Below are 60,948 nucleotides of genomic sequence, written 5' to 3'. Positions count from 1 at the left end.
TTGTTTATTTTCATCTCACAAGTTTTATCAGGTAAGTGAAATCAAATATACGTTGGAATCAAACAGGTCTGCGACATTCTAAGACTTTAAAAGACATTTAAATCAATCAAAAGAGCGACTTTATACAGAGCCTATACAAACTTTTAGGTGTATGTCACAATCTAATTATTCTAAAAAATATCATTCTCGGAAAGAGAATTCTGTATAGTTCCATTCATTTTCATATGGTTGAGAAATATTCTTTTATTGGAAATGATTCAGAGTTACCAAGAAACTAACAAAACACACTGGAACTCTATATCATTTTAGTTTTTACTAATAAAATGAACCGTTAGTCATTGTTGGAGGACGATGCGCGGAGAAACATTTCGAAACGTTGCATAAACCTTTACTAGTGATTGTTTAGCCATGACGCTGTATAGGCCTATAAGTAATTTTGTCAATTTAGTCTAAAGATTTTGATTATCAAATGTTCTCTGAACGTGCTGTTGTGGACGTTCACGATATTAGGCAGACTTTATATTATATTTCATATTTTATCGGAAAGTGTTGGACGTTTTTTAAGGAGTCATCTATAGGGAACTTGTGAAGAGAATTAATACCATGACTTTGACCATCACTTGTATTGTCCGGGATTCTGAAATACTCAGAAAACAAAACCGTAATAGCTCGGCAAGAAAATTACCAATAAAAAGGCGAAAATTCTAAGAATCAAACTGGGTTGATTTTTAGTACAGAAATTGATATAGTTAGTTAATTATAAGGCAAACATCTGGTTTAAGAAAATTCTTGAATTATTGAGTGAAATAATATCCCAAAAGCATTCATACTTCTTCCTTATCTGAGCATTAGTAATGCCCAATGAACATGATAAGCGATGTCGACCAAGTGAAACGATCAGTCGAGGAATGGTGTTATGCGTTCTGGAAGGTTGCGCATCACATGTTGGTAACCTCGAGACAATAATTATTTTTTAATAATTAATAATCAAGTTTTGGGCGATCCTTAGAATAAAATATTTGGTTTAGTTACAACTAAAAAACATGAAATAAGCCTTTCAGTTTATACTTCAAGAGTAGCCAACTTTTTTTTTCAATGTAATAGAAACTTTTTTGTTGATGGACAGCTCCCTAAGAATAGGGTTTACACACAGGGGTGAGGTTTTTAACATTGTAAGCCTGTTGTTTACGAGAGTTTTATCATAAAATTAGATAAAATTGCTTTCAGAGAAAAAATCCTTTAAAAAGGTGAAAATTGACGGAGTGTTTAAAGTAGAGAGCCAAGTGATTGAGCACAAACCATTTTTAAGCTTTGATCATCAACCTGAATTTAAACAAATATTTCGAGAATTAAAAGCACTGTAAAAATAGAATTGATGATGATTATTGTGTAGGCCTATTTTATGACAACCATTGACATTTATTAATAATACAGGATTGTATTACCTGAATACGTATGATATTATTTTTAAAGGGATTGATTCCTCTATTCATACAGTTCTATTTCTATTCCGACACATTTAATTTTCTATGCAGTATACTTCATTTCTCTGAACGCTTAGTATAATGCAAATGATCCAGTTATTTGTGTACAGAATAAAACACGACAGAGGGTTCTTATGAAAACACTAACCCTAACCCTACACCCTAAAAACCCTAAAACCCTAACCCTAATTAAAGTCCCGCATCCCGATGAATTTAAACGCAAGGGGGCTGCCCCGAGGGATTTTTCTAGGGAAAAGGGTGTTTAATTTCATAAAACTGGAGGGTAAGTGTTATATCTGACTTATATACCGGCAAGGATTCATTTGCTGAATTTTTTGTTTGAAAAAAATTAACAATAAAATAAGGGGCACAACTCGTGCCTTAGAGATTTAGCTATTTCGTCAACCAGTGAGTTGGAGTTACTTTAAGTAAGGCTTTAAAACTTTGATCCTTAAATGTAAATTCCCCCCCTGCTTCTCCTCTTCTACCGAGTATACCTCTCGCCTTGCATCTAAGTTTTCCGTTGGAGGAATAGTTCAATGAATCTACTGAAGGTGTTTAAAACCCCTTATAAGTGGGATTGAATAAGGTAAAAGAAATGAAGGAAACTTTACGTGCGAAAGAGTTCTGTGAGTCGGAGATAGTAGTAACCCATGAGATAGACAACGGGGCCTGGGTCACATCATACCCAATCTAAACTACAATATAAAATTCAAGGATCTCTGGAACACAACTTGCACCTTGTAGTATCCAATGGAGTCAACCAACGTGCTCTATATCATTTATAAATCCAAAATATTCTCGCCTTTTTGTCTCAAAGGGGTGCAACTCTTATCTACTATTAATTCAGTTGGCGACCAGTGAGCTAGACATTCTATTCGATAAGAACTTCAGGAGTGACAAAACACAAGGTATATCATCCCGGGTCTTCATATAATAGTCTAGATATTATAACCTATAAAAAAATTAGACTAATTAGGTCGAAGTAGTGCTACCATCGTGTGTAATATTTCAATGTGAGTTAGAACCATACGATGTTTCGAAGGAGGATAAACGCTGAAATGTGGTTCTAAACACCTTTCTTTGAAAATTAAATCAGTCGTTCTTCTATCTTTGGTCGGTGAACTTGGGAACGGAAGTTCAGAAAAAGTTCTTTTAACAGCCTAATTGTCTGAGAAATATCACGTGATCACTTTATGATGAAATCAATGTATTGAACGGAGCTGGAGGCCTAATTGATTTCTTTAGGGAATTGACAAGAGCTCATCTCATGCTTGCAACACGTGTTTTGGAGAAATGTTTTTAAAAATAGATAAATAAATAAGTGACAATGGGACACAATCTTCACCAGGACATCCTAATTGGAAATGGGGATCAACTTTCTAAAAAAATATAAATAGACATATAAGTAACTGACCTTTAGTTAGCGCCGGGTTCAATTGATTTTAAAAAAAAGGATTTTGATTGAATATAGCTTATCTCATGTCGGCGACACGTGTTTCTGACAAACAGATTTTTAAAATTTCCAAGAATAGAAATAAAAGTCTTATTGTCTACTTCAACGGATTGACTAGAGAGCATCAGTTGCACTCGACACGTGTTTTAGGTAATATTATTTATCAGAACAGCTTAATAGGAAATGGGGATTTACTTACTAAAAATAAACAAATTGATATAAAAAAGGTCATTTTTTTCCTGAAAGACTAGAGCTTATCTGATGCTATCGACATTGTCCTATTTCACATTAATTTCAACAATACTAGCAGAAATTGATAAATATGTCTAACTCAAAGCTACATCAAGGTAAATGAGGATAATGCAGAATTTGACAAAAAAATATGTTTTGTTTTTGTTTCAAAAGTTAAAAATATCAATATGATATGACTAAGTATATTGATTATGTGATGTCTACACTACAAGTGGTCACTGTTTGCCGCATAGAGTAAAGACCCTAGTTACAGCCCTGAAGAGAGACAATTTCTTTATTCGATTCCGATTATTTGAATACTGAAATCCTAGGGAATTGATGTGATAGGCAGCCTTAATACAGAAATTTTTCAGTTTTTTTTAATATGATGAAACTATATTTGTGCGCTTTACATTATTCATCTATTTTAGGAATAAGCAAAAATTTGAATTCCCTATCCTCCGCCACATAGCGTGCAATCACGAAAATGTATATCTCTAAAAATAAAGATAAAAATATTATCTAATTTCATTTCTATATTCATTAATGAATTGATGACCTTGGTGTATAGACACATACCATAAATGATGACTCAACCATTATGTAATTAGAATGATGCTTTGACATTTTTATGCAGAAAATAAATTTATACGTGTATTTGTTATCCTGTATCAGAGAGGCTAAAGTATAAACATCTTTGGACGTGATATACATAAGGATGTGATATCGAGATATCAGACGTGGTATACGTATGTGATATCGTCACCTCAGACGTGATATACTGATGTGATATCGACATCTCAGACGTGATATTCTGATGTGATATCGACTTATCAACCGTGATATACAGATCTGATATCGTCACCTCAGACGTGATATACTGATGTGATATCGTCACCTCAGACGTGATATACGGATGTCATATCAACATCTCAGACGTGATAATATTATGTGATATCGACACCTCAGACGTGATATACGGATGTGATATCAACATCTCAGACGTGACATACGGGTGTGATATCGACATCTCAGACTTGATATACAGGTGTGACAGCTACACCCCAGACGTGATATACAGATGTCATATCGACATCTCCGACTTGAGGAAACGGGTACGACAAGGTTTGTAGGACTAAATGGAAATATTTTCCGTACGGACAATTCATATCCAACACTTTTATTACCACTGCAATAATCACTGAGAGGTAGGAAAGCAGGAATATGGGTATATAGCGAGCTCACCCATCAGGAACAAACAATGTCACTTAGTCGACATAGCTAATATAAATATGTATTTTGTAATACTGTCGTAATTTCCGACCTTTTTTTTTATTTCCCTATTTATAAACAAAGTAATAAATTTTATAAGATATTTTATTGTTATAACTGATAATATCTCTAAGCCATTTTCCATTGTTATTATCAATTTTTTTTAATAGTTAAAATACCATTAAACTAGTAGACAGTGTTGTGACCTTATTACATACATAATTAGAATTCCGATATATACTAAAAATTACTTACTGTCGATAAGGAGCAATGACGCAAATAGAAAACAAATTGGTACCCACGTTGAAATAGTCTCTGACATCAAGTCTTTGACGACATCTTTCCTCGCAGCTGTGCGTTGAGAAAGTGGGACTGGATGATAGAGGTTAACATCGACACAGATCCAATGATCCAAAACTGATCTATTTTAAGTCGGATATTGGAACTGTGATTCTGTGGGTGTCAAATCAATGAGTTTCTCTGATCAATACAGCTGGCAATTAGTCATTACATGATGTTAAGGTACTAAGATACTAAAAGCTGATGGAACTGGTGTTAGGTCTAGCTGCAAGCGATCGCTTAAGGGGTGGTGGGTAAGGGATATGAACAAGCGCCAAATTAACAATAATTGTGTTAAAAATATTTCTCCTTTTGTACACAGATTTACCAACTTTGTTAATATTGTACAGTAAAATTTCGCTTTTACAATTATTCTTTTACAATTATATCAATGAGGAAGGAAATAACCTTGCTTTATGAACTTGTTACTTTTTAAGAAACTGTCCGATTGTCAGATTTGGCTAAAGTATAACAAAGTGACATGGTCCTGTTTGATATTCAGCCCATGGTTTAATATTGGGGATTATTAGGATTGTCAAAAAAGGGATGACTACTTGACTACCACTTTCCTATTATAAGTCGATCAATAAAAACTTAAAGCCTGAACACTTAATTTCACTCTGGGACTGAGCTAGGTCTTTGCACTATTCGATCGTTTGAGTAGTTACACTACATGGTATATAGGCTATTGAGAGTTTATATCTCGCTCTCAATTTTTATTTAACAATATTAATAATATGTCTCATACAACAAACGGTATACGGGGTGGAAAATTGGTATCGATCAATACATTAGTGTTCAAGTTGTCTTCAATTAAAAAGATTATACAGGTCGATTTAAAGACATATTGATCCTAACTACGAGTACATGATTTAGATTTTAACATCCAGTGAAGGAGATGATGTGATTGTATGGCCATTATTTCAGTTGAATCGCCCATGTTTTGTTGCCATTAGAGTCCATTGGCGAACATGTCAACATGCTCTATTTGTTGAAGGTACAAGTAAACGTTTAACCGTAGCGACAACAATGTTTTGGTTGGAATTAACCAATTATATCTTTGAAATTTATTGAGTATTGTTGTTTGTTAAATATCTAATCCCACACCCTTAATACCAAAAGATCGATATTGTGCAGATAGTCAATATAAGCCAACTTCTAAAGGATTTATTTTATTTATATGAGCAAATTATTGCGAAATAATGGACGATAATTTCAGGATATGACGTCACATATCTCCACCGTAAATCAAAATAAACATAGTCTAAGGCTTTGATCACGGAATATATTTTGACATCTCAATAAACAGATCAATAAAGCTATGATGAATATGCATCACGTTGTATAGAGGTGTGAATTTCTTATACACAAATACTATCTGCCAGAAAACAGTTTTCAAATCTAGTATTGTTTTCACCATGAATGTTTGAACCATGCGTCCAGAATATATCATCTCAAATTTCCCTTCACCAGCTTTTTATTTATCATGTGTTCATTTTTGGTAGTCATTGTAAAATCTTAAATCTTTATCTGGCTTTTTTTAGCAAGTTCAGTGGAGATCACTACGCAAATACAATGTTTAGTCTAAAAATCTAATGCTGATCTTCTATTCTTTGCCTTTATTTTTTAGGTTATAAGACAAGAGGTATTGGTTATTTTAATCTTAATTTTTTTTTGATGAATGGCCAGTATAAAAATTACTTTTTCAATTGCAAGATTTTATATAGTAATTAATAAAAATAACCGAACAATCGAAATTAGGTTGCCAATCTTGGATTGTTTAAAGTGCTGGAAAGCAAGATCGTGGTGCCCGATCAATTAGATCGCACCGAGCACTCTAATCCATACATCTAGTAAAGAATGCTCTTCATTTAGTTCAACAGCTCTTCTGAAATAAACTATTACACTGCAGCACTTCTTATTCTTAACGCTTCGTCGACGCTTCTATTTATAGAGTATTATATTTATAAAAATTAAACCAATATTAGAAATAGATAGGCTGATGACTTGGGGAGCTAACGTGGGAGCAGTTTGGGATGGAAACAAAACAAAATTATCACCTAGGTCTTTAGATGCTGCCAAATTGTATACATACGTTTTGATTTTATTGGTATTCTTTGAATATTGAGAGTGGTGTGTTTGATGGTAGTTTTATTATCCACCTGTTCATTTAGTGCAAAAGATTGTCCACCTGGTATGACTTTCTTAGATGGAGGAGACAGAAACAAGTGCTCTTTCTCTTCTTTCCAAATTCTAATTTTATATACGATGTGATCCAGAACAATGTAGTGGGAGAGAAACAAGATTATGTTGACAACTCAAATCGAGGAGAACAAATAACTTGATTGATCAACTACGCATAAAACAGCAGGATGTAATATGACGGAAACCTTTTATCTGAAACGAGCGAGCATTCTTTACATTTAATGACTAGTTTTAATTTACAAATAAATTGCTCCTGTTTATAATGACAAGTACACCAATGACATTTTTATTTTTTATTATAAAAAAAATGTCACGCTCAGCTTAAAATCGTCATTAGACTTTTAATTTCATTATCTATTTGCAGACAATTTTGATAAAGATGTCCTCTGTTCAAATATTAAACTGAGTGAAAGTAAAAAGTTCGTGCACATAATAGTTCTTATGACTGAAACAGACTTATAATTGATATGTAGACATTTAGTCCATCATGTCGACCCAGTTCTGTCATATGTCATTTTCGATTTAGGCCATAAAGGTAGACAGTGTCTTTAGACACTGGACAAATTAAACCCAGATATTTTTCTTGTGTAAGACGTTTTGTTGCCTTTTAAATAATATTTTTGTAATTTCAGAGATACTATTGATAAAAGTTCAATTTTATTTTTATATTTCGTTGCTTAATGGCAACATTAGCCGCATAAAAATATATTCTCGATAAATAAAACTTTTTCTTAAACCATAGAAATTTACGAATTGTTATGTCGGTCTGGAAATGTGATTTCATCCTAACATCTGAAATGAATTTATCTAGAAACTATAATCAGTTTAGGTTCTTTATAAATCACATCATATCATTCTATAACCACAGACTTAGAATTGACATCACCTGTTTTGTTAATACAATGAAGACAGAACACATACTGATATGAAGTATGTTTCATGCTGAATGGTGACTTTATAATAGTGAGACATTGTGAGGAATCTGTCTTAACAAACACACTTGATAGAAAGATTGTTTTATTGATCAAAGTTCGTGGGAGACATTTATTGTCTTTATTCCATACAATACCGGTAACAATATACAGCCTTGTCATCATATTATAAGCTTTAAAATAGTCACAAGCCTAATTCTATTTTCATAACATCTAGGGCTTACTTTCAGCTTTTCCAAAGTAGTAGGCAAATTAAGGAAATAATTGAGTTGTCCTTATAATGTATTTGACTGTTACATCCTTGCTGATGGTATCCTCTGGAGCTTCGTGTGTTCGATTTGAAAAAGGCCAACTCTTAGCATCACGTTCTACTCAATTTCTATCAATTTCCAAAAGAAACAGTCCGATTTCCATTTAGAACATACACAGAAAAAGAAAAATATAAAAAAAGATTAAAAAAAATTCAGAATTGTACACACATCCAGTCATTCTTTTCTTAAACAAAGCATTTCATTGGTTGAATACCTTAATAACCTAGAACAAGTAGTGCATAACAATATCGTTTGATCATGGATTGCAAGTGTCACAAATATAATTTAAACCCGCAATAAATCATTATGGTCAGCATTTTTCTCATATTGGACCCAGAATATTGACTAATCAATTAAATTCGTAAACAGAAGAGAAAACTGTGGGTTGAATTTCATTTCTAAATGGATTTCCGTAGTTATATTTGTATTGGTCACGGATATTAAACCAGATATTGAAAGTTTGTTTCTGGTTTTATTATGTCATATAAAATATAACAATAACTTGTCAAATGAATGAAACCTAGCTTTGATCAATAACCAATATATTATGTTGTTCATTAAATTTTCTCAATTAATTCTTGTGTTTAATTACACGGTTACAAGCCTCTGTTAATCACTCGTGTGAACTTCCTTCAGTTGATCCTTTGATATGATCACCTGTATGAATAACAGGCATTATGAAGTTAATTTGGAATACTAATTGTTGCAAGCCAGGCTGTTGTATTGCTCACTATTGATCGATAGTAGCGTATTAGTCTTGACATTTATGTTTAGTGTTTACATATACTTGTACATGTGGTAATCCATTGTTGCAGGTTTGAAGTTGACAAGTTGACTTTAACTGTACTGTTAAGAAGTACTGCACTAACAAAGTTCAATTTCAGCGATATCGTATCGAAATAACTCTTTTTCAGCCGATATTTCCCATGATTACCAATACAATTTATCACGACGATCTGCGAATCAAATCAAATTGTAAATTATTCATGAATTTTTTTGTCGAATCTAGTATTATGATCCATTGCTGGGTGTCTTTATAAATCTTGAAGATTTATATACCGTTTAGTCTAGAAATAGCTAGATCCATTGTATCTTACAAAGTTACAAGATAATTATTTCACAATTTTTATAATCATATTATTTGTTTGAAATGATATAAACTAGTGTCCAAAAGATACGATACCAACTTATTTTCAAAATTGTTTTTTACTAAGTGAATTGTCTAATATGAAAACATGCCAATTCGTATTGCACATCCCAAACACAGCATAGTCGATAAAAATACCGGGAACACGTCATCACTTCCGGGGAAAAAACGTAAATTTCGTGAAAGTGACATTTCCCTCTCTAGCATGTTCTGCACGTGCATAAAAACTGTATAAAACGGCTGATCAGACACGTTGATATCACAGCAACAAAAAGAACACAAGATATGCCACGTTTGACAGCCATCGAGAGAGAGAGAGCCGTTGGAATGGTCCAACAAGGAGCGACACACGTCGACGTCGCCAGAAGGTTGGACTGCGCACGCATCACTATCACCAGGTTGATGCAGCGGTTACGTCAGACAGGTCAGACGTCAGACAGGCCCAGGAGTGGAAGACCACGAGTAACCACGCCCCGTGAAGATCGTTACATCCGGGTATTACACCTGAGGAACCGCACCGTAACAGCGACGTCCACGGCGGCTACAGCACTGGGACACAGGATCAGTCGACAGACCGTCTACAGGAGACTACGGCAGTATGGTATCCGGCCACGTCATCCCTACCGCGGATCGCTCCTGACGCCTCGACACCGGAACAACAGACTGATCTGGACCAGGCGAGTTCGACGTTGGCAACGGCGGGACTGGGCACGTGTTATGTTCTCTTCCTTTTCCAACATGACAATGCAAGGCCACACACAGCAAGATTGACACAGAACTTTCTTGCCAACGCCAAAGTACAGGTTTTGCCATGGTCCGCATGTTCACCGGACATGAATCCCATCGAGCACTTATGGGACCACCTCGATCGGCAAATCCGACGTCGCCGTGTGCCTCCAGTCAACGTCCAGGACTTGGAACGATTTCTCCTCGAGGAATGGCAACGAATCACTCCCAACGTCATCATACGTTTGACGGCATCAGTCCGTAGGCGTGTTCTGGCATGTATTGATGCTCACGGTGGACATACCCGCTACTGACTTGACTTTGTGACGTGTGGTGTGACATTTCCCGTTGTTTCTGTGATCAGTGCTCTAACGAAATGTTCTTTTTTCGACCCCACCCATCTTTAAAGGCTTGTCATATTGGTTGTACAGATTTTATTGAAATGAAATTTTTGTACAGATGTTGTGAAAGGATTTTTCAAAAGCATAACACCAATCCTAAACTTCTGCATTGTTTAGTTTTTCTTTTATGTCGTTGCAAACAGGTGGTATCGTTTCTTTTGGACACTAGTTTAGAATTTTTGTGAAATGCGACTCAAAACTAATATGGTAACGTTTTATATACGTTTACTTCAAGGGAAGTACTTCTCTGCAAATTCATTTGACAATTGAGGATACTTAGAAAAAAAAATTCTAAATCAAATTTTAGTAATTAAAGTGTAACCTCATCACATCGGTTTAAGAGAGATGGATCTAGAATATGTGTTCGGAGTTCTGTAATTCGAAGCAATGCAAGGAGGTACGATGAGTACCTTTCAATATAAGAGAATTGTTGTTTCACTTCCATCAGACCCTTCTGTATTTGACACGTCGCAGCTAGAGATCTAGAGAATTATCGACATAAACACGAAAAGGATGTTAACTCTCTACATCATTTTATTGTCCCTTTAAACCAACGATTGTCTACAATAATGATGTCTTTTTTCTGTGTGTATTGATTAGGCTATCTTGGGATTTGAAATATCTTCATTGTCGGACCTAATGTACACCATTTGATTAAGTCTAATTCATTATAGAATCTTTTTTAATAAACATTATTTGATTTGATTAGGATAGCTAGAGAATTGGAATTCAACTCGCACGTATTGTTATGTCAATCACCAGAGACTAATCACGAAAAAACATTCCATCATGATCATTAGGTACCATCTTATTGTCGTTCTCTTAGAAAACTTGTTTACCTAGCAACGTCGATTCAGTGTCTACTGATTTGAATAAAAGACAATAGATACATTATTGATGAAGATATTGCTTTTTAATCAGTGATTTTTTTCTTTGTCGTTGTAAGTGTCCAAGAAACACTTCGTAGAACATAGTTGACCTCCTTTGAGACTCTTTAAGTCAGAAATATATTGGCTTTGGTTAGTTAAGATGTTTATCTTTTGAATTACATAATTAAAGATATTATGTAAATATAAATAAAAACTTAGTTGATGAGCAAAGTCACAGAATAAGGTTAAGAAGTGTTCATTGGTAATTTGACAAACGGAATCTGATAGAATTTCTATTGCGTGGATATTGCTGTAGAGAATGTTTTGGTGACGTTTTATTAAATGAAATTTTATCTTTATGTGGGAATATGTGAAATGATATAAAGGGTTCGCCTCATCCTTAAAGTTGATGGGTCAAAACGACTTTGGTCACACGAGAGGGGTTTTGTACTGAAATGATATTCACGATCTGAAGTATTTTTTTTTAATCGAGATCAGTTAAAATGTCACATTCCATCGAGAAAATTTGTTGCACTGCCAATTAATAAGTCAAATAGTACGGAACAGTAGTAGTAGTTATTCATTTGGTAACATTAGCTGTACTCTGTCACATTTGATTATTTATGAACGCAAGGTAAACTGGTGCAGTTAGGAACATGAGGTAGACTTCCATAGATGATAAGCTGGGAACATGAGGTAAACAGTCACAGATAATGACGTGGTAGACTACCATAGTTAAACTGTTGGGAACATGAAGTAGTCGACTTAAGAACATAAGGTGACCATCACAGTAAGTTGGGAACATGAGGTAGACTACCACAGTTGAGAACATGAGGTAAACTACCGTAGTTAATTAGTTGGGAACATGAATGACTATTACAGTCGATAGGTTGTGAATATGAGGAAGACATCCACAATGGATAAGTGAGGAACATGAGGTTCATAATTTGGAAACATGTGATAGACTATCACTGTTGATAAGTAGGGAACAACAGACCAACCACAGTTGATAAGTTTAGAACACGAGGTAGACTATTGCAGTTAATTATTAGGGAGCATTAGGTAGAGAAAATGATGTAGAGTACCACAGTTAATAAATCGGGAACATGAGATAGACTACCACAGATAAAGATAAGAAATTGGTAACACGAGGAACACGAAAACACAGTTAATAAGCTGAGAACATGAGGTAAATTATTGCAGTTATTTATGATTGAATATGAGGTAGGTTCTTCGTTTGTGAACACGAAGTAAACCTCAGTTGATAAGAAGGGAGCATGAGGTAGGTCGCTCATTCGAGACCATTAGGTGTTATCTAATTCTAGACCATTAGGTAGTTATCTCCTTCTAGACCATTAGTTAGTTATCTCATTCTAGACCATTAGTTAGTTATCTCATTCTAGACCATTAGGTAGTTATCTCATTCTAGACCATTAGGTAGTTATCTCATTCTAGACCATTAGGTAGTTATCTCATTCTAGACCATTAGGTAGTTATCTCATTCGGGACCATTAGGTAGTTATCTCATTCGAGACCTTTAGTTAGTTATCTCATTCGGGACCATTAGTTAGTTATCTCATTCGGGACCATTAGTTAGTTATCTCATTCGGGACCATTAGTTAGTTATCTCATTCGTGACCATTAGTTAGTTATCTTATTCGGGACCATTAGCCAGTTATCTCATTCTAGACCATTAGTTAGTTATCTCATTCGGGACCATTAGTTAGTTATCTCATTCGGGACCATTAGGTAGTTATCTCATTCTAAACCATTAGTTAGTTATCTTTTTCGGGACCATTAGTTAGTTATCTCATTCGGGACCATTAGGCAATTATCTCATTCTAGACCATTAGTTAGTTATCTCATTCGGGATCATTAGTTAGTTATCTCATTCGGGACCATTAGTTAGTTATCTCATTCTAGACCATTAGGTAGTTATCTCATTCGGGACCATTAGATAGTTATCTCATTCGGGACCATTAGGTAGTTATCTCATTCGGGACCATTAGGTAGTTATCTCATTCTAGACCATTAGGTAGTTATCTCATTCTAGACCATTAGGTAGTTATCTCATTCGGGACCATTAGGTAGTTATCTCATTCTAGATCATTAGGTAGTTATCTCATTCGGGACCATTAGGTAGTTATCTTATTCTGGACCATTAGGTAGTTATCTCATTCTAGACCATTAGGTAGTTTTCTCATTCTGGACCATTAGGTAGTTATCTCATTCTAGACCATTAGGTACTTATCTCATTCGGGACCATTAGTTAGTTATCTCATTCTAGACCATTAGTTAGTCATCTCATTCGGAACCATTAGGTAGTTATCTCATTCGGAACCATTAGGTAGTTATCTCATTCGGAACCATTAGGTAGTTATCTCATTCGGGACCATTAGGTAGTTATCTCATTCGGGACCATTAGGTAGTTATCTCATTCGGGACCATTAGTTAGTTATCTCATTCTAGACCATTAGGTGTTATCTCATTCTAGACCATTAGGTAGTTATCTCATTCTAGACCATTAGGTAGTTATCTCATTCTAGACCATTAGTTAGTTATCTCATTCTAGACCATTGGGTAGTTATCTCATTCTAGACCATTAGTTAGTTATCTCATTCTAGACCATTAGTTAGTTATCTCATTCTAGACCATTAGTTAGTTATCTCATTCTGGACCATTAGTTAGTTATCTCATTCGGGACCATTAGTTAGTTATCTCATTCGGGACCATTAGGTAGTTATCTTATTTGGGAACATTAGGTACACCAATCATGTGATAAGGTCGAATATGAGGTAAAGCACCCGAGTTAATTAGTTCACACCCATAAACACACTGCCTGTGAGAATATAGGTGTAATATGATGAGATCTTGTTTGTTGAATCCACTAGCAGTATTTACACAACTTAATTAAACTAGTGCTAAACATGATCATATTCTTCGCTTAGTCACGTTCCTAGAAAAAATGGCGTCCGGCAATCAGGTATTTATGGCATTGGATATCTCTTTCTATGGGGTAATTACGTCAAAACAACCTCTTGAGTGAGTTAAATTCAGATTTATGCCATTTAGATTTTTCTCGTTGCTTTCCGTTTTCTATTCTAATTAATATACAAAACCGGGTGCATCCTTTGCCGTTTTTTTTCTAACGTAATATGTCATCCATGATCCAAAGAAATTGTTATGCATCTAATGTCCTGGGTCATGTGATTGGTTGGTATTAATCATGATGCTACTGGGCAAATAGCTGAACGTAAATTGCAAAAGAATTACGTTAGATCATGGCTGGCAAGTGTATTAACCAGCAGGTTACAGACGAAACACAACACCTAGTTTTGAATTTTATTCAGACTGTGTCTTTCCGGATTACACATTTAAAACATTAGATTTGATTCGCTGATCGATCCATCAATGTGATGAAGTGCTCGGTGGAATTAAAAATTGACATTTTAAGAGGTTTCAAGGTGTCCAAACAGTTTAGATTATTGATAATATAATTATATTGACACAATTTTCAGCCCAATGGATATTTGATGAGACTAGAGTGTTTCTGAGGGAGATAATTAGAGGAAATCATTAAGTTAATTAATGTATTTATATTTTATGTTTTTGTTAATTGGAAACCAAACACGAAATCAGTTGATGCTTGTCTCCCCTTAAATAGATATTCCCCAGGCGATTTTATCTTTGAACTAAACATTATCGTGGTCACGAACAGACGTTTTGGATTTATCGGGACATCAACCTTTACTTTGAATTACGTCCCTTACCGGAAGTAAGTTAAATAGGAAGTGATGATTGAAGTGAAAATGGGGATGTTAATGAAATAACCAGCTTAACCTTTTAAAATTTCCAGATTCGTTTCAGTAGGGTTGAAAATTTGCAAATGAACCATTTCGAACCAATTCACCAACTTTATCGTGATCACGAATAGACGTTTTAGATTTATCTGAAGATCATCCTTACCTTGATTGACGTCTCTTACCGGAAGTAAAGTATCAGCCATCTAAACAGAAAGTATTGATGGGGATGATTATGAAATAAACAGCTTCACCTTTAAAAACCTACAGATTCATATCAACAGGGTTCAACTCTTGAAAAATCCCGAACAGTTGTCATCAATATTGTCATAAAGAGCCATTTTATGGCTTAAGGGGTTGTGGTTAATGGCTATGATAAGCCCCGAAAAGCTTCTGGCCCTGTCATGATTTTAGATTTTCTCAACATACTCATTTTTTCAATCTAAACTATTAACTGAAATCGAAATTCGATTCCACATAATGTTACGTGCATGTCTTGGCAACACTAGGCTGAAAATCAGCATATCCATATCATTAGTTTATTCAATAGAATTGACTTAACCGGAAGTATTATAAAGCTTTATGGCAAGATTCACGAAGAAAAGCCATTTAAAATTGAAATGAAATGCTGGTAGAGAATAGAACATAAAATTAAGTTAGAGAGATTGATATTAATATTGAATATTGTTGAAAGAAATCCGAGATAATACAATCAAGTAATCAGGAATGGAATGAGTCTTGACATGAAGCTTTCTTCGATTTCATTTATACGCCCATGAAAAACATGTTCGTACACAAATGATTTGAGGTCAAGTCGACCTAGGTCACGCCTCTATAGAAGTTGAGGGTTAATTAATCTGTTTTAAAAGAACTGCAGCAAGATTATTGCTTTAGTGTATTTGTACCTTTTCATTATGATTCAAAGTAAGTGAAGCTTTATTCCCTAATCTTCTTCACCTTTGTGAACTAATTAAATAATAAAATAACAATCTTTGACACACGCCAACACTGTAGGGTCACGAAATGAAATTAAAGATGGGTTCCCTTATTTTAATCTTTGAAGATGATAATACTAATACTTATATGAATAGAACGTAGAGGAAAATAATGATATGTTTCAAAATACACGATAATTCATTAGAAACACCAATTCATCAAAAAGTTTGCTTGATTTTACACTAAAAAAATATGGATACCCACCCTATAAAAACTTTCTGATGTCAGATTTTCGTGGGTTGTTTGACATGGCCGTGGATGTATTGCCTAGAATACCACTCAATCTCATGCTAAATGGTCGCATGTGACAAACCACGATTTAAAGACGGATGATGGCAAGTGGAGCCCTCAAAAAATAAAAACACAAAACGAAACTTCTTGATCTCATTTTAAACAGATGCTGACTGAATTCATTTGTTTTTTTCTATACCAAGTCATAAGAAATAAAGGCGTTTAAAACAGAATGATTCTACCATTGAACCATAAAAGACCTATAGATCAAGCCTAGCTGGTATATGATTCAGAAAAAGTAGGATGTAATACCCCATTCATTTCATTTGATTTAGCTGGAAATGTAAAAGACCTGTAGATCTGGCCTAGCTGATAAATGATTTAGATTTGAATATCCAGTAAATATTAAGAATGAACAATGTTAGTTTGATGAATGTTGATAAAGAATTATTGATGATTGCTGGGGGTCAAACATGTTATGTTCATTACGGCAATGTTTTAAGTTTTTAAATAAGTCTGTATCAATCAACACGATCTCAAAAAGCGTTTATCACGTAATGGTAATGAGACAAATACACCGAGATCCACCTATAATGGTCCATAGAACCGGAAAGTTGGATGTTTGGTGCGCATCAAATAACAAACAACTTGCATCCTTTCTGTTCCCTTTTTAAGGCTGGAAACGACAGTTGTGTTTGTTTGTGTGTTCATGGGGTGTATATTATTTTTCAAAACATTGATTGCAATCAACCCAAATCACCTTTGTTAGTTATAAGCCTATATATGAGTCAAGTTAATGTTAATAACTATACAGAAGGGACATTTCTTGTTTCTTGTTAAAGTCTCGACATTTTGGAATAGAACCTTGGACAGTTCTTGAAATATAACGTACTGCTTTCTGCTCCCTTTCTCTTAAAAATTGTCGTTATCGCCTCAGTGAAGAAGATCGTCTATAGAGCTAATGGTTTGAAATCCAGCAATGGTAGTTGGTACAACTAAGCACTTAATGACATCTTTACGGTTGACCATCATTCGTCTTCCTTTTGTTGCATTATTTATTTTAAAGGGATGGTAAAGTGACAGATATGAATTATTAAGAATAATGTTCACCATGAGAGCTATTGAAGCATATTAGTATGAATACACTGGTTACCATAAACATGGCTTGTGTTTATATCACCATGCATATATCAGCTGTGTTGTTATGCCCTTGTAAGGCAATAGAGTATTATCTGGCAATATGATAAAATCTAGATGTTTCGGATTTTGCTTTTTCTTTGTAATTACAGAAAACATTTCATTGCATTCATTTGAAATATGCACGTTAATAATATGCATGCGATTTTCAAAATATACAAGAACCCAAGACGTCTTTTGACAAATTTTGGTGCTGTTTTCGTTGTTTTGAGGAACATTTGGTTTGGACAGTGGTACATATTTGTCAGCCCAGTTACTCTGAGGTTCTCACACAGAGTCCGAAAGTACCATCTGGAATATCTCCTGCAGCCGGAATCGAACATTAACCATCCTCGGCATACGAACTGAAACATCGTGCCCTGCGACTAAGAAAATGATAAAAATACCTATAAAAAAGAAAGAAAAGCAGAAACGGTTGTTTTCCATGTATATATCAACAATCCAATCCCTTTGTTATTTTCTTTTTCAATATTCTAATCGATTTAGCATGCTTCTTGTAGATATATAAGGAATTTGTAACTATAGTGACAGTATTGTTAAAGAATATAGAAAGATATTCTAATCTATTGTTAACGATTTTTATTTCCATGTGAATCTTTTATCTTCATTCTTATATTTTATAATCCGAGATACTCGGTCGGTTCCAAGGTCATTTAGGGTCATCGGATTTAAAGATGGGTGTCCTTGTTTTTTAGTGTCAAATTAAGCACACTTTTTGATTAATTGGTGTTTCTAATGAATTATCATGTATTCTTATACATATCATTATGTTCTTATTGCATATAATTAAGCGTTTTAACCAATCATAAATGTCCATGTAAGTACAGTCTGGCTAAACAAAAAAACTTTTTGACCTTCTTGATCGGTCACTCATTGGAATTCTGCTGGTAATTTTCTGACATGTGAGACAAACTGGTATTTTTCTAGGTCATTAGAACACCTCTACATTCTATTCATATAAGTATATCATAAATGAAAATAAGGGAACCCATCTTTAAAGGCCAAAAAAACTAAACGTTTTTTTAGAATATCCTTTTAATACTCATCATCTTGTAAACTATCTCCCCCTCTTTTCAATACATATATGGGACCTCAAAAAAAGCTTCGTATGGGACTGAATTTTTACCAATAAAATAACATTTTTTCAAGCCTGTTGATTGGTCGGTCTTAAAATCACGGGACAACTAAGTAGCAATAGTAGTTATAGTTTCAGAGATGAAGAGACAATGGTCTCTACCAATCTCGATATCTTGTCTCAATTTACTCTGGTGGAATTATATGATTATCTCGATTAGGTAAAAACAACGTTTACCAAAATATCCATCAGCAAAGAATTTATTCAACTAATTTTTCTTTCAGAAACAACCACAGATATGTCAGTTAGTACAGATAGCACAACGGGTAGCAGTACGGAGAGTAAACAGCCTCGACAAGAGGAAGTAACCACAAGTACTCCTTTAGTTATTACAGAAACTAGCACAGAGTATATCTCTACTACTACAGAAAAATCATACGCAGTAAGTTGAGGACGGTTGTAGAACGGTCGGTTAGAGATTTACAATTTTATTTCCTTGGTTACGTCAAACAAATTACGATGATCAAAGGCGTGTGATTATCTTGGGACCTTTAATGAGTCATTTTTCCTCTTTATTCCAATTGACAAAAAAATATTTTTTTTTTGATAATCTAGAACAGATCATTGCCATTAAGATACATCGTTCGTTTCTTTCAGTTTCTTACAATGTACCATGTCATTTCTTTTCCCTAGAAAACTAATATTTTCATTGTGCAACGATGAGGGCTTTGTTGTCAACTCTTAGACCTACCCATCTACACAATGTCAAGTTATAAAGGATACAGCCAATCAGAAAGGCTGTAAAACATTTGGCTGTGTGTGAAATCGGGGATTATGATCGGTATTCTGTAGCGTACAATCCAATCAAATGGCTACATTTACAAACTTCAATGATACATGGTATTGTCAAGGTATTATCACGGCTTTAATGATAGAAACACCTCTGTATGGAAATGCGTAAAAGATAGAAAGGAAATTGGGTTAAGAAGTGATTTGACGTTGATATCTTTCTGTTATAAGACGTTTCTTAATGGCAGGCGTTAATACGATCAGATTCATTATTTATTGATAGATTATTCTAAGTTTGATCGATGCTTCAGATAGAAAACAAATATTTCAATAATTAAATCACGCAAAATGACCATCATGGGTTTAAATTATCAAAGTGCATCATTTGGCTTAACTAGTTGAGAAAATGGGCTAAAGTCTTTGTAAATTTTATATTTTTCGAAAATTTGATCCAGCGTGTATACGACATTACGAATTTCGATCATTATTTGTTATTAATTGACGATTCCGTTCAAATTCGAGATTTTTCTATATGTACCTACTTCTTTTTAATGAAGGTGCTTACTCTGTGGTCCGCGTCCACTATTTAGTCAATATGTGATAATTAAATTGTTCACGTTCCGTTCTTTAGGCATTCAGACGAGAGTAAGCTTTTGTAACTTATTTTCCTTGCGTATTTTTGTTTTTTAAATGGTTTTTTCTTTTATTTCAGTCGGAAGAAGCGTTTTTGACAGACGATATGATCAATGGTTTAGCTTCTGGTTTCGGATTCTTTTTCGGCACCATCATATTGATTGTATTACTATGGTGTTTATGTTGTACAAATAACTGTATGAAAAAAGATGAACCACAAAAACTGATGCGTCCAAGAGTAGGACCTTCACCGCCTCCTAAAGCAGATTCCAGAAACCGTTCAAGATAAGACAACTCCTTTCAACAAACAGTATATGTGATTCAAAGCGTGTATAATATAACTGCTGAAATTATTTTGTACCTATAACAGTATAGTAGTCAATCTTCCACGCTGTGGTCAGTGATATTGAACTTCCGATGATTTGACGGTTTCTAATGCTGCTTCTTTTCCGTCCGTGGGTGAAACTATCGGATCGTGTAATATTTTATTCCGTTTGCTGGAAGTAACGTGTGCAGAATTTTTTTAGCTTGTTTCGGTTCGAAAAATATTGTGGTACTATGATGCTATGGGAACGTACGAACTTGAAAGCACAAATATTTCGTGCTCGTTTATGATATTTTGTGATGCACGAGAGCCTAAGAAGAAGGACTATTCTGAATCAAATTGTATCGCTGGATTATTACGAACGCACAAAATGTTTTGGTTGTATGATATTAAAGGGATTGTTAAGATGTTTTCTAGGCTTTTTCTGTGTATCGGGGCTATCTATGGCTTTTATTTACATCATTCCATTTTTTTCACCACATGTGTGTGGTTCTTGTAATTATAAATGATGCTTGATTGTAGTTGACGCCATTATCACAAAAAGTTTTGAGTCAATTTGCGATAGATACGCCGTAAAACGTTTAGTTTTAGTGGAATCTCGAGAACTAGAGACAAATTGGAATCGATGCTAGCAGTGTCTCGATCACACAGATGAAGTTTAGAAAACCTCTTTAAGAGACCTTGGCCGTTCCGTTGATACTACCAAGTGTTTGTAGGATAGATATATCAATTTGGATTGATATGTGATTTTTAATTTTGACGTGCAGAGTTTTTGTATATATGTTTTAGGAATTAGTTTTAATTTTTTTAACCAATTTGTGAAGGCCATAAAGTCAGGTTTGCTTTGTACATTCCATGATTTAATGGTGATTTGAAAGCACGATGGTATGCAAGCATGGTTACTATTTAAATGATAAAGTTGCGTTAGTGGAACATTCGATAACAGGGCGTATTTTTGTAGTATTCTACTCCTGAGTTTTATTGTACATCAAAAGTTAACATTTTACGTGTCGTCACCGGTTGACTCATGTATTACGCAACGTTTAATAGTTTAAATTATCATTATCGGGTGCAAAATTTCAAACGCAAGTCGACTCTTTTAAAGATGGGTTCCCTTATTTTCATTTGTGGAAATGAAAAGGCTAATACTTATATAAATAAAAAGTAAAGATGATCTAATGACTTGGAAAAATACCAGTTTGTCTCACATGTCCATAATTAATTCATAAGCTAAATTAGAAGAGAATTATCAGCAGAATTCCAATGAGTGACCGATCAAGAAAGGTCAAAAAGTATTTTTTTGTTTATCCAGACTGTACATACATGGACATTTATGCTTAGCTCAAACTCTTAATTATATGCAATAAGAATATTATGATATGATTAAGAATACCTGATAATTATTAGAAAAAAAACAAATAATTAAATAGTTTGCTTAATTTTACACTAAAAAATTAAGAAAAGGTTACAACGGTCAAATTCTTTAGTTTATCAGACCCTATAGATAATATAACGTTCTGAAGTGTATAGCAAATAAATTACACCAGTATATCCCTTTTTGTTTTCACCAAACTTGCATTGTATATACAAGATTTATATTTTATACAAATATTATTGTATATAGCATAATATTGATTGTGATATTGTTGGAACGGGAAATATTATTTAATTGGTATTTTTAACGCCAAGTGAGTGTGTTATGTTAGTCTATAATTTTGTTTGTTTTATTCCAAAGTTCCTCTTTTTAATATTTCTATTACAGAAGAAAATTGTAGCCTTTGTATATTAATCTCTCAGAAAAAGAATTGTAACATTTGTTTTTGAATTTGATAATCTTATCTTGTATTATATTTTACGAAATTTCCGACGTAGGAAATAAATGTATAATTGGTGTTGACTTTTAGAGGCTTGAGTATAAAATCCATACCTACCAACCGGAAGTACAATACTGCGAAAAATAGACACTACTTAAGTTATTGATTATCAAATATACTTCCAGTTATCCGGATAGCGCGATTTGTCGGTTCGGAATCTGTACCCACCCTTCTAAAATACCAACAAGAAGAATTCAATCAATCCATTTTTGTTATGATAAGCACTGTGGTACAGTTTTGTTTAAATTAAAGCATAACTTGTTATCTTGGTATTTTGTTTTAAGAGGAACTCTCATTATGTTCATGATTATGTTTTATGGTTTGAATTTAAAAATAAATTGAAGGTGGATATTTCAAGAGGTCAACTCAAATGTGTGTAAATATTATATTATACTCGCTGACAGAAACTGTACTTTTATAATTTCAAAAAACTTTCCACATAATCTTTATTTTGGATGGGCTTCTCTCAAATGCAGAGTACGGAAAGGTTTTATATTGAAATTATATTTGTTCCTAACAAGCCTGATTTCACTGTTAGTAGTTATTATTCATGTCTGAAGTGAAGAACATGTTTAGAATTTTCGAAATAATTCAATTACCATTTGATTGATCTCAAGCCATTGAATTGTATCCATTCTGTGGAAATATCGTGCAGGCATTTGTTGATGATTTTTTGATATTTTGAACGGCTGACTTTGGAATTGAGTATTTCTTAAGGCATATTAAACGACGCGACGCGTATCGATTGGCTAAGCGCGATGCGACGCGATATCTAAACTCTAGAATGTCGCTTAGCGAACGCTAAACGCATTATTTTTTATGTGATTGAATTTGTATAGTAATTTATTGATTTTGCAAACGTTTTGTTATGAGTTGCAAAAAATTGAGTGACTACATTAAAGACGCGAACGAAATCAACCTGCTGACATCCATCAATAGCACCGTCCAATATTTCAACATGTTTGTTATTATATTAATATTTGTGATTTGTTTTGGAATTGTAAATAGTTTATTAAACAGATTCATAGAAATTATCGTTGAACATTTATTTTAGTTTTGGGTAACAAAGTCTTGTCAACAAACGTTTTGAGTTCTCTAAAAATATTTTACTAGACCATTGATCAGTCTTACAGACCCTTTAAATCTACTTATTTTATCGTTTCATGTTAAAAACAACAGCCCAAGCAAAATATAAATAGTACATGAGAACACTATTCTTTGGAGCCCCTATTGCGATGTACCGATAGACTGGCGAGCAAGTATCTTGTCCTTCTTGTTCGACATGACTTAATCATTACTTTAAGGATATTCTCCCCATAAATTCAGTGAGCCGAATTTAAATCTGGAGATCCCATGGAACATACAGAAAATGACCTTTGGCTGATTTTGTTTCCTAGCAAGATCTCATTTCGGAACCCCAAACACCAGCATCAACAACTATAATTCAAAATAATTCAATTTTTATATGGAAGTTCAGAATCGGAACTTCTGGAAAATATTGTGTTATTCGTATTGAAAAAAGAAAATCTGGTTACAAGCGAGCTTATGTTATATCATTGTTGTCTGAAAATCCTGTGGCAGCAAAGAAATCCTGTTACTCCCCTTTAATTCCAGGAACAAAGTTGGTATACAAATTCTAAAGAATATGTTTATAACAAGACATTTGTCATTGGAAATTGTCAGTAACGGTATTATATAAGTATATTTTGAAGAAAAAAGCTGGAATAACAAAATGATGGAATGATAGTCATTAGTTGTTTTCGAATTATATGCACCTCCGGAGATGCGAAAATATCCATAAAACACGACATAGTTTGTCTGTCTCTGAGCCAGACGACAACTTTCAGAGTCTGGAAAATTACCGGTATGTATAATTTGAGATGTAATTTATATTTTCAGGAATAAAAACCTACAAGAGGGTATTTTCTATTATTTGGCTTGCAGTAATTAATTCTTCATCCGAGTCATTTGTTGTTATTTATATAATATCAAAATAATATATTAACAGTCAAAACCATGTTTGTTATTTATTTCCTCGTCAGAGGGTGATATCAGATATAATCCCATGGGACGATATCAGATATCACTGGGGTAATATATCCAATATTGTTGGACAACATTAAAGAGAATACTTCCACGAGGTGTGTGTGTTTTTTTTATTATGTGTATCAATATGATTATGAAGATGATACATATCGAATTTATTGATGATCCTATTATTACTTCTGAGATATAAACAATATTAATTTTTTTCGTGGTTTTCTATAATTCCACAAGAACTGTAGGCTCTATTGCACTATATTGCTTACAACATGAATGCGCTTAATCGACACAATGCATTTCGGACCAAAAATAATATTGACACAAAAAATCAAAACAATCCATAAGTAATTGTAGTCTGTAGAGTCCTACTATATTGTTTATATCTCAGAAATAGTTATAGGATTATCACCAAATTCGACATGTATCACCTTCATAATCATATTGATACACATAATATAAATATATAAACAAATCCATAAGGAATTGTTTACAGAAAAGTAGGACGTAAAACTACATTCATTTCATAAGGAATTGTAGTCTGTAGAAGAAAATACTGTACAGAGTTATCCTTCCTTGGGGCAGTTTTATTTTCATTAGAAACACTTGTGATAAGGGTATGCAGAAAATGTTACGAGAACTAATTTAATTTCCGTAATTACGATCCAGTGGTGAAGTTTACAATCCGAGTTCTGCGTTCTACAAAGTCTACGGTATAAATTATGTTCTAGAAAAACACACATTGAAAAAAGTAATTAATACAGGAGATATTATACATAAAATTACTTCGATTATATAAGATAAGTCAATTCTAATGATGGCCACGTGATTTTAAGAATTTATACAACCTGATTTGGATCCTATTTTGAACCAGATACAGCGCCATGGGAGTGGAGGTTGGTAAAGAAAGGAAAATATGGCCACTTCTTTACATATTGTTGTAAGCATTTTTTTTGCATTTATTTTGTGTATTAAATTGATCGTAGGGTGCCTTATGAACCTTCTATTAGAGTAACAAATGTAACTGTAATTAGGTAAGGTGGCTACACAATTTTTTTCATATGTTGTTATTAAAAGTATACCATCTCTAGAATTAGGCTGATCAAAAAATTGAAATTGTTATACTGGGCCAAAATGAGTCTTTGTTTATCACTGGTGCGTTCAACTGATGAATATATACACTAAATCTTCTTGACCAATTTTGAGACTTCAAATTATATGTCCATTGTAAGAGGTAGTATAGACTAATCCTTTAATAATAGTCTAGAAAGGAACTCTCCAGTGACTTTTAAAAAGCACATGATATTAGTTTTGACACTGTCTGTTGGTGATTAACCGTGTTGGAATGGGTTGAATATGAATAGAACCGTTTTAATTCGTCTGCTTTTAGTCACAAGGGACTTTATTTCTATTAAAAATACTTATTTATTCATTTGAAAAAAGATCACACATTCTGGAATTATCATCTAAAATTCTCTCTTAAAAATAATAAGAATTTTTACACCCCATTAATCCTGGTGTTGACATACTATGATTGTGATTATGATCAACAATATTTTAAACATCGCTGAATGCAATGGAAATGGAAACGAAATGAATGAAGTTTTATGTCTTACTTCTCTGCACCATGTGGGCTAATGAAGACGGACAATCCTATGCAGGGTGCAATGAAGGAAATTTTGCAAGGAGAGCAGCATTATCCTACTCTTTTTGGAGTTCCATCCATTGAGGGAAACATGTTATGTTGCGTTTGCCCCCCATTTTTTATCATTTAGCGAAAGAGTGGCCTGTGCCCCCTGCTTGCCCCCTCATCTGATGTTTCCTAGAGACGTCACTGATGCAATACTCTGCTAAAGTATTTTACGGAATTTATGGAACCACAGACTGAGATGGTACAAAAACATGGGTGTTGGAAGATTACAAGAAGTAAATTTTGAACTGGCTCAAGGTTATGGAATGCCACAGATGTAGAACTGTTGAAAGTCTGTAATTACGGACTGGTGGTGGCAGGAATTGACTTCTGAACTGTGTTTAGTTGCATATTTAACACTAAGATCAGAGCTCGTTGATCTAAAGAACAGAATCGAAAGAAAACAAAGTGATTTTAGTCGATGGATACTATGGTTGTTGCTTATGACAGACATTTTGAGTTGAACTTTATTACAAGCAAATTAACCATCTGTGATGCGGATGGCCAGTTAAAAAATCTCGACAATGTGCTAATGGTACAAACAGTAATTAATAACTTTCAGTTATTGAATACCAGATAGTGTACATGATTGAGTACTTTAGTTTACGAATTAGCAGCGAATTCATCCGTCAGCCGAAAAAATTCTTCCCAAAACATAAAGTTTTGTCTGATTTTTGCTCCACTGGAACATTGCAGTTCTTGAGTGTGGGGGGGGGGGGGGGGTGGCCCTTAATGCCCCTCCGTAAGAACTTTACCGTATGTCGCGTTAGCACTTAAATATTTAAACCCAAGTGAGTATCATTACTAAAAGTATTGTAATGCATTCCATTATGATATATATAATAGCCTGTCTAATGAGTGTTGAGGGACACAGATCACCATCATATATCACGTATTACCTTGTCAGGTGACAAGGGAAATCGGTTCTAGATAATTATTCCCAAGGACGGGTTGTAGCGCAATCGGTTAGAGGCAAGCTGCTTTAATTTTCAAAGAAAGGACGAAAGATACAACCAATTTATTTAAACTGGTTAACCCTTTCCCGGATTAAGTATACCCAGTTACAATTGGGTCGACTGGAATAATGAGGAAAGATGACTTATACAAGGTTACATCATTGGTAGTAATAGTTTCTGATGAAGATGAAGTTCTTAGAATCTGGACTTCTAGCATTAGTCAACTTCCTCACTATTCTAGATGACCCAGTTGTTAAAGGGAACAATGAATCCGGGCTGGCCAATGCTTAGACCAGGTGGTAGAACGGATCCTGTAAGTTGTTATCCTTAAACTAAAGTTTTTTTCTTTGTTCATTATCGCAAATTGATTCAGTATACTGAAAAACATATTTACAAGTTTATAATCACCCACTCATAGTTGGTATTCTAAAGTATTACCAGTTTAGCAAAAAATATTGGTGGTTATTTTCATTTCTTGATCCTGTTCAGCATGAGAATTAAAAAATGTTAAAATAACTCTCCATGATATTGACTTCACCGATAATTCCGTTCAGACCCGTAATGGATCCCCCCACCTTCTGAAAAAATTCTAACAACCGACCAATTCTGCAAATAACTGCAACTATGCACCATTGCTCTGGATATATTACTTGCCCCTCCGAACAATCAATTTGGCTATGGGTCTGATTCCGTTCTGCCGTAAGAAATATATCCGTGTAATAAGTAACCTCTATTTTCGCGCCATATGTTACTTCCGGTTGGTGCCGTTAGGATTTAAGCGCTTCAGCATCTTTTATCTCAAACCAGACAGATGCTCACTTCCCATTACGCAAGTCTGTCTCCTATCCGTACCCCCAGTTCCAAGAGGCAGTCGCCGCCACTAACGGTAAGTATAGCTATCACTGTGAATCTCATAATCTTGACTAATACTAACCTCGTGTGTATTATGCCTATATTGTTATCAATGACTAAAGTCAATCTACCTTGAGAATCGGCTCATACCATCTGTTACACAGAATACCCAACAGTCATAGCACGAGCCCTGGAGAGAGAGAAACCAAGCAAGAGGGTAACTAAAGACAGATGACAAATCGATTAAGCTATAGTTTAGTCTTAGTAGGATGTCATTTCATAGTAGACATTATAGGGATTTGTAAGGATAGCATAGGAATTGGAATCGTCAGTTTGAAACTCGACTATGTGAAGTAGCTATCTATGTGTATACTGACGCGTATTGACAGTATTGTATTAGTATGATACTAAATTTACCTGTATCTTATAGAAAGCTAATAATACGATGACTGACAGTAACATAAAGTGAAAGTATAAAGTTGATGTATTGAAGGAATAGCTAATGGGAATATCATAGCTGAACTGTCTTAAGTTATTAAGCTAACCTGTCATGCCAAGCTTTATATAGCCAGAGTGTTTCATTGTGTGCTATTGGGATACATCTTTTCATGTGATACATGCTACATGCTTGCGTGGAGCCTTTACTGTGTTTTGACTTAAAGCAATGTGCAATACGTGGGCTCAAATGCCCTGTTGATACTCCGAGAATAGCTTTAAGAAATTTCAGTTAGGACGAAAGTGTCTCTACACATGTGATGCTTTGATGAACAAGTACCTTACCACAGATCCCAAGATTCCATTTACATATGATAATTTTAACAACTTGATTTCATACAACAACAAAACAAAAATCTTTCCTATGATAATGGACTGTTTTTTTATCTGAAACTTTTTTTATACACCGAATGCAATCAATTCATTTCATAATCTTTAATTTTGCAAGTCGTGAGATGTACCAAGATAACTTCAACCGCATCAATAGCTCTCAGAACGTTACAAGCTTTGTTGAATTTGTTAAGTGTACAGTTTAGTTATACAAGTTGAACATAAGTTCGTTCTAAATGCCATTTACATTGTTTACAGTGCTCTGCTAGAACAGGTTCTAAAGTGCCTCTTAAAACTCCGGTCTTGTGCTATATCGTCGATATAAAGTCCAGATAGTGTTTAGTTATATAACGGTGGACGAATAGCTAGGCGAATATTTAATTTTGGTGGACATAGTCTTAATGAGAACCCTCTTTTTTTTTTATAGCACTTTGGCTTATGCTTCGAGAAGTTTTAGCAATGAAGATCTAAATTCACCTCAATGCAGAACTTGATACCGTTTTGAAAAGTAAACAAAGTTGAAGAAATAATAGGCATAATACTACAGAGGCAGTGAAAAAAACCCACCAATTTTATAGTGCTCAAGAGAATCTGTTGGCGAAATATCGTTGTTGAATTACATATTGAATTATGTATTAGATTTCTTATATACTTTATATGTACTTTGAACATATTTTATTGGAAAAACATGGTAACTAAACAATATAACTGACAATTACCTTAACGTTCTATTGATAGAAAACCAAACAATAGAATTGACTATTACAGTCGGCTGACACACATGTTGAATCGAGTTCGGCGTGTTTCATGCTGAGAGATACAGGATAGAACTGAGCTAAAAACTCTGGTTTTCTTTTGAAAGGAATAGTTTTTAGTTAAGAATCATTCATTAGGGTGATTGAAAAGCAAAAAGTTGTACAATAGCTTCATAGGTAACAACTATTCAACAATAGAAACTGGTGCAGGTTATGTGTATTAGAATCGTGATGCTTAAATTGACTGAACTAAATCAAAGAAGAAAATGATAATGTATTAACTTATTAGGAAACTATGATAATTCTTAGACGTCAGATGCGTTTTGTTTCAACTCCTATTCGTTGTTCTTGGTGGATATTTTTCTGTTATTTTTGTGTGACAACAGAAGCCAATCACAAGAGTTAATGGTTTTACTGCGAGATACAGAGTACCTGCCAGTTTTACTGAACGCATTCGAGTGTTCAGAGTTAAAAAGTGTGACACTGATGTTAAAGTGTACTGGTGATCCATAACGTGGTTCAGAAAACCGGAAGTGATGCATCTCGTCAAAAATATGAACAATTGATGCTAAAAGTGTGGATTTGGATTTTTTGAATTGAAATCACCTAAAAAGTAAAACGGATGCTACAGTGTATCAGTGATCCATAACGTGTTTGGGAGAACCGGAAGTGACACATCTCGTCAAAATTTTCAACAAGTGATGCTTAAAATGTGGATTTGGAAGCCACCCCAAAAGTGACGCGGAAGCTACATTGTATCAGTTATCCACAACGTGGTTTGGAACACCAGAAGTGATATATTTCTCCATAAACAAGTGATGCTTAAAATGTCTATTTGAAATTTTGTGAATTTAAATCATCGTAATACCAAATACGTTTCTGTGGGAAAACATATTACAGTCAATATGCAAGTGGTGTACAGTGGAGGGTCCACCACACCCTCGCCCTCCCCTCGCCTACAGAGAAAACAGATGCAGGGTTATGGTCGCCCAGTGTTACCCGGGTACCTCACTGGCCCCCCGCCCATCTCAACGCACCATAGATCTAAAGAAGAAGTGCATAAAAGTGAGGGTGATAAGAGTTTGAGAGACTCTATCCCCGCCATGTCCAAACCATTAGCAGTAATATGTCTAATTTGTAATATAATCCTACCGGGATTAGGTAAGTCAGTTTTTATCATTCAGTAACATTTCGAAATCGCTCTGACATCGGTGATAAAATGTAGGGTATTGAACAGTTTGGTACGCGTGCACTCAGTTTTTTTTCTATTTCTTTCTATTTGACTTTAACTCAGTTTGCAATTCCGTCTTATAGATGAGATGATCTCAATATCCATGATCGATGATCTTCCAAAATCGCGTTAGATGTATTCACCTGCTTCCCACATAAGAAAATTTTCCGGGCCGCCCAGATGGGCTTGTCAGATGAAATCCTCGCTACGCCAACTGCCTATTACTAAATCATCAGCGTATATATTAGAGGCTTTACTGTGTCCATCGAATGGTCGTCACACTGGACTGCGTTCTCAAAACCTTTCTGAACAGATTATAAACTATTGGCGTTGGTTTTGAACATTTCCCATTGTTCAAATAAATATCGAAAAAATCAGAAAAAATGAATGTACATTCAATATGTAACAGGTGGGTGTTGACTAACAAAATAATTAGTATAACTTCAGTCGTAATTACTAATAATGACTAATTAGGAGGCCTAATAATACCAATTAACTTATCATTCAATTATTATATAATACAAGCTAATTATAACAACATTATGTTCACCATTTTCCACAGAGTAACCCAAATTGAAAAGTGGTTATGAGGGTTGGGGGTTATGTAAGGAGAATCTGCTGATCTGCAGAGCAATCTTCATAGCCAATACTTTCGTTCCGCTGTAATAAAATCTAATAAGCCGTAACATACATGCAATGCGCCATATTTTACATTCGGTTAGCCGAATTGTGCGGTTAGTCTATTTGGATTTTATACCCACCTTCAGTTGGGTTTAAAAGGGGAAGTATGTGCATCAGGAATGCAAACATAACATCATCTTCACGATGTCAAGCTATTAAGATCTTCGTACTTATACCTTGACTGCAATGACCAATATTCTTGAATCACAGAATGCAACGATTTGATTGGACTGACGCCAGCGAATACATCCAACCATTGCCCGCGACAGAAAGAAAGTAAATAATTTCAAATTGCCATGATACAAGAAAAGTATCTATTGCAGTCAAGGTATAAGATATGACCTGATATGGTGAAGATGTCCTAGCCTAAAGCTAGACACTTTAATCAGTGTCTTCTCTTCCGGGAACTAGGCATAGAGCCTTTAAATGTATAATATGAAGATAAACTAATACATTAATACCAGTATTGTATAAGAAACAGACATAGATCGATCTCTATAGTGCTGTTGAAAAGTGTCAGAATATACACTTGTTTATATTGTTTACCTTGGATTTCATTAATTAATCATTTTTAATTAAGACTTAACCCAACCCTTCTTTATTAAATAATGATGTCTTGTAACACTTTTACACCTGAAATTAAGAAATAACTGAACGAATCAATAACTTGTTTCTATTTGTAATAAAATTGTTTATTTCCATGAAACTGTTTCTTCAATTCTTATTATTGATAATAATATATATTCTTTGGATTTGTCAAATTCCAATCGCTCTGGGCCGCCACAACACCATATTTAGTTTGAAGACCTACAAAATATAACAGTTCTATGACAGTAAAGGCGGGCAACCAGTAGTACTTTTACGCTCTTGTCGATTACATCCAGCGTTTGGCCAGATCTTCTCAGATATCAATATCCTTAAACAGTCCAACCAACAAACCCTGAACCGGCCCTTCTGATCTTCTTCAATGTCATTAAGAATCGTTTAAATAGGGAGTTAAAGTTTTTAATTGATGTCAGCTAATATACCAATACAAAATATTATTACATTAATTGTTTTAACAGAATGCAAGTGAATCTAAACTTTTGGTGATCTGAGTATCACATTTCAATGATCATAATGACAACCATGACCCACGGACAGTTGCTCTACTAATCGGCCAGTATAAAGATAGAGATGATGTAAATCTGCATTTTAATTGGAGCAATAGTCCAACGCATTCAAATTTTAAATTTAAATATCATTAGTTCTTTAAACGAGACGTTTCTTTAATTCGATTTGAAACTTTTCCAAATCGTTCTTCAGTATTCCTCTAACAGTACTTATTGTTTATTTCTACATAGATATATATAAATATAAATAATTGACTCAGTTAATTTATATTTGAAGGATCGCATTAATATTTCAGGGTAAAATCAATATATAATACACAAATCTATAAAATAAACTTATAACGCAAAGGGGAAATCTATAACGTAAAGAAGAAATCTATAACGTAAAGAAGAAATCTATAACGTAAAGAAGAAATCTATAACGTAAAGGGCAGTATACAACATTTCTATTCAAAAAAACGTACATAAATACATGTATGTGCTATATATTTCTGTGTATTTGTACAAGCTTAATTTGTTGTAATTTGTCCTTGTTTTTTTGTCTATAGTTTAACTAATTTCAACACCTTACCTTTCCGACCTACTTTAAAATAAGACTCCCCCTTTAAACATACCTCACAGTCAAAATCTATAATTTCAACCATCGTTCAGTCAAAATCTATAAATTTCAATAGAGCTACATAAAACATCTTGATGAAGAATAGATTGATTTGTCCCGGGGTCATATTGACTCGGAAATCTTTGATCTATTCTATTCAATCTCTATTGAATGAAAACATATATTTTTAGAAGTCTATTACAGCTCGAGTAATTTCTCATTTAGATATTGTTCTCTTCAGCGGAAAAGAAGCCACAGTGTTATAAAGCTTGTTGAACGAATATTGTAATCCAATTTTTCGGGGGTGCAATTCCCCTCCATAGCCACGGGTGTGGTAGTCAGAATTAATATACGTTAAGGATCACTTGATATCTTGACTTAGGAATCGAAAAAAAATATACTCACTCAGAAAAGTAGGAATAGCAAGGGGATTGGAAAATGTGTTGGTGTTGGTAGACAGAATGTCTGTGCGTTAAAGATCACTTGGAAGACATAGAGTACATCGGTGAAAGAAACATTTTCGCAGAGTAGATTAGAAAAGTGGGATTTAAAATTCCATTCAAGTCTTTTAAAAAGCGACAATCCTACAAAATACTATCACCTGAACCAATTATTTGCTCTTTGTGAAGGACATATAAAGATGTTATTTGTAACAGCAGTTTCTTTGGACCCTGAGGCATCACTTAAACTAAGTTCAACCCCCTCAAAATGACGCCCATTCCCTATTAAGAAATAACATTTCAGCTCTTTTTCAGAGACTCTTTATGCACCTGTTTCTATTTCTACCATGCAGAAACGTTGGTGCAACTAGATGCCCTCCTTATACACACGGGGGTTCTTGTGTTGATACTGCAATTTGTCGAACCTCTTATTAAAGAAGCAAGTTGATGGGGTGGGGCTGATGAAATTCGGACGATTTTGTCAATAGTTTTCCAAGATCTTCGAAGCTTGGTTAATTGATTACTCGAGTAAGATCGTAACATTGGGTTAACTCTTTAGTATTTTCGGTATCATCATGGTCAAATGATGGATATCTATTGAGGGACCCAAAACAAATTTCTATATAAGATATTTTTTTGTTGCGAAATCTTGTTATTATGATTCCGTTCAGAAACTAAACTTCACCAAAATTCATCGACGTGAAATGCAAAATGACCACCAAACCACATTGAAACTCCACAGTCCGCAATATGCCTCTACTTACTCTTTTCGAAACGCCTGATGGTACTTCTCCTTTGAGGGGTCCACTACTACACAACTTGTACTCTCGATTTTGCCATACTTTGGAGATTTTTATTAAGGGAATTCTCTTGCATACACGGATTTGGTATTAGTATTTATTTTTATCAAGGACCCCCGAATATTTTTACATTAATGTCATTCATGAGTCACACCTATTATCGACAGGAATAAAGATTAAAAATATCATTTTGTTTATAACATTTACTACCGACTCTATGTTCATAAGATAATTCGAGATGGTTGTTTACATTTAAACATTGAGAAGAAATTCTCGAGAGTCATATGTTTACAAGATTTACCTTTCAGTCTTCTCTTTATATTACATTTTCTCTTCATAATTACATTCTTTGTCTGGTAAGGTGGTTGTAGGTTAGCCATTAACGTTCATTGTCCTCGCTTATTGTTTCTTAATGCTCGTACTGAACGAGTGTGAAGTCGAAGGTGTTCATAATATTATTGGAAACTTAATATTGGTCAAAGTTGAAAGATATATAGTGACTTAATCTGTTCACAGTTCCATAAAGGAAGTTTCTGTACCTTTGGCCAATTTGCTTGTTAGAATGGTGAAATGATATAAGGTTTGATATTCAACTTGCATGTACCTCACTGGGCTGATAAAAACGGGCAACGCCATACAGTGTATACTGGGTTCACTTGGCTTCACCTTTAATCGACTGGTATTCCCCAAAGAGAAATGCATTTTCGCACTCTATTGCGAAATTGTTGTGGGAAGGTATAATTGAATTTAGGGCTGCTTTTTAACCGTACTGTGGGTCCTCAGGGAGAAAGTCGACTCATATATAGTTTGATTATAACCACATTGGGGTTGATGACGTACAAGTACCTAACGAATATAAAAGTTTGTCACTTCCTATGCAATTATAATTTATTTTGAATCATAACTCCAATCGATTTTAATACGGTTCACCTGTTACCTTTAGATGTAATAAGATTCTTATCAAACATGTCAGTAAAATAGTTTAAAATCGCAAGAGGAAATTGTTTTAATGATAAAAGGTAACATCTGGTTTGTATTAATTAGCCACCAGGTAAATTGTATGTTAACATTCATGAATAGGTGGGGGGTAGATTCGGGTGGGAATAGGTACGATGCCTAGGGTGTCGTCAGCCTGACAAAATAGGCCCTATCCAGTTCCTTAGACGTGAGTTACGGGTGTGATATCGTCAGGGAAATTATTTTAATGATAAAAGGTAACATCTGGTTTGTATTAATTATACATCAGGTAAATTGTATGTTAACATTTATTCCATTACCTTTCTATTACTTGATATACTCATCAAGTACAAGCTGATCTTGTAAAATAATCTATCTGAAGGTGAGAATAGACAAAGTATGATGACTGGTGCGGTGTTAGCCCGACAAATTTAACCCTTTCCAGTTCCTTATACGTGATATACGGATGTAATATTTTCACACTAAGGGCCAGACATATTTTGTCGCTTTTTATTGAAGTTCGTGCATTATTATGGCGAACGGTACGGTATATTCGATATACTAGAAAATAGAAGTCAATAGTTTCTGGGTCCGTTCTTCGTGTAGGTTAGCTGGTTGGTAGATGGCACGTCCAAGTTAACATCCGTTTCCTGCTAAAACTGATATCTCAGACTAGGTAGTTGTTGATAGATGACAAGTTAACTTCATCTTCCAGCTAACTGATATTACAGACTATGTTGTTCTTGGTAGATGACAAGTTAATGTCCTCTCTCAGCTAACTGATATCACGGATGTTGGTAAATGACAAGTTGACTGCCGCTTCCTGATAAAATTGATATCACAGACTAGGTAGTTGCTGGTAGATGACAAGTTGACTGCCGCTTCCAGCTAACTGATTTCACAGACTAGGTAGTTGTTGTTAGATGACAAGTTAACTTCCGCTTCCAGCTAACTGATATCACGGATGTTGGTAGATGACATGTTAACTTTCGCTTCCAGATAAAATTGATATCCCCGACTGGGTAGTGGTTGGTAGATGACAAGTTAACTTTCGCTTCCAGATAAAATTGATTTCCCCGACTAGGTAGTGGTTAGTAGATGACAAGTTAACGTCCTCTTCCAGCTAACTGACGACGCAGACTAGGTAGTTGTTGGTAGATGACAAGTTGACTTCCTCTTCCAGCTAACTGATATTACAGACTAGGTAGTTGTTGGTAGATGACAAGTTAACTTCCACTTTCTGCAAAAACTGATATCGCAAACTATCCTATATTTGATCTTTAAATGGCATTTAGTAAAGGTGTTGGATATAATGAAAAAATTCTTATGGATTACAATTACTAACTTTATTTGAGCGACGTTTCGACCAGTGTTCTCTGGTCTTTATCAAGCAATGAATAATATTTGCTTCTTCTATTTTCTACGGTATCGATAATCTAGCAACATACATGGATACACTGGTTGGTACCCCTTTTATTAGCATCTTTAGTCTTATTTATAGTGTGTTTTGGAGACAATGGAAATCTGAAGGTAAAGACAGAAATACTCAGTAAGAGCACGTTACACTTATGCAAATCGTCGTGTTGGGTCATGATGGTATGAATTATCGTTCAATTATAAGTGTTCATCGCATGCGAATTCATAGTCGCTGAATGCTGAAACAAAAGATCTTAAAATTTATAAATGCTGCAAGGAAAGGTTACATACGCATACTGATAATTGGATGACAAATTGAATCGTCTGCAGAAAAAACACAAAACGAAACAATATCTATTTTAATTAATTTTTTCATTATCTAGATTTGCATTTCAAATCAGAATAATATAACAATATCGAGCTAATTTGATTGTTTATAACTATATGACAGTGGAAAATTATCGTTTGATGTATCCCTATTCTTCTGTTGTAAATAATTCCTGGAACTGAATGAACCGAGTTTAACCACAAGCGAGGCTTTCTATTTGTTCATAAAGTGACATTAATTGATGTAAAATGCTGTAAACTCTGATAATTATTGACGTCTACTATAGATCTTCGTGATTGATTTAGTCTGAACAATATCAATAACAATACAAAAGGTGTAAATCGATTACTCACTCCCGTTCAGTGGTTGCTTACGGCCATTCAAATGGAAATGTATTGTGGGCTGTGTAAAGGCTGGGTGATATATTGTTCTTTGACTTCATATGGAGAGAGGTAAGAGCTGGTATTAGACCTAAACATTTGCCTCTATTCCAGCCTCTGATAGCCTTTTGCACAGATGTCAGATGGTTTAGAGCTGACAACTGTCAAAATATCCACCAGAGGCTGGAATAGAGGCAGATGTTTCGGACTAAGCTGGTATAAGAATAGATAGGTATTTCTGCAGCACGGGATTTGAGAGGAAGACGGAGGGGGAGGGTTACAGGGCACAGAAAAGAAAATAGGAACTTAAGCTTATATACATATATTTGAAATGCTCAATATATTTAAATTACTAGCAAAGAATATCCCGAAACTCGGCCCATGTTCCAGAGTCAAGTGAAATTGGCCAATGTGAGTCTGAGCTTTCAAAAGATTAATCATTTAGGATATATTAAATTGATTCAAGTGTTCAGGTGGTCGAAGACTATCTAGGTAGGTCTGCAAATCGTTTTGTGCCGCATTGTTTTGGATGACAGAAGCTTCCTAGGCTGCGAGGCCTTTAAATGAGGCAAACAGGGAGAGAGAATGGCTGTATTTGAAATATATCATTGATAAAAAGACACTTCTAAAGTGTGGTCGCCGTTTCAAAAGCTTAGTTTAATTTTCTGTTTATCCACTCCATTTCATATGACTGGCATCCAAGAATACGCCGAGCTGTGAAACGCGGTAAAAGAATGTATTATTTACATCAGTAACTGGGTCAATGTAAGTAATATATTACCCGTATCTGACACGATTCCAATAAAAACAACTAGTTTATACTCACAGAATATACAATAAAAACAAAACAATATTTCACCTAATATTACAATTTTAAGGCCTCTTGTAGTGATCTGAATTTGAAACCAAGACCTTTCTCGAGTGACTGGTGCAATGTAACTTTGTCGAACGCCGGCCTAGCCCACGTATAATAGACTGTCAGAGAAAAGCAGTCTTTTCTGAATCTGATTGGGCTACTCTTTAAAAATATCCAACTGTCAAAATATCTTAAACGTTCACAACCAGTGCAATTGTGCCCTCGCATTATTGTCTCATCCAAATAATGCACCCCCCAATATCGCCCTGTAGTATACACCATAAAGATGATATTCCATACCAAATTGGTTAAGATCAATATTATATACTGGTGAAATATTTTATTATATTACTAAGTACTATTCTTGTTGATTACCTTTCTTCCTCAGTACCCTTGATTTAGTTACTATTAAACTAGTGAAACGTTCTGTCCTCAGTACCTTTGATTTAGTTACTATGAGACTAGTCGAGCATTCTGATAACTAATATGTTTACTGGGAATGAGTACTATTTACTGTTTCTACCTACTTGATGATATCTCTGATCTCTTTGTCAATTACCGATGGAAGGAATGGTAAAGGACAGCTTCACAATTTTTAAGCTATTACGATCTTCATCTTATACCTTGACTGCGAGAACCTCCTTTCTTGTATCACGGAATGTAGAAATTTGATTGGACTATACTCCAGCGAATACAGCCAATAAAAGCCCTCGGCAGAAAGAAGGTAAATAATAGTAACGCTTATTGTTGACAGAAGTTACGTCGGGAGCTCTGATTGACTATATTCGCCAGAGTAAAATACAACTAAATTGCTGCATTTTCAAACGTCCGTGATACAAGAATAGTGGTTATTACTGTACGATGTTCGTAATAGCTTGACGTTGTGAAGATGATTTTGCGACTTTTATCTGGAATCTCCTTCTTCCGCCTACTATCTCTTGTGCTGATGGCTGTTAGTGATAAAGACTGTTATTGAGAATCGTATATGAATATTAAACTAGAATGTAAAGTGCTCGATAAAGATATGCTCTGAGACGTCGGGAGATAGAATGAATATTTTAGGTGTTTATGCTATGGTCTGTTTGTTTTAAGGAAAACAGGTTCTAGATACATGACACATGATACATGATACATTTTTATATAATTTAAGCACAGTGGTATTTCTATATCACTCTACAATTGATGTATTGAGCACTATTTTAACAGTGTTATTTCTATATCACTCTACAATTGATGTATTGAGCACTATGTTAACAGTGGTATTTCTATATCTCTCTACAATTGATGTATTTAGCACTATTTTAACAGTGGTATTTCTATATCACTCTACAATTGATGTATTGAGCACTATTTTAACAGTGGTATTTCTATATCACTCTACAATTGATGTATTGAGCACTATTTTAACAGTGGTATTTCTATATCACTCTACAATTGATGTATTGAGCACTATTTTAACAGTGGTATTTCTATATCACTCTACAATTGATGTATTGAGCACTATTTTAACAGTCGTTACATGCTCTTTCGACGGAGAACCGAAGTACATCAAAAAAGATTAATGATAAAAATGACATGTTTCTTTAACGAACTCATCCCATACGAAATTTAAAATTCAGTCAGCTGAACTGAAATGTAGTTATGAATTCTATATGAAATTCCCGAGTGTACCAACACGACACAGAATGTAAAAAAAAAATTCTTTCACTTCCGTGTCATTTACAGTCCTGTCTAATTTGTTTACCTTTCATTTAAGACGACTGGGGAAATCTATTGACAAAGAATTCAAATGTCTCCACTGCCCGCCATTTTGTTTTGTTCCCCATAGTATTAATTAGAGTTGAAGTTCAATCGAACTCAAACGAAAGTTGTATTTTTAGAAAGTTAGGTTTAAATAGAACTACTGTTCGTCAAGAATCAATGAAAATTTCTTAAGCTGTGAAAATCCTTTCCATTGTTTCTGAAAACTTGTAGCATAGTCCGAGTTTCTGACTTATTGTATGAATCTAAAGTCATCATTCTTTTGTGGTTTTGTTTAAATGTTATCGAATTCGTTGAAAAATCTGTAGTCGATGCAGAAGGGGCATATAGCTTTCAATAGCGGAACACATGTCTTCAAAATATTGATGCGCCTCAAAGGGTCTGCCGTTCCGCAAGGTAAAAGTAATTACTTAGGTAAAAGTCCTACTCTCGGACTATATAAAGAGAGACCTATTGACTTCTATCGGATTTCATTCCCTGAAAAACATTTTAAGCTAATTGTCTTTAAATAGCATTAATCCTTTTCTGTTACCAGATTTATTCTTGTATTGAAGACTGTGACTGTCAATAAATCAACAGTCTTGATTCCATTTCACAATGACAACATTGGGAAAAACGGTGCAGGGGTCAAAACCGTTAATGAAAATTCAAAATCGGGTGTAACTGACATATACAGTAAAATTTGCCATGACAATGAATTTACATGAAAGTAAAACGAAAATATATGTTAAAGCTTTGATATCCTGCTTAGACTCTGCTAGTTTTGCTTAATGTTCTTTGGAGCAAAAAAAAAAAAAAAAAATAAAAAAAAAAATAAAAAAATAACCCCAAAAACCCTAAAAACAAACAAGCCCTAATCAACCTTATAAGGATGCAAAGACTTCAGAGCTGATATAAAAGGTGATATAAAAAAGAGATAGACGACATCCAAAGTTAACTCCGAATTGATAAAGAGAACCTTTCTACATTTCACGAATGATGCCAAATATACAAACATGTTTTTGCCAGAAGTGATCGAGTCAGAATCTCAACTGATCCATTTGGCCGCCATTTCCATGTTGAGACGGTTCCTGGCAGAAACAGACACATTATAACGGGTTTGGTTGCCTGATGTAAACATAATTAAGGAAACAATGTAACAAAATCAACAGTATTTACTCTCTTTCTTCCATTATGATCAGCTTATTTGCCAAACTCTGAAAGCCAGTAAACCAAATATTGGCGTCTAAAATTGTTTTATGATAATAAAGTCTTGTAAAAGAGCGTTGAAAATAATAATATTCGCTCAACAACCAAACCTAAGGGTACGGGCACACGAAACAAAAAATCCCCAGTCGGTCGTATTCCACTATGTTGATAATTGAAAGGAAAATGAATCTGATTAGATGATGACGTAATGTTTGCAGACGATAAAACAATCGAGAACAAATTATCATTATAATTATTATAAATCTCGCGGCAACGCAATAATCATGTTTTACTCAAGATTCGAGTCGGCGACAAAAATCGGCGACCAAGACTGTTCGTGTGCCCGTACCATTTACGTCTTGTAGTATTCCCACATCAAGAATAGGTTTTTCAGCATCAAACTAACAACATTGAAATTGCATGATTTTTTCGGCTCAATCATGTACACTATTTTACTGGTTTCGTACATCTATATCAACTCGTGTACAAATGATTAACTCTCAGTACTTATATATGTCTATACGTCATAAAACGAAACATTGTTTATCAAGTATATTTTATGATTAGCATTACATATTAATGTCTAAATTACACGTCTGTAAAAATATCATGATGTGAATAGACATTTTATGATATTATAAAAGAGAGCTTTGGCAAGGACTGGACGAGAAAAAATATAGTTTGACTGTGGAATAGTAATAATGATCATTAAAGTGAATAAAACAAACCTTGGCAAAAACATCATTATGTAAATAATTATTTTAATGATAGTAGAGTCGTTTGGCAGTATAATGAACGCGGACTTATAGTTAATACGGTTAATTTCTCGGAAAGATTTATGGCGACTGAGTTTTGCTTCTGAGACTAGGTTTGAATTAATGGTTGTTGTGCACGGAATACTGAAATTGTCTATATGTTTTCTGGTTTCTTAGCAATATTTCTAGACACATTTACAATGTTTTCAATAGCAATCCACCAAACTCGAAATATGAATTTTTGTGTTATCTATTTTGCCATTTAGATATGCGGTAATAGATCATCTATGCCCCTTCGTTGTTGTTGCAAACCAGAAACCAGAAAATGGTCTTTTTGTGGTAATCTGAGGCAATGATAGCCTTCAGGATTTTATTTGGTTCTAAGCAGTGGTTTTCTACGGGAAGCCAGCTCCAGTCCACATAACTGGGGTGGGCGCGGCCACCTCCTCCCCTCGTCTCCCTCCAACTTTTGAATTTCTTATCATTTACACAGGGAAAATCATTGCCTGTGAGCCCACCTCATCTAATTGTTTATAGAAACGTTACTGGTTCTTATTTAGATTAAATGCTCGTTTCTGTTGTAATTAAAGAGTGTTTTATTTGTAATATTCTGTGCATCTTATCAATCAAACATGTTTATATCCTGTAATAAGTAATTAACCGACTGATAATAAACTTGTTTACTCTAACTAGAAATATGCTGTGATATGAGTGGCTGTTTTATGCAGGTAAATGAATATGACGTTATAAGAATGGCTATAAACCATGCGTTTACGTCGACGACAACTTAAAAGATAACGATTGGATACGCCCATATCTGCATGCAGTGAAACGAGAATTGTTGCCACTTCATCTTCATTGTATGTATACATACCAAATTTTCATCAAAATCGGTTAAACGTCTTAAATTCTAGATCGTTTACTATTAAATGCGATTGTATGTACGGATATGGATGTCGACAGTATACCAAAGATGTTGGCGTATAAAAACTGAACTGTTTTTCTGTCATGCTTTGAATTTGACGAGGATGTGCGCATATAATTGGTGCTAGACTAATCAGCCGTTTTATACCTTTTAAAGATTATCAAATGATTGATTACATTCTACTTTAAAAGTCTTTTATGACTATTTTCACTACTTTATTATCATTTTCATTTGATCACGGTTGGTTTTATGACAGTTTACTGCTTTTTCCTTTTAAACTATCTGTAGTTTATTCACGCTCTAATAAGGTTATCCATTGTTAGTATTAATGGCATAGAAAAAATACATGTTGAAAAGGGAGAGTGGATCTTGTATGATTTAAAGCCAATACATAATTTGCGAATCAAATCAATCTTATGTGGAGTTCGTTATAACAATTCACGGAACCAGTTAGGTATGTTAGTAAAAATCCAGATAGTGGACCACCATAGCTTATAATCCTTTTGGAGGGGTCTCGTGGGTTTTAATCTTGGTCGGGGTATGCAACTCTGGTGACCTTTAATAAATTATTCCCATCATTATATCAATAACTCAGCTGGTACAGTTAATCCGGAAAAATAATGCCTAAATGTTTGACCATGGAATAGGTGGTAAACATAAAGCTTTTTACCTAAGTTGTTACCATTGTAAATCAAATGGTTAGTTGTTTGTTACCTTTATTTCGCCCGTTCTATTACGTCCTGTTACAGTTTTTAATTGATGATCAATATCTGATTATTAACAAGCTCGATATGTAACTTTACCCCGTACTACTGTTATCTTTCAATCAACACGGATTGACATTTCAATTAATTCTTCCTGACATTTCATTTATCAAACATATATTAGTTTCATTATTTGGCCGGATTCATATTTTCCTAATTCCAATTGGCATTAACTTGTGATAGCTGCCCACAGACAAATGACATGTCAATCTTCTTTAATGTTGCCTTCGATTAGATATTGTTTTTGTTTATTATCAGTAATGTAAAACAGTCAATAAGTGAATCTCATCACTTACTTCAGTCGAATCTTTGATTACAGAACTCGATAGAAGTAAATTTTGATCTTAGTTGCCACTCCCAACATAAACAGATCCAGCCTGAGGCACACGAGACCTCGGTTTATTGTCCCATCCCAACAACTGGACGCTTTTCCATTATAGCCCTCCAACTTGCATCACTGACAAGGGAAAACCGATTTGAAAAATCGGGAGGTGTCATCTCAACCAAATCTGGGATTGAATCTTGGATGAATTAAGATGCCTCCACACAATAGTCACAATCAGACCGTATGGTTGCGAATAACTCTGTATAGCATTAGAGTTGCGTTCGAAACTTATGACCGCTTGCTGTTCTTGATTAATTCTACTGTATTTCTCGATAATCAGTTTGGCATTTATTTTGATCAATAGGTCTGCAGTAAGTAATCGGTCAGGTCGTTTTAACATAATGTACATTGGTACATAAACAACCATCCTAGATAGATCTGGTATCTGTAATGTAATATATTTAAATTTCACATATCTTGTACTTGATAATAAGTATCATTTTATAAGCCATATGCAAGAAATCTAAAAGTGAAAGGAAATTAAGAAGCATATTCTAAGTTATTGATTTAAACGTGGCTCTCACACCATAGCGATCACTATGGTTGCGAATAAGAATACCGGACGTTTCGAACGCAACTCATACAACTGAGTTGCATTTGAAACTCGCGACAATCTTCATTATTCGCAACGATACGTTACTAGATCACTATGGTATGAGGGCACCTTATTTACCTTAGTAAATATACTAATTTAACTGAGTGAACTCTCAAAAAGGGATGCCATGGTAACAAACATAGTCGCAAAGTGACATCAGGAAAGAATGAGCGCAATATCCCGGCTCACAAAAAGTCAATTATATGAGCTCGGAGATACTACGAGACGATAGCTCATTAATGTAAGTAGTTGTGTGGCCCAGAAGCTTAACCTCTATCAGATGTTGATCCACCATTAACTTGGTGAATACTGAAGATTAACCCTCGAGTCCAACTTGATAGAATTCACACTGTATCTTCATCACGCGGGATTACTGGCACTATGAAAGGACGCGTCTGACATCTGTGGCCTGTCGCCAGGACATCATAGTCATCGTAATTTAGCCAGTGGGTACCAGTCTCTTGGAGCTGAAGTACAAATAGGGCCAGGCCGAGTTAATGGGATTCTAAAAGGAGCGCGTGGAAAAGGCATAGGCGCAACCCTACAATCGGTTCTCTCTGCAATGGATTGGCGAATTGACCGCAAGCGCAAGATGTTTGTAAAGTAGGTCGACTTGAATCTAACTGAAACGGGGGAATGTTACAGTTCCAGATCAATAGCCCATCAGCCAATGAGATTCATAACATAAAAGTAGTTATGATCACCGTAAAGTATGAATTTTTAGAAAGGTTAACAATAAGAAAACAGAGTTATAGTGCCTCCTGGCGATTGAGTTTGGAGAGGATGTTTTATAGGTCAATAATGGCATTTCTCCTTATGATACCTACTTCAATTACATTCTCTTTTTCTGTCCATAACAGACCATTGTAGGAATAATGCCAACCAAAAAACCACCCAGATAATAAGGAATTGTAGGTTTTAATATATTATCCAGTTTCTGAATGTAGTCTTGGACTCCATGTTATTACTGTCATTCACCACCCATGGTCTGGGGAATTGTCTTTGAATTTGATTTGGTATTTGAAAGTAGGTGTGTATATAAAAGTAAGTGGTATATAAAAGTAAGTGGTATATAAAAGTAAGTGTGTATATAAAAGTAAGTGGTATATGAAAGTAGGTGTGTATATAAAAGTGTATATATAAAAGTAAGTGGTATATAAAAGTAAGTGGTATATAAAAGTAAGTGTGTATATAAAAGTAAGTGGTATATAAAAGTAAGTGTGTATACAAAAGTAAGTGGTATATAAAAGTAAGTGTGTATATAAAAGTAAGTGGTATATAAATGTAAGTGTGTATATAAAAGTAAGTGGTATATGAAAGTAGGTGTGTATATAAAAGTAGGTGTGTATATAAAAGTAAGTGGTATATAAAAGTGTGTATATAAAAGTAAGTGGTATATAAAAGTAAGTGGTATATAAAAGTAAGTGGTATATAAAAGTAAGTGTGTATATAAAAGTAAGTGGTATATAAAAGTAAGTGGTATATAAAAGTAAGTGTGTATATAAAAGTAAGTGTGTATATAAAAGTAAGTGGTATGTGTCGATTTTATTTTACGATTTGATATAAAGTATAATTTTTATTTGCCATATTTTGCAGCAGGTACCGTATTATGTGATATATATCTACTATCTACCATTTAAAAGAAGATTATCGTGTGGCACTTGTTACAATAAAGCCGACAATTTTATTAGCCCCATGAGGTATTAAAGCATTGAAATTCAGAGTTATAAACTTTGATTATCCAGTATGTTGGCTAAGTAAGTGTTTAAAAGAATTTCTTATATGGCAATGTAGGGCTTCGTTTAATCGGTGTGTACAATCCCCGACTACTCCGACAGATCATTTTGAGATTATTTGCAAATTGAAAAGAACGTTTGAGATATGATGAAACGAAACAATGATTAATTAGCCTAGTAGTCGGAGGCTGTCGAAGGATTAAAGACACCGCCGTTTAATTGTGTAAAAGAGTACTTTCCTTTTCAAGGAGCTGTACTCGGACTGTTTTTTCTTTCTTTCTAAGGACTATTTTAATGGGTAACGGGATAATGGGTGAAATGAGGTGAACCTTGAGGCTATGAAGATTTCATTCCTGAACCTCAATGTCTGGTATTGCTGGTCGTTAAGGACATTTCCACCAGATGCGACCAAAATGTCAATGACAAATCTGGGAATGATGGATTTCATTACTGCATTATATTGGTCAAATATAGTCCGACAGTGTCTAATTCTCCTGGGTGCGATTGTTATTGATCTATATCAATGTCTTGATGTGCTAGCTGAGACAATTGATGAAGTCTTGTCGGTCTATTTCCTACAGTCTCTTGTGATTTATTCCATTATTTCTTCCATATATTATATACTTCTGCTGTCAAAACAAATCTTCTTATGCTGCGTCTAATATTGACAAACGACACGAGAGCGTCTTAAGCTAGTATTACACGATAATAGATCCGTATTCGAGGATAGTTACCGATATCCAAATTGATACAATTGTTTACGAATAGGTGGTTTAAATGACATATAGGGGATATTGAAAATTGACTACATGGTGCGTTTAATATTGACAAACGATACGATAGCGTCTTAAGCTATTATTAAACGGAGATAGATCCGTATTCAATACGGGATCAACCGGATCGAGATAGTTACTGTTATCCTAATTGATAGCTTTGTTATTCATTTAGGAGTAGGTGGTTTGAATGACGTGTTGAGAATATTGAGAATTGAAATCCATGGTCCATCTTATATTGACAAACGATACGAGAGCTCGTATTACACGACAATAGATCCGTATTAAATACGGGATCATCCGGATGGAAGATGGTTAGGCTACTGTTATCCATATTGATAGCATTGTTATTCAATCTATGAATAGCAGAGATATTTTTACATGCCAGGAAACGACTTTAAACGAAGGTTTCACTTTATTTTGGTGTCCACTTATATTTTTTAGATCGCAAAGGTATTAATCAATATAAATCACGACAATATCAATCCGTCTGGGAAAGTTTTATATAAGTCTAGGATGTCCCTAGATATTGGTTGTAATGTCTGGCTAAATAATGTTTTTTTCGGAAATCAATGCCTGGGGATGGGCAAAGTATGGGATTGCATTATTTTTTCAGCACTTTCTAAAGCCAACATTTATAACTTCCTCTGAACATTGCTCTTGATCAATCTGATCATTTTGAAATTGTGATCTCTGCTTTCCAAGAAAAATAACATAAACCAGATATGGTAAACAATTACGTCTACGTCTGTATAGTGCACGACGTAGACGACAAAGTAGTCACAAGGGAAAGAACAATTCATCTTAGCAATGTATAGTCTTTCATTTTAAATGGTTTTGTGTAATCCGAGCTTAATTAATATATTCCCTTAACATTACTCCCAGTAGAGATCGTCCAATGCCCACGAAGAGTATATCATTAATATTGTCAGTTATACTCTTGCTACGGAAATTAACAATAAGGTCGTAAATCTGTACGGTGCTTGATGAATTACATTATCGCCCACTCGCTGTAAGCGAATGGAGTTTGTAGCAAAGAAAACAAACATTACGTTGACACATGAATTGATGACGTTACAACACGTAAGTTTAATTCGGATTAGGCTAAGCTATATTAAGAATCCTTATAAATGATTTAATTTTATATCCAAGAAATTGACATAACTTCGGTGTCAAATATTGAGACATTCCATTTAGATATTTCGACATGTTTATTGTAAGAATATGTGACAAGTGATGGGCTGGTAAAAAATCCCAACGGACCAACAAGCCAAACAGAAGTAAAATATGGCGGGAAATGGGCTTTACTAAGTTCATTGATTACGCAATTGTTTAATACTGAACGAAACTGTTTTGGGAATTGATGTGTGCAATTGTAAAGGAAGATTCCAAGTGGTAATAAACCAACATTCGAACTGCTTTTGCTACAAGACGGGGTAAATTAGAACGGGACTGTGGTAGATTTGATTGACAAGCCTTGCGACTTACAAGACTGCCTCGGTTAATTATTGAAGACAGCATTACGTGACTAGAATTTTAAATTGATTTTGTACGTTGACGAAGCATTGATAGAAACCAATAGCAACAATCATACAACAAAACATAATGGTATAATAAAGAAATCTTTTATTATCGTTCCTGATTATTAGAAATTTATCATTTAAATCGATTTTAAAACGTGATCTGTCTAGAATTCCAACGTTCGATAAACCTCGACAATTTCCGTAAAGCTGAATCTACCTCAGTAATGAATCAACCGAATTCTTGTGTATTCTAAGGCGAGCCTCTTTACTTTGACGTTTTACCACTTACCACTTAAGTGATCGCAATATTGCGACCAGAAAATAGTCCTCAGCTTAAAGGGACAGATTCACCATTTTTTGGGGGTTGGTTTCAGTCTTGAACATATGTAAAAAGTGTCAAGAAGTACTAGGAATGTACGAAAATCGCGTATTCCTTCAAAAATATCTAAAAGTAGGAATTTCTCTTTCTAATTCTATAGATGTCTTTTCTATATATACGTGGCAGTGTCTCAAGAAAAGACAACTCGTCTTTTTAAGTTTCCACCGCGGATTTCAAGGCTCAAATTTCGATGGTGAGCTGTGAACACTATTACTGATTGGCTTAGCTAAATAATTCCTGTGCCTGAAACTAAGGTATGATTGGTTCAAATGGCATATCTGTCCCTTTAATAACCATTAGGCGATAAAATTTTAATGTTCACGTATGCATTAATTGCTATCAGCTGTTATATACTTATTATAATCATCTTGGATGAATTTCTTACAAAAAAATCAGTAATAGTGCTCTATCTCCCTTAAACATACATGCGCTGTTATAATCAACCGATAACAATTCGTTTTGATTATTTTGTGACTAATTGTGCGATAATATCTTGTAAATCAAACATAGTTGCTTTGTAAACAATGTATTTTGTCGGTCATAGATGTTATCTTTTATTATTAAATATTTCCTGCTTGTTTTCTGAGAAAAATCTAGATATATCAATAAGAAGATAATAGATACACGATTTTACAGGGAAATCCTTACACAGCACGATTGACGTGTTGATTAAAAAAATTTAAGGGATGTAGACATAGCCTACAGTGTGAAATGAGGTAAATTTTTCTTGGACAGTGGCAGTTTATTGTCAGATCAGAACTACTAGATGCCTTATCGATGTCAGCCCCACTGACCTGCATCACTGGCAGTAGGAAACCAGGTTAGAGAATCCAAAGATATTATCTCGACCTATGCAGGGTTGCACCCTGGAGCACGCTCAAACTCAACGAGCCATTGCTTTCCCAATTCCTGTCCTTTGAGCCTGTTATGTAAAAAGGCGGTATCGGGGCAGGCCCACAGCTCTATGGGGGTACAAGCCCCCGAACAATGAAATCTAGCTACAGGGATGTCTTGGGGAAGAGCCGCTTTTAGCATAAAACCTTTTTCAAACAAATAGTGGCATTTTGTGTTGCAAAGGCTAACGTTAATTTCGTTTGACATTTCCGTATCCCTCAGGCTATGGTAGACTAAAAATGGAAGCTTAGAATTCATATGGTTGTTTAGGCCGAGAAGAATATATAGTTCCTAACATATAGGATAAATGAAAACCAGTAGTTTTCCATCGCCCACTACATTACTCACATTGTCTGGGTTAGCGATCTAGACGAAAAGGGTAACATATTGCACTGTTGGAATGTTATAATGGTATGCTAGAATGGAATGTTACAATGCCACAATCAGGTCAAGTTGACCCAATATCGAGATTTTTATGAATGAAATCGGATGATAACTATGACGTCATTATGAATGAAAAGAAAAACGCTACAATACGGAGCATGCCAACAACAACTTTAAACAAATAGTCAGAGATTACCTAATCATGTCAGTCAGTTGAATATCTTTCGTCTTTACTCATTACAGCCATGGAAACATTGGTAGCATCTGGCACCGCATCTTCACATTGTCAAGGTATTACGAACTCCGTACTTATACCTTGACTGCAATAGTTACTTTGCTTGTATCCTGGAAGTTTGCAAATGAAGCGGTTTGAATTGATAGTACGCAAACAGCCAATGCGAGGCTTCGACAGAAAGTCTATGAACACAAAGCCTTAATACTTACAACTTACAACTTACTTTTTTGTCGGGGGCTCCTATTGGCTGTTTTCGCTGGTGTACTGGTCCAATCAAATCGCTGCATTCCATTCCAGTTTGTAAAATCTTGACATTGTGAAGATGCTGGCATCATAGAATACAATCAATAGCAGAAATACACAGATATAGATACATGAACATTATGTAGATCCCCGTAGAGAAACCATATTTGAAATGGTGCCCTAAGAAGTTACAGACTAGCCACTGCCTTTGGAATCTTCCCCTGGCAGGCTGGCACTGCTTATGACTTTCAGTAACAATTTTTCCATCGAATAGATGCAACGTCTTCCAACATTGTGAGCTGGTGCTCTATAGAGTATAGACGTACATAATTGGTTCTACTGCAATGGCAACAAAACCGTTCGTGGAAATTTATCGCCTGCAGACCGTTAATGAAAATAACATTAGGACTCGTGTTTGTATTCACCAAAACATCCACGAAAGGAAGTATTCCCTACCTACGTTAGACCACCCATCTATTTCGCATATACAAATAACATCATAAAAATAGGCTCTACAAGTACATGTAGCCTAAACAATAATCATTCATAAATTCGAACTGAAATCACAGAAGGTTAGAGATGATTTGTTTGATCTTAAGGCTATATTCCTGTCAGCTATGACGTCAGAATCGTCTTGAATGTTTTCTGAATTTCTCCAGTATGTTGTGAGTTAACAGAGTCAGTATCTGGTTTTGTAAAATTGTGCCCTAAAGCAAGATAGCAATATCAATTCAACAAATAAGGAGAAATGTTTTTACTTAATAATAATTTTCGAAATTTGTGTGTTTTTCAGGTACATTTATAGCTGGCCTGTCGATATTATGCTGCTCTCGTCTTCGGCATAAAAATGGCACCAAGTCGAATGTTGTATGGGTGAATTCTTATGTGGCCTTGTTACAGTTTTTGACAACTTTTCTATTTTTATTGGGTTGGATTTGGAGCATTATGTGGGGAGTGGCATTTCTCTCCGTTTCAGGTACGGTGCCAATTTTTTACTCGCTATTTCTTACAGGAAATGAAATGAAGCCTAAGGACTTATGCTTCTGCAGAAAATTGGAATTTATCAGCTTAGCCGAATGATAAGCTCTACAAATAGAGAAAGAAGTTATTTAAGAGAAGGTTTCGTTGACTTAAGTCTTCAGATGTAATCACTGAAATGAAAGTTGTTTATTAAAACTCTTCTCTCTCGGGCGATTATAAAATTCAGCTGCAGGAAACCGGAAACATATGAGATGAAACAAATTGCTACATTTTCTTTAGAAAAGAGCAGGTGATGATGTTAATTAGGATTCGAAGGAAACAAGCGCTCCTGTTTGGTGGCTGAATGTTGGACAGGACCAAATCTCGTTGGTGTAGTGGACCTAATTCTGTTACTTGTAAAATTAAGAGTCCGTGTTAATCTTTTTGGCTAAATGTAGGACAGACCATGTATTAGTTGACAGTGGGCCTTATTTTAGCCAGATTAAAATACGGGGTTCATTATGATTATTTTTATTTTCATTTCAGAGTACTACAAACACAAAGACCCTGAACACGACAAGAAGGATCACAATCATCATCATCATCATCACCATAATGAGCATCACCATCATCACGGTAATCATCAACAGCATCACCTCAGCAAAATATCCTCCATTCCAGAAGATAGCCATACTGACTTGGTCGATACCGATACCAGTAATATACATAGTAACGGTACGAACAGTAGTAGTACGCCACATGCGTATAATCATACTCACGAATTGTACGTAGCACCAGCCCCGCCTGCAAACCAAACTCAGCCTATGATAGTTTTACAACATCCACCTGTCAATCATTCCGATAAAACCAAGAATGCCGATCCCCTTCTTGTCGCTCGCACACGGCACCAAAAGATCATTCAGAGACAAATGTCGGATAACCAGTTATCTCCCTTTAATTTGACCCACCAACATCTGGAAGCCATTGTGATCCACGATGCCCCGATACCCCGGCTTCAGAGAACAGAGACAATCGACAGTACTAATTCATCTACTGCTGCTGAATCTAATGGTGTTGCTGTGTCTACGTGATTCCAAACAGCCTCTTGTGTCCACGTGATTTAAGATAGAATCGTGTATCTAGGAAAATTTCAATAGCCTCGTGTTTCCAGGTAATTTCAAATAGCGTCGTGTATCCACGTGTTTTCAATGTGTTATTTCAACCAATTGAAGTGTTCTTTGATCAAGTATGTGAAAGAGGTCGCTATATATCAATATTAAACTATTGTCGTTATAATCTTTGAGGAAGGAAAAGGAAGTTGCAAATGGGAATAAAACACTTGAGGGCAACAGAAGGGGACATTACTTCCTTGTGTATTCACAAATTATTGATTTATTATTGATGGACTACAAAGAGAAATTTATTTGAAAATTGAACTATCAGCACGTGCTTTTAAATGTCAATACACCCTTAGCTTGGCGCCTTTTCCACGCCTTCTGTATATAACCTGGCACTGGTGCTTTAAAGTATATATGGTGCTGGACCTTTATTTTGTTAAATACAATAAGATGTATGATATAGTCTATATATATTCAAGAAACTCGAAGAATTTAACCATTAAATCATGATCGTTGGGAGATTGAGCCTTGGGAAGATTGTGATTTTTCTGCAAAATATATTTGTAATGAACCGGGTTACATTAAATATATGAGAAATTTGGCCGCTGATGCTTCTGTACTTGTAGAATCATTGGACCCTCCTGCTTCGCCCACGTTCGTGTTAACAATATCGTCAGAGCAGTTATGTGGTTATAGCATTAAAAGCATATTATATATATGGAATTCCAAATGCACCCAACGCTTGAATGCAGCAAAGGATTTTTCTATATAGCGTGTGATGTCGCTAAAGAATCATTTGGATTGTAGGTCACATATGTGATGAAATTTCGAGTATCTCTGCTGTACGACATTGAGCGAAGATTTCATGAAGGTTATTTGTCTCTATTATATAATTATTACGTATTTTATTATTTTACATTTTAAATTTCTTATTTGGCGTTATATTCAACACGATTGGAATATGCAAAGATGCACTGGCAACCTCTTTCAACGAGCAATGGTCACAGCAGTTCGGGTTACCTTTCGCCACTTTTTGACGATACGATAATCATAGCTAGGGTAATGATATGAATATATCTTACCACCAGAATATATAAAACAATTGGAATCGACAGAGCACGGAAATAATTTGACTGTCACGCATTTACGTTCCGACCTAGCTACTTCTGTTCTGATGGCTGAAGCTACAACTATCTAATAAATATTTAAATCCGCTAGTACATATAGAGCATTAAAGGGATTGTAAAGAGGTTTTCTAAATTTGTCATGTGTTTTGGGGACACAGATAGCATCAATTTGCAACATTCCAATTACCAATCAGACGTGGTTCCTGCATCCTAATGTATAGCTTATTTTGCGATAAGTGATGTCATCGAACGCTTAGTGTAATTGAAATCACAGGAACCACAGGCGTGTGACTAAAACTAGGAATGGTGCAAATTGATGCTAGCAGTGTCCGCGGTACAGATAACAAATTAAGAAAACCTCTTTACAATCTCTTTAATATACCCTTGCTTATACCTACATAAAGCTATTTAGGTTTTGCTTTATGGAACACGAGGGTGTTGTGAACCCTTATTACTATCTGGTGTGATATCACTAAAAAATCAAATACTCTCCATGTACGAAATAAATGGAATGAAGGGAGGCAACTCTGCGACCAAAATTATTTTAATCACCGCCTGACTACAATGTTTACAGAATCGCGTTTTAAAATTGAAATTGATATAGATTGAAATGTCAACTCCAAGATACTATTGTTGACAATTTGCACCACGGAAACGTTCAGTGAGGGAAGAAGAGTAATTAATACTATCATAATATCATTAAACCTTATAAATATTGTATTTCTATGGATCCGGAGACATTAATAGATAAATGGATAAAAAAAAAATCCTGAAAATAGGATCGTGGGTGGGTTGTATCGGAGACGTCGGTCAAAATATGAAACTTATACGCACAATTTATTTTAAAAAGGATTCCAGCAATCTCGACCGTTGTACCGTGCTTTGCTTAAAATGATTTTGGTGCCCATTATTGAGGTGTGGTTGCGTATGGCCGATAGTTAATAAAATTTCCATATAAAAATTCTAAATTAAATCTATTTGTAATTGTTGACCTGACCGACGAAGTGTCGCCTTTAATATTTTTACCGTTTCTCTTCGATATATATACTCCCTGTCTGTCCTTGCATTACTTTTGACCTGTCCCTATAACACTTATAGTTTGCTCTGGAATTTTATAATGATTGTGTGATTGTGATCGTATGGGACACAACTCTAATGAAAGTGACTATTATGGCAAACGTCAACATTATGACGAAGCACACGAACCAGGAATTTTGATCCGTGCTAGACTCTCCAAACCAGTCCCGTAACAAGATTTTTATTGTTTGGGGAACAAGTAATATATTCAGAGGGGCAATGGTGTTTGGTGTTTGTAGCTACGGTAGTGTCAAATGTGAGACTCGTATTTCAGTATTAATCGCTTTGTTTACAATTTGAGCTTTGATGTCTGCGTCTTCTTTATTGTTTCGTTGTAAACTTTCTGCAACAAGAAACGAAACTATGTTCCATTAAAGAATATATATATATATATAACTATGTACAATGCCATTATGTAACAATATTATTTTTGTGTTTGATTCATTGTGATTCATTAATAAATATTTTCTACTCACGACTCATTTTGGGATATTTTTGAGCTTATCTTCCAACTGTTAATCAAAGGAAAAGGGTATGCGATGGAATACTGTTACAAGAAAGGACAGATAAACAAAAACAACGGTAATGTGAAACAGTAAATCTCGGTTAGATTTCCTGGAAGGGAGAGTTTTACTTCTTCTAAATATTCAGATCTTGATTAGTACAAGTACAGTGGCGGTGCTAGTGGGGATACAAGAGGGGGGAGGGGGAGGGGGCTATCCCCAAAAGAAAATGGTTTCTACTCCATTTGTACCCCACTTCATTTCAAATGCATTTCAGAATGCATCTGATCTATAAATTTTGTCAAGAACTTTCTTTTGGGAAGCTTGCGCCAATGCGCTTCTACAGAGCTGCCGAATTTGAATCTCAGCCTCGACAGTCCCTCATTGATTCAGTCTGCCTCCTATTTTATTTTCAATTATATTCAAAATAGATGTTCTATAGATGTATCTTCACCATGTCCAGCTATTACGAACCTTGTCTTATACCTTGGCTGAAATAAATACTTTTCTTGAATTAAAGAAGTTTGTCAATGCAACAATTTGATACACTACCAATTACAGCCTAGTGGCATGTCTAGTGGCAAAACTTTCAATATTTTTGTTGCCGAAACAAGCATATCAATAAATAAGACTATAATTGGTTTGATATCTATTTATTTCTTATTCATTATGATTATTAAGAAAATAATTTATGAGAATAATATGTGTATGTAATTATAACGAATGTGAATTATATAAATAATATAGAAAACGTTGATAATGTTTATATAAATATTTATTTAAAGTTAATAAGAGTTATTATATCATATACATAAGACTGAAATATCGTTAAAGCTTTCACCAAAGGCTAAAGGTATATATCCGTTTCTATCTGTTGGTAAAGCACAGAATTCGACGTGTATATACTTTTATAAAATTCATTATAAACGATCTTATGACTTGATGGATAGGAAGTACAAAGAAATTTAACTTAGATTAAAACTGAATCTTGTCCAAGGACTCAACTCATTAAGTTGAGCCACTGAATCTGCTGCTGTTAACACAACTCCATCATTAGGAAGAGGTAGTGGTAGTTTTCTGTACATCAACTATCAGTATCAGACCTGCCAGGACATACAGTACACCTCCAACAATGGTCAGAGCGAATGAGTAGCCATATTCATAGCCAGTAGGTTTATCTGTAGCAAATACTATTATACCAATAAATACCAATAAACCTACAAATAGAAAGCGGTGTTACTACTACACGGTGTCTTCTCATATCGCCCCCTTTTTATATTGGCTTTTCTCCATTTCGGTCCGATGAGATGGGGAAGGGGTGAAATGATCAAGGGGTGGATTGCAGCAGAGGTGGAAATGATAATGGTAGGAATAGGACAGAGGAGAAACGAAAAAACAGGAATCGCGAAGGGGCACATTGGAAACGAGCGAAATGGGAAGTGATTGTGGCCATGGGAATGACCAAATCAACTATTCCAGTCCAAATAGAAATAGTAGAATTATTTGAAGATTCACTTACCAGCACAGAAAGATGATCCATTGATTAAAATTGTAATAATCTTCTTCTGTTTCACGAAAATAGACAACAACTGTAACACAATACTGGCAAATCCAAAAATAAAAGCCAAGGTTTCAAAAGCACGTGTTGTCTTTAATTCTATGGCTGGAAATGAGAAAAGTTGCAGAAAAAGACTTTTTTTAATGATTTTGATATTCGCCCAGACATTTTGATCGATCCTTAAATTAAATGATTGATTGCTCCTTGTGGTCATGGTCAACGCCATGTTTTGTGCAGTGATGGAAAATTTGTCAAAACCTTGTTTAAGGCCATTGTTTAAAGTGATTTGACCATACCAGCGCCTCCGACATGCATCACTAACAGGGTAGAAACCTGTGTTGAAATCGAGTTCAATGTCGATCCTGTTGGGATCATACCCAGACTCCTGATAAGAAAGCAAGTGTTTTACTAATTTAACTCTCGAGAATATATAAGAAAGAGGAGCAACTTACTTGAGGCAGATTGTGGAATGTCCATACATCCTTCAGTGTAGTTGGTGCTGGTACACAGTCTCCACAAGCCTTGGTTATAACTGTATTTATAAAGAGCTAGGGGTCGGTCATAACTCTCCCAAAAATCAGTCGAATACCCGATAATCTGCACAATTAAAGCAACAATGGTCACAACCAAACCAACTTTCACAAAAACTGTGGTATCCTTGATCGCCATTTTGATTATCAACGCTCTGTAAGCTTCAAACTTTCTCGCCAAATCTTTTCCAAACGGTACCACAGTTTTCTTTGTCACCTAAAACCACGCCACCAAACCTCACATCACAACCAAAATTTCAAGAATGAACGTTTCCGCAAAACGAACGACTATTAATTCAAAGTAACGGAAGTCAAAGTTAAATTTATATAAACAATTTATCGTAAATGAATACTAAAATATAGCCTAAGATATAGAAATGAATGAGTTTCCCATATCTATTTGAGAATTAGTCCAACAGACATAACAGGAAATTCGTTTGGTAAATGAATATCATTATTGGTTAAACTAATTTGTTACCAATGCTGCCATTGAACGTTTGAGTCTTCGAAATTGTTGATTTTGTAGTATCTTGTCAAAGGCAATAATTAGGCATATGTATATAGAATGTTTCTGACCTCGGTGATGTTATCTTTACTCGGGTTCAGTAGCCTAGCTGTAATAGGGTACTGAATAAGCCATCTATCCTCACTATTCCAGTCGACCCAGCTGTAATAGGGTACTGAATAAGCCACCTATCCTCACTATTCCAGTCGACCCAGCTGTAATAGGGTACTGAATAAGCCATCTATCCTCATTATTCCAATCGACCCAGCTGTAATAGGGTACTGAATAAGCCATCTATCCTCACTATTCCAGTCGACCCAGCTGTAATAGGGTACTGAATAAGCCATCTATCCTTACTATTCCAGTCGACCCAGCTGTAATAGGGTATTGAATAAGCCATCTATCCTCACTATTCCAATCGACCCAGCTGTAATAGGGTACTGAATAAACCATCTATCCTCACTATTCCAGTCGACCCAGCTGTAATAGGGTACTGAATAAGCCATCTATCCTCACTATTCCAATCGACCCAGCTGTAATAGGGTACTGAATAAGCCATCTATCCTCACTATTCCAGTCGAATTAGCTGTAATAGGGTACTGAATAAGCCATCTTTCCTCACTATTCCAGTCGACCCAGTTGTAATAGGGTACTGAATAAGCCATCTATCCTCACTATTCCAGTCGTCCCAGCTGTAATAGGGTACTGAATAAGCCATCTATCCTCACTATTCCAATCGACCCAGCTGTAATAGGGTACTGAATAAGCCATCTATCCTTACTATTCCAGTCTACCCAGCTGTAATAGGGTATTGAATAAGCCATCTATCCTCACTATTCCAGTCGAATTAGCTGTAATAGGGTACTGAATAAGCCATCTATCCTCACTATTCAAGTCGACCCAGCTGTAATAGGGTACTGAATAAGCCATCTATCCTCACTATTCCAATCGACCCAGCTGTAATAGGGTACTGAATAAGCCACCTATGCTCACTATTCCAATCGACCCAGCTGTAATAGGGTACTGAATAAGCCATCTATCCTCACTATTCCAGTCGACCCAGTTGTAATAGAGTACTGAATAAACCATCTATCCTCACTATTCCAGTCGACCCAGCTGTAATAGGGTACTGAATAAGCCATTTATCCTCACTATTCCAGTCGTCCCAGCTGTAATAGGGTACTGAATAAACCATCTATCCTCACTATTCCAGTTGACCCACTTGTAATAGGGTACTGAATAAGCCACCTATCCTCACTATTCCAGTCGACCCAGTTGTAATAGGATACTGAATAAGCCATCTATCCTCACTATTCCAGTCGACCCAGTTGTAATAGGGTACTTAATAAGCCACCTATCCTCACTATTCCAGTCGACCCAGTTGTAATAGGGTACTGAATAAGCCATCTATCCTCACTATTCCAGTCGACCCAGCTGTAATAGGATACTGATTAAGCCATCTATCCTCACTATTCCAGTCGACCCAGCTGTAATAGGATACTGAATAAGCCATCTATCCTTACTATTCCAGTCGACCCAGTTGTAATAGGGTACTGAATAAGCCATCTATCCTCACTATTCCAGTCGACCCAGCTGTAATAGGGTACTGAATAAGCCATCTATCCTTACTATTCCAGTCGACCCAGTTGTAAAAGGGTACTGAATAAGCCATCTAGTATCCTTACTATTCCAGTCGACCCAGCTGTAATAGGATACTGAATAAGCCATCTATCCTCACTATTCCAGTCGACCCAGTTGTAATAGGGTACTGAATAAGCCATCTATCCTTACTATTCCAGTCGACCCAGTTGTAATAGGGTACTGAATAAGCCATCTATCCTTACTATTCCAGTCGACCCAGTTGTAATAGGGTACTGAATAAGCCATCTTTCCTCACTATTCCAGTCGACCCAGTTGTAATAGGGTACTGAATAAGCCATCTTTCCTTACTATTCCAGTCGACCCAGTTGTAATAGGGTACTGAATAAGCCATCTATCTTTACTATTCCAGTCGACCCAGCTGAATAGGATACTGAATAAGCCATCTATCCTCACTATTCCAGTCGATCCAGCTGTAAAAGGGTACTGAATAAGCCATCTTTTCTCACTATTCCAGTCGACCCAGTTGTAAATTGGAACGTACCATCCGGGAAAGATAAGGGACCGCTAGTAGACAAGATCCTCGAAATCTTGTTTCATTCCCCAAAGTAAATGAAATGGTGACGTCATTACATCCAATGCTACTTCGTCGGTTTATGTAGCGTAGATAGGATTTGGTGCAGTCAAAAAGTAATAAATACGTTATTGAAGCTTTTAATGAAAAAGATATGTACGACTTTAAAGAAACCAGGACTGTAACCAGTCTGTTCGAACTGGCAAGTAATATATCTGGAGGGGCAAGTAATATATCTGAGGGGCAAGTAATATATTCGGAGGTGAATAGTGTTTAGTTGCAGTAATGGAATTGGTCGTTTGTCAGACTTTTTTCAGGGGGGTAATTGAAACTGTAGCCTACTTCACATGAATAGTATTTCATGGTCATATTTTTAAAAGTCCACCAATATTTATTAAGTTCATCTTGAACTATAGGACATAGGTTATTTAAAATGACTATGTTACCTAGATCTCGAGGAATGCTGCTGAAATTTTATGAAAGTCAATATCTACATGTTTGGGGAGGAAAACACGTGATGTTGTGCTAGATTCAGTAAAGGTATTACTACCTCTAGAAGCATGGTTTATATACATTTTCATCAAAGGAAACCAGATCTATGTTTATTACTAGTTTCGAGGATCCAAACGACTAACGATACTAACGAG

The 60,948-nt window shown here is 35.1% G+C and overlaps 4 protein-coding genes across 4 annotated transcripts; 3 read left to right on the top strand and 1 right to left on the bottom strand.

The window, feature by feature from the left end:
* Positions 1 to 18,970: 18,970 nt before the first annotated feature.
* On the top strand, positions 18,971 to 20,383 carry LOTGIDRAFT_169806 (hypothetical protein; the record flags this gene model as incomplete). The annotated part of the gene is made up of 2 exons (XM_009068101.1): positions 18,971 to 19,114; positions 20,174 to 20,383. The coding sequence occupies 2 exons, from the start codon at positions 18,971 to 18,973 to the stop codon at positions 20,381 to 20,383; spliced, it is 354 nt and encodes a 117-aa protein (XP_009066349.1).
* A 4,834-nt stretch (positions 20,384 to 25,217) lies between these two features.
* Positions 25,218 to 31,607, top strand: LOTGIDRAFT_169805 (hypothetical protein; the record flags this gene model as incomplete). The annotated part of the gene is made up of 5 exons (XM_009068100.1): positions 25,218 to 25,229; positions 27,221 to 27,292; positions 27,787 to 27,865; positions 30,312 to 30,572; positions 31,534 to 31,607. 5 exons carry the CDS (start codon positions 25,218 to 25,220, stop codon positions 31,605 to 31,607), a joined length of 498 nt encoding a protein of 165 aa, XP_009066348.1.
* Positions 31,608 to 50,517: 18,910 nt separating this feature from the next.
* LOTGIDRAFT_169804 (hypothetical protein) lies at positions 50,518 to 52,801 on the top strand (the record flags this gene model as incomplete). The annotated part of the gene is made up of 3 exons (XM_009068099.1): positions 50,518 to 50,563; positions 51,544 to 51,726; positions 52,257 to 52,801. The coding sequence occupies 3 exons, from the start codon at positions 50,518 to 50,520 to the stop codon at positions 52,799 to 52,801; spliced, it is 774 nt and encodes a 257-aa protein (XP_009066347.1).
* Positions 52,802 to 56,588: 3,787 nt separating this feature from the next.
* LOTGIDRAFT_169803 (hypothetical protein) lies at positions 56,589 to 57,762 on the bottom strand (the record flags this gene model as incomplete). Its single annotated transcript, XM_009068098.1, has 3 exons — positions 56,589 to 56,752; positions 57,055 to 57,198; positions 57,546 to 57,762. The coding sequence occupies 3 exons, from the start codon at positions 57,760 to 57,762 to the stop codon at positions 56,589 to 56,591; spliced, it is 525 nt and encodes a 174-aa protein (XP_009066346.1).
* Positions 57,763 to 60,948: the final 3,186 nt, after the last annotated feature.

The sequence above is a fragment of the Lottia gigantea genome (assembly GCF_000327385.1).
Source record: "Lottia gigantea unplaced genomic scaffold LOTGIsca_89, whole genome shotgun sequence".
Lineage (NCBI taxonomy): Eukaryota > Metazoa > Mollusca > Gastropoda > Lottiidae > Lottia > Lottia gigantea.
Note: the sequence above shows the minus strand (reverse complement) of the source record. Positions and strands in the feature narration are given on the sequence as shown.